General features: G+C 46.6%; 7 non-coding genes across 7 annotated transcripts; all 7 read left to right on the plus strand.

The window, feature by feature from the left end:
• Positions 1–4,237: 4,237 nt before the first annotated feature.
• TRNAH-GUG (transfer RNA histidin (anticodon GUG)) lies at positions 4,238–4,309 on the plus strand. The gene has a single exon. It is a non-coding gene; the product is annotated as a tRNA-His (tRNA).
• A 7,677-nt stretch (positions 4,310–11,986) lies between these two features.
• On the plus strand, positions 11,987–12,058 carry TRNAH-GUG (transfer RNA histidin (anticodon GUG)). The gene has a single exon. It is a non-coding gene; the product is annotated as a tRNA-His (tRNA).
• A 2,398-nt stretch (positions 12,059–14,456) lies between these two features.
• On the plus strand, positions 14,457–14,528 carry TRNAH-GUG (transfer RNA histidin (anticodon GUG)). The gene has a single exon. It is a non-coding gene; the product is annotated as a tRNA-His (tRNA).
• Positions 14,529–17,164: 2,636 nt separating this feature from the next.
• Positions 17,165–17,236, plus strand: TRNAH-GUG (transfer RNA histidin (anticodon GUG)). The gene has a single exon. It is a non-coding gene; the product is annotated as a tRNA-His (tRNA).
• A 5,106-nt stretch (positions 17,237–22,342) lies between these two features.
• Positions 22,343–22,414, plus strand: TRNAH-GUG (transfer RNA histidin (anticodon GUG)). The gene has a single exon. It is a non-coding gene; the product is annotated as a tRNA-His (tRNA).
• A 2,397-nt stretch (positions 22,415–24,811) lies between these two features.
• On the plus strand, positions 24,812–24,883 carry TRNAH-GUG (transfer RNA histidin (anticodon GUG)). The gene has a single exon. It is a non-coding gene; the product is annotated as a tRNA-His (tRNA).
• Positions 24,884–39,684: 14,801 nt separating this feature from the next.
• Positions 39,685–39,756, plus strand: TRNAH-GUG (transfer RNA histidin (anticodon GUG)). The gene has a single exon. It is a non-coding gene; the product is annotated as a tRNA-His (tRNA).
• Positions 39,757–64,187: the final 24,431 nt, after the last annotated feature.

The following is a 64,187-nucleotide window of genomic DNA, read 5'->3' on the forward strand; positions in this document are numbered from 1 at the left end:
CACTGGCGTATCTTTTAGTGGAATGAGAGGCATTCTGTAGTCGCGTGAAAGGACCTTTCAAGTCAATCTGATCTGTATTGTCCTGTGAAAAAAAGCGTTCTTAGACACAGTGAGGAGTTTTTGGGGATAATGGGAAAATCATTTCCAACTAAATGACAGGAATTTCTTAGTCCAATCATGAGGTGTGCTAGGCTTTTTTATACTGTGGCGGAAAGAGAGAGAGTATAACAGTCATTATAAATAAAGGGCCAAGGAAGTGACAGTTTATGGAAGGAACAATTTGCACATAGTTTTAGAATGTGGTCAGGAGGAGGACAATGTGCTTACACATATGAAACATTAGAAGGTAGACATTATGGAAGCACATATATTTCTTTATTTTTATTGTATTTGGGGAGAGGGGGTTAATATAGCACGTCCAATGTGGAAAAGTGCTTTCCATAGCACCTTGCAGGTGGGCGACATCTAGAGCTGTGCAGTAGCCACCCATGCCCCAGACGTCAAAGAGAACAAGAAGTTACACATGTTGGAAGTGAGGGTGAGACATTGAGGAGATATGATCCCCGTATGAAGCCGAGAGAAGGAGGAGGCGTGAACGTGCATCCATGTATGCAGGCGAGAAGGGAAGGAGCATTGGTCATGCATCCCTGCATGAGGGTGAGACAGGGAGGAGATATGATCCCCGTATGAAGCCGAGAGAAGGAGGAGGCGTGAACGTGCATCCATGTATGCGGGCGAGACAGGAAGGAGCATTGGTCATGCATCCCTGCATGAGGGTGAGACAGGGAGGAGATATGATCCCCGTATGAAGCCGAGAGAAGGAGGAGGCGTGAACGTGCATCCATGTATGCGGGCGAGACAGGAAGGAGCATTGGTCATGCATCCCTGCATGAGGGTGAGACAGGGAGGAGATATGATCCCCGTATGAAGCCGAGAGAAGGAGGAGGCGTGAACGTGCATCCATGTATGCGGGCGAGACGGGAAGGAGCATTGGTCATGCATCCCTTCCTGAGGGTGAGACAGGGAGGAGATAAAATCCCCGTATGAAGCCAAGAGAATGAGGAGACATGAACGTGCATCCATGTATGCGGGCGAGAAGGGAAGGAGCATTGGTCATGCATCCCTGCATGAGGGTGAGACAGGGAGGAGATAAAATCCCTGTATGAAGCCAAGAAAACGAGGCGGCATGAACATGCATCCTTGTATGCAGGTGTGACATGGAGTCATCATGAACATGCATCCCTTTATAAGGACATAACATGGAGGACGCATGAACATGAATGCCTGAATTTTATGGTGGTGGCCTTCGGGTGATTTGGCATGTGCAATTGGTGAAGAGCACTTCTCCTGCGCAAAAAAATAAATCTACTATTAGCACCCTGGAGGGAGCCTCTGCACTTCTTATAGGGAGAAAACTCTGCAATGGAAGGGGACAGGGTCAATAACAGCTGTAAACTCTCACAAGACCATCACTGCTCTCACACTTTCCTGCTCTCAGGCTGGCGGGCCATTATCGGCCCTGGCTGCCACACCATTGCCAGGTTTGTGTAACTATATTATTTCTAATTGGCTCCACTTTGATGACTTTCATTTAGATTCTGACTTGATTATTGAGATCTTAAATAAGTGACTGGGGATCAGGTGTCCACTTATTCTCATGGATAACATCACAACCAACCTTTAATTCAAACATGAGTCATGACATCACAGATGGAGTACAGCTTATGACAGAGGTGGAACGTCACATTGTAGCAGCCCAAGTAGCTCGCCGTGATCGTATAGTGGTTAGTACTCTGCGTATTGGCCGCAGCAACCTCGGTTCGAATCCGAGTCACGGCATTGCGGTGAGGCAATGTCACGGCAGTTGGGCAGATATTTTAGAATTTCCATTAATACATTGGCAATCTCTGAGGAGGACTGAAACAATTCGATATGTCCTGTTACTGTTATGTAACCTTTTGTTTCTTTAATGCTGTTTGCACACTTTTTCATCGGGTGACTGTAATGTATTTCAACCAAATCTAATTAAGAGCGCATTATGTGGTGACATTTGCAGTACGTGAAACATTATAACACTGCCATTTACATCAATAACCACAACTTGATTAAGACATATGTATTGCAGCGACAGTATTTCCCAGTTACAAATGGGAATAAAAACAACATCCGCGAGGGATTGAACCAACGACATTTAACTGATGTTGCCAATGGAGCGCGTTACAGAGAGCGCAAGGTCCCGCCTTTACAGTCACACGCTGATGATAATACAGATGTTTAAATTAACAGGCATATCTGTGGACTTGTGGTCTTTCTACATTGGGACTCATAGTCTAGTCCTAGGCTATTGTAGGCACTGGCGTATCTTTTAGTGGAATGAGAGGCATTCTGTAGTCGCGTGAAAGGACCTTTCAAGTCAATCTGATCTGTATTGTCCTGTGAAAAAAAGCGTTCTTAGACACAGTGAGGAGTTTTTGGGGATAATGGGAAAATCATTTCCAACTAAATGACAGGAATTTCTTAGTCCAATCATGAGGTGTGCTAGGCTTTTTTATACTGTGGCGGAAAGAGAGACAGTATAACAGTCATTATAAATAAAGGGCCAAGGAAGTGACAGTTTATGGAAGGAACAATTTGCACATAGTTTTAGAATGTGGTCAGGAGGAGGACAATGTGCTTACACATATGAAACATTAGAAGGTAGACATTATGGAAGCACAAATATTTCTTTATTTTTATTGTATTTGGGGAGAGGGGGTTAATATAGCACGTCCAATGTGGAAAAGTGCTTTCCATAGCACCTTGCAGGTGGGCGACATCTAGAGCTGTGCAGTAGCCACCCATGCCCCAGACGTGAAAGAGAACAAGAAGTTACACATGTTGGAAGTGAGGGTGAGACATTGAGGAGATATGATCCCCGTATGAAGCCGAGAGAAGGAGGAGGCGTGAACGTGCATCCATGTATGCAGGCGAGAAGGGAAGGAGCATTGGTCATGCATCCCTGCATGAGGGTGAGACAGGGGGGAGATATGATCCCCGTATGAAGCCGAGAGAAGGAGGAGGCGTGAACGTGCATCCATGTATGCGGGCGAGACAGGAAGGAGCATTGGTCATGCATCCCTGCATGAGGGTGAGACAGGGAGGAGATATGATCCCCGTATGAAGCCGAGAGAAGGAGGAGGCGTGAACGTGCATCCATCTATGCAGGCGAGAAGGGAAGGAGCATTGGTCATGCATCCCTGCATGAGGGTGAGACAGGGAGGAGATATGATCCCTGTATGAAGCCGAGAGAAGGAGGAGGCGTGAACATGCATCCATGTATGCGGGCGAGACAGGAAGGAGCATTGGTCATGCATCCCTGCATGAGGGTGAGACAGGGAGGAGATATGATCCCCGTATGAAGCCGAGAGAAGGAGGAGGCGTGAACGTGCATCCATGTATGCAGGCGAGACGGGAAGGGGCATTGGTCATGAATCCCTTCCTGAGGGTGAGACAGGGAGGAGATAAAATCCCCGTATGAAGCCGAGAGAACGAGGAGGCATGAACGTGCATCCATGTATGCGGGCGAGAAGGGAAGGAGCATTGGTCATGCATCCCTGCATGAGGGTGAGACAGGGAGGAGATAAAATCCCTGTATGAAGCCAAGAGAACGAGGCGGCATGAACATGCATCCTTGTATGCAGGTGTGACATGGAGTCATCATGAACATGCATCCCTTTATAAGGACATAACATGGAGGACGCATGAACATGAATGCCTGAATTTTATGGTGGTGGCCTTCGGGTGATTTGGCACGTGCAATTGGTGAAGAGCACTTCTCCTGCGCAAAAAAATAAATGTACTATTAGCACCCCGGAGGGAGCCTCTGCACTTCTTATAGGGAGAAAACTCTGCAATGGAAGGGGACAGGGTCAATAACAGCTGTAAACTCTCACAAGACCATCACTGCTCTCACACTTTCCTGCTCTCAGGCTGGCGGGCCATTATCGGCCCTGGCTGCCGCACCATTGCCAGGTTTGTGTAACTATATTATTTCTAATTGGCTCCACTTTGATGACTTTCATTTGGATTCTGACTTGATTATTGAGATCTTAAATAAGTGACTGGGGATCAGGTGTCCACTTATTCTCATGGATAACATCACATCCAACCTTTAATTCAAGCATGAGTCATGACATCACAGATGGAGTACAGCTTATGATAGAGGTGGAACGTCACATTGTAGCAGCCCAAGTAGCTCGCCGTGATCGTATAGTGGTTAGCACTCTGCGTTGTGGCCGCAGCAACCTCGGTTCGAATCCGAGTCACGGCATTGCGGTGAGGCAATGTCACGGCAGTTGGGCAGATATTTTAGAATTTCCATTAATACATTGGCAATCTCTGTGGAGGACTGAAACAATTCGATATGTCCTGTTACTGTTATGAACCTTTTGTTTCTTTAATGCTCTTTGCACACTTTTTCATCGGGTGACTGTAATGTATTTCAACCAAATCTAATTAAGAGCGCATTATGTGGTGACATTTGCAGTACATGAAACATTATAACACTGCCATTTACGTCAATAACCACTAGCTTGATTAAGACATATGTATTGCAGCGACAGTATTTCCCAGTTACAAATTCGAATAAAAACAACATCCGCGAGGGATTGAACCAACGACATTTAACTGATGTTGCCAATGGAGCGCGTTACAGAGAGCGCGAGGTCCCGCCTTTGCAGTCACACGCTGATGATAATACAGATGTTTAAATAAACAGGCATATCTGTGGACTTGTGGTCTTTCTACATTGGGACTCATAGTCTAGTCCTAGGCTATTGTAGGCACTGGCGTATCTTTTAGTGGAATGAGAGGCATTCTGTATTCGCGTGAAAGGACCTTTCAAGTCAATCTGATCTGTATTGTCCTGTGAAAAAAAGCGTTCTTAGACACAGTGAGGAGTTTTTGGGGATAATGGGAAAATCATTTCCAACTAAATGACAGGAATTTCTTAGTCCAATCATGAGGTGTGCTAGGCTTTTTTATACTGTGGCGGAAAGAGAGAGAGTATAACAGTCATTATAAATAAAGGGCCAAGGAAGTGACAGTTTATGGAAGGAACAATTTGCACATAGTTTTAGAATGTGGTCAGGAGGAGGACAATGTGCTTACACATATGAAACATTAGAAGGTAGACATTATGGAAGCACATATATTTCTTTATTTTTATTGTATTTGGGGAGAGGGGGTTAATATAGCACGTCCAATGTGCAAAAGTGCTTTCCATAGCACCTTGCAGGTGGGCGACATCTAGAGCTGTGCAGTAGCCACCTATGCCCCAGACGTGAAAGAGAACAAGAAGTTACACATGTTGGAAGTGAGGGTGAGACATTGAGGAGATATGATCCCCGTATGAAGCCGAGAGAATGAGGAGGCGTGAACGTGCATCCATGTATGCAGGCGAGAAGGGAAGGAGCATTGGTCATGCATCCCTGCATGAGGGTGAGACAGGGAGGAGATATCATCCCCGTATGAAGCCGAGAGAAGGAGGAGGCGTGAACGTGCATCCATGTATGCGGGCGAGACAGGAAGGAGCATTGGTCATGCATCCCTGCATGAGGGTGAGACAGGGAGGAGATATGATCCCCGTATGAAGCCGTGAGAAGGAGGAGGCGTGAACGTGCATCCATGTATGCAGGCGAGAAGGGAAGGAGCATTGGTCATGCATCCCTGCATGAGGGTGAGACAGGGAGGAGATATGATCCCCGTATGAAGCCGAGAGAAGGAGGAGGCGTGAACGTGCATCCATGTATGCGGGCGAGACAGGAAGGAGCATTGGTCATGCATCCCTGCATGAGGGTGAGACAGGGAGGAGATATGATCCCCGTATGAAGCCGAGAGAAGGAGGAGGCGTGAACGTGCATCCATGTATGCGGGCGAGACGGGAAGGAGCATTGGTCATGCATCCCTTCCTGAGGGTGAGACAGGGAGGAGATAAAATCCCTGTATGAAGCCGAGAGAACGAGGAGACATGAACGTGCATCCATGTATGCGGGCGAGAAGGGAAGGAGCATTGGTCATGCATCCCTGCATGAGGGTGAGACAGGGAGGAGATAAAATCCCTGTATGAAGCCAAGAGAACGAGGCGGCATGAACATGCATCCTTGTATGCAGGTGTGACATGGAGTCATCATGAACATGCATCCCTTTATAAGGACATAACATGGAGGACGCATGAACATGAATGCCTGAATTTTTTGGTGGTGGCCTTCGGGTGATTTGGCACGTGCAATTGGTGAAGAGCACTTCTCCTGTGCAAAAAAATAAATGTACTATTAGCACCCCGGAGGGAGCCTCTGCACTTCTTATAGGGAGAAAACTCTGCAATGGAAGGGGACAGGGTCACTAACAGCTGTAAACTCTCACAAGACCATCACTGCTCTCACACTTTCCTGCTCTCAGGCTGGCGGGCCATTATCGGCCCTGGCTGCCGCACCATTGCCAGGTTTGTGTAACTATATTATTTCTAATTGGCTCCACTTTGATGACTTTCATTTGGATTCTGACTTGATTATTGAGATCTTAAATAAGTGACTGGGGATCAGGTGTCCACTTATTCTCATGGATAACATCACAACCAACCTTTAATTCAAACATGAGCCATGACATCACAGATGGAGTACAGCTTATGATAGAGGTGGAACGTCACATTGTAGCAGCCCAAGTAGCTCGCCGTGATCGTATAGTGGTTAGTACTCTGCGTTGTGGCCGCAGCAACCTCGGTTCGATCATTGCGGTGAGGCAATGTCACAGCAGTTGGGCAGATATTTTAGAATTTCCATTAATACATTGGCAATCTCTGTGGAGGACTGAAACAATTCGATATGTCCTGTTACTGTTATGAACCTTTTGCTTCTTTAATGCTCTTTGCACACTTTTTCATCGGGTGACTGTAATGTATTTCAACCAAATCTAATTAAGAGCGCATTATGTGGTGACATTTGCAGTACATGAAACATTATAACACTGCCATTTACGTCAATAACCACTAGCTTGATTAAGACATATCTATTGCAGCGACAGTATTTCCCAGTTACAAATGGGAATAAAAACAACATCCGCGAGGGATTGAACCAACGACATTTAACTGATGTTGCTAATGGAGGGCGTTACAGAGAGCGCGAGGTCCCGCCTTTACAGTCACACGCTGATGATAATACAGATGTTTAAATAAACAGGCATATCTGTGGACTTGTGGTCTTTCTACATTGGGACTCATAGTCTAGTCCTAGGCTATTGTAGGCACTGGCGTATCTTTTAGTGGAATGAGAGGCATTCTGTAGTCGCGTGAAAGGACCTTTCAAGTCAATCTGATCTGTATTGTCCTGTGAAAAAAAGCGTTCTTAGACACAGTGAGGAGTTTTTGGGGATAATGGGAAAATCATTTCCAACTAAATGACAGGAATTTCTTAGTCCAATCATGAGGTGTGCTAGGCTTTTTTATACTGTGGCGGAAAGAGAGAGAGTATAACAGTCATTATAAATAAAGGGCCAAGGAAGTGACAGTTTATGGAAGAAACAATTTGCACATAGTTTTAGAATGTGGTCAGGAGGAGGACAATGTGCTTACACATATGAAACATTAGAAGGTAGACATTATGGAAGCACATATATTTCTTTATTTTTATTGTATTTGGGGAGAGGGGGTTAATATAGCACGTCCAATGTGGAAAAGTGCTTTCCATAGCACCTTGCAGGTGGGCGACATCTAGAGCTGTGCAGTAGCCACCCATGCCCCAGACGTCAAAGAGAACAAGAAGTTACACATGTTGGAAGTGAGGGTGAGACATTGAGGAGATATGATCCCCGTATGAAGCCGAGAGAAGGAGGAGGCGTGAACGTGCATCCATGTATGCAGGCGAGAAGGGAAGGAGCATTGGTCATGCATCCCTGCATGAGGGTGAGACAGGGAGGAGATATGATCCCCGTATGAAGCCGAGAGAAGGAGGAGGCGTGAACGTGCATCCATGTATGCGGGCGAGACAGGAAGGAGCATTGGTCATGCATCCCTGCATGAGGGTGAGACAGGGAGGAGATATGATCCCTGTATGAAGCCGAGAGAAGGAGGAGGCGTGAACGTGCATCCATGTATGCAGGCGAGAAGGGAAGCAGCATTGGTCATGCATCCCTGCATAAGGGTGAGACAGGGAGGAGATATGATCCCCGTATGAAGCCGAGAGAAGGAGGAGGCGTGAACGTGCATCCATGTATGCGGGCGAGACAGGAAGGAGCATTGGTCATGCATCCCTGCATGAGGGTGGGACAGGGAGGAGATATGATCCCCGTATGAAGCCGAGAGAAGGAGGAGGCATGAACGTGCATCCATGTATGCGAGCGAGAAGGGAAGGAGCATTGGTCATGCATCCCTGCATGAGGGTGAGACAGGGAGGAGATATGATCCCTGTATGAAGCCGAGAGAAGGAGGAGGCGTGAACGTGCATCCATGTATGCGGGCGAGACAGGAAGGAGCATTGGTCATGCATCCCTGCATGAGGGTGAGACAGGGAGGAGATATGATCCCCGTATGAAGCCGAGAGAAGGAGGAGGCGTGAACGTGCATCCATGTATGCAGGCGAGACGGGAAGGAGCATTGGTCATGCATCCCTTCCTGAGGGTGTGACAGGGAGGAGATAAAATCCCCGTATGAAGCCGAGAGAACGAGGAGACATGAACGTGCATCCATGTATGCGGGCGAGAAGGGAAGGAGCATTGGTCATGCATCCCTGCATGAGGGTGAGACAGGGAGGAGATAAATTCCCTGTATGAAGCCAAGAGAACGAGGCGGCATGAACATGCATCCTTGTATGCAGGTGTGACATGGAGTCATCATGAACATGCATCCCTTTATAAGGACATAACATGGAGGACGCATGCACATGAATGCCTGAATTTTATGGTGGTGGCCTTCGGGTGATTTGGCACGTGCAATTGGTGAAGAGCACTTCTCCTGCGCAAAAAAATAAATGTACTATTAGCACCCCGGAGGGAGCCTCTGTACTTCCTATAGGGAGAAAACTCTGCAATGGAAGGGGACAGGGTCAATAACAGCTGTAAACTCTCACAAGACCATCACTGCTCTCACACTTTCCTGCTCTCAGGCTGGCGGGCCATTATCGGCCCTGGCTGCCACACCATTGCCAGGTTTGTGTAACTATATTATTTCTAATTGGCTCCACTTTGATGACTTTCATTTGGATTCTGACTTGATTATTGAGATCTTAAATAAGTGACTGGGGATCAGGTGTCCACTTATTCTCATGGATAACATCACAACCAACCTTTAATTCAAACATGAGTCATGACATCACAGATGGAGTACAGCTTATGACAGAGGTGGAACGTCACATCGTAGTAGCCCACTCGCGTGATCGTATAGTGGTTAGTACTCTGCGTTGTGGCCGCAGCAACCTCGGTTCGAATCCGAGTCACGGCATTGCGGTGAGGCAATGTCACGGCAGTTGGGCAGATATTTTAGAATTTCCATTAATACATTGGCAATCTCTTTGGAGGACTGAAACAATTTGATATGTCCTGTTACTGTTATGAACCTTTTGTTTCTTTAATGCTCTTTGCACACTTTTTCATCGGGTGACTGTAATGTATTTCAACCAAATCTAATTAAGAGCGCATTATGTGGTGACATTTGCATTACATGAAACATTATAACACTGCCATTTACGTCAATAACCACTAGCTTGATTAAGACAAATGTATTGCAGCGACAGTATTTCCCAGTTACAAATGGGAATAAAAACAACATCCGCGAGGGATTGAACCAACGACATTTAACTGATGTTGCCAATGGAGCGCGTTACAGAGAGCGCGAGGTCCCGCCTTTACAGTCACACGCTGATGATAATACAGATGTTTAAATAAACAGGCATATCTGTGGACTTGTGGTCTTTCTACATTGGGACTCATAGTCTAGTCCTAGGCTATTGTAGGCACTGGCGTATCTTTTAGTGGAATGAGAGGCATTCTGTAGTCGCGTGAAAGGACCTTTCAAGTCAATCTGATCTGTATTGTCCTGTGAAAAAAAGCGTTCTTAGACACAGTGAGGAGTTTTTGGGGATAATGGGAAAATCATTTCCAACTAAATGACAGGAATTTCTTAGTCCAATCATGAGGTGTGCTAGGATTTTTTATACTGTGGCGGAAAGAGAGAGAGTATAACAGTCATTATAAATAAAGGGCCAAGGAAGTGACAGTTTATGGAAGGAACAATTTGCACATAGTTTTAGAATGTGGTCAGGAGGAGGACAATGTGCATACACATATGAAACATTAGAAGGTAGACATTATGGAAGCACATATATTTCTTTATTTTTATTGTATTTGGGGAGAGGGGGTTAATATAGCACGTCCAATGTGGAAAAGTGCTTTCCATAGCACCTTGCAGGTGGGCGACATCTAGAGCTGTGCAGTAGCCACCCATGCCCCAGACGTCAAAGAGAACAAGAAGTTACACATGTTGGAAGTGAGGGTGAGACATTGAGGAGATATGATCCCCGTATGAAGCCGAGAGAAGGAGGAGGTGTGAACGTGCATCCATGTATGCAGGCGAGAAGGGAAGGAGCATTGGTCATGCATCCCTGCATGAGGGTGAGACAGGGAGGAGATATGATCCCCGTATGAAGCCGAGAGAAGGAGGAGGCGTGAACGTGCATCCATGTATGCGGGCGAGACAGGAAGGAGCATTGGTCATGCATCCCTGCATGAGGGTGAGACAGGGAGGAGATATGATCCCCGTATGAAGCCGAGAGAAGGAGGAGGCGTGAACGTGCATCCATGTATGCGGGCGAGACAGGAAGGAGCATTGGTCATGCATCCCTGCATGAGGGTGAGACAGGGAGGAGATATGATCCCCGTATGAAGCCGAGAGAAGGAGGAGGCGTGAACGTGCATCCATGTATGCAGGCGAGAAGGGAAGGAGCATTGGTCATGCATCCCTGCATGAGGGTGAGACAGGGAGGAGATATGATCCCTGTATGAAGCCGAGAGAAGGAGGAGGCGTGAACATGCATCCATGTATGCGGGCGAGACAGGAAGGAGCATTGGTCATGCATCCCTGCATGAGGGTGAGACAGGGAGGAGATATGATCCCCGTATGAAGCCGAGAGAAGGAGGAGGCGTGAACGTGCATCCATGTATGCAGGCGAGACGGGAAGGAGCATTGGTCATGCATCCCTTCCTGAGGGTGAGACAGGGAGGAGATAAAATCCCCGTATGAAGCCGAGAGAACGAGGAGACATGAACGTGCATCCATGTATGCGGGCGAGAAGGGAAGGAGCATTGTTCATGCATCCCTGCATGAGGGTGAGACAGGGAGGAGATAAAATCCCTGTATGAAGCCAAGAGAACGAGGCGGCATGAACATGCATCCTTGTATGCAGGTGTGACATGGAGTCATCATGAACATGCATCCCTTTATAAGGACATAACATGGAGGACGCATGAACATGAATACCTGAATTTTATGGTGGTGGCCTTCGGGTGATTTGGCACGTGCAATTGGTGAAGAGCACTTCTCCTGCGCAAAAAAATAAATGTACTATTAGCACCCCGGAGGGAGCCTCTGCACTTCTTATAGGGAGAAAACTCTGCAATGGAAGGGGACAGGGTCAATAACAGCTGTAAACTCTCACAAGACCATCACTGCTCTCACACTTTCCTGCTCTCAGGCTGGCGGGCCATTATCGGCCCTGGCTGACGCACCATTGCCAGGTTTGGGTAACTATATTATTTCTAATTGGCTCCACTTTGATGACTTTCATTTTGATTCTGACTTGATTATTGAGATCTTTAATAAGTGACTGGGGATCAGGTGTCCACTTATTCTCATGGATAACATCACAACCAACCTTTAATTCAAACATGAGTCATGACATCACAGATGGAGTACAGCTTATGATAGAGGTGGAACGTCACATTGTAGCAGCCCAAGTAGCTCGCCGTGATCGTATAGTGGTTAGTACTCTGCGTTGTGGCCGCAGCAACCTCGGTTCGAATCCGAGTCACGGCATTGCAGTGAGGCAATGTCACGGCAGTTGGGCAGATATTTTAGAATTTCCATTAATACATTGGCAATCTCTGTGGAGGACTGAAACAATTCGATATGTCCTGTTACTGTTATGAACCTTTTGTTTCTTTAATGCTCTTTGCACACTTTTTCATCGGGTGACTGTAATGTATTTCAACCAAATCTAATTAAGAGCGCATTATGTGGTGACATTTGCAGTACATGAAACATTATAACACTGCCATTTACGTCAATAACCACTAGCTTGATTAAGACATATGTATTGCAGCGACAGTATTTCCCAGTTACAAATGGGAATAAAAACAACATCCGCGAGGGATTGAACCAACGACATTTAACTGATGTTGCCAATGGAGCGCGTTACAGAGAGCGCGAGGTCCCGCCTTTGCAGTCACACGCTGATGATAATACAGATGTTTAAATAAACAGGCATATCTGTGGACTTGTGGTCTTTCTACATTGGGACTCATAGTCTAGTCCTAGGCTATTATAGGCACTGGCGTATCTTTTAGTGGAATGAGAGACATTCTGTAGTCGCGTGAAAGGACCTTTCAAGTCAATCTGATCTGTATTGTCCTGTGAAAAAAAGCATTCTTAGACACAGTGAGGAGTTTTTGGGGATAATGGGAAAATCATTTCCAACTAAATGACAGGAATTTCTTAGTCCAATCATGAGGTGTGCTAGGCTTTTTTATACTGTGGCGGAAAGAGAGACAGTATAACAGTCATTATAAATAAAGGGCCAAGGAAGTGACAGTTTATGGAAGGAACAATTTGCACATAGTTTTAGAATGTGGTCAGGAGGAGGACAATGTGCTTACACATATGAAACATTAGAAGGTAGACATTATGGAAGCACATATATTTCTTTATTTTTATTGTATTTGGGGAGAGGGGGTTAATATAGCACGTCCAATGTGGAAAAGTGCTTTCCATAGCACCTTGCAGGTGGGCGACATCTAGAGCTGTGCAGTAGCCACCCATGCCCCAGACGTCAAAGAGAACAAGAAGTTACACATGTTGGAAGTGAGGGTGAGACATTGAGGAGATATGATCCCCGTATGAAGCCGAGAGAAGGAGGAGGCGTGAACGTGCATCCATGTATGCAGGCGAGAAGGGAAGGAGCATTGGTCATGCATCCCTGCATGAGGGTGAGACAGGGAGGAGATATCATCCCCGTATGAAGCCGAGAGAAGGAGGAGGCGTGAACGTGCATCCATGTATGCGGGCGAGACAGGAAGGAGCATTGGTCATGCATCCCTGCATGAGGGTGAGACAGGGAGGAGATATGATCCCCGTATGAAGCCGTGAGAAGGAGGAGGCGTGAAGGTGCATCCATGTATGCAGGCGAGAAGGGAAGGAGCATTGGTCATGCATCCCTGCATGAGGGTGAGACAGGGAGGAGATATGATCCCCGTATGAAGCCGAGAGAAGGAGGAGGCGTGAACGTGCATCCATGTATGCGGGCGAGACAGGAAGGAGCATTGGTCATGCATCCCTGCATGAGGGTGAGACAGGGAGGAGATATGATCCCCGTATGAAGCCGAGAGAAGGAGGAGGCGTGAACGGGCATCCATGTATGCGGGCGAGACGGGAAGGAGCATTGGTCATGCATCCCTTCCTGAGGGTGAGACAGGGAGGAGATAAAATCCCTGTATGAAGCCGAGAGAACGAGGAGACATGAACGTGCATCCATGTATGCGGGCGAGAAGGGAAGGAGCATTGGTCATGCATCCCTGCATGAGGGTGAGACAGGGAGGAGATAAAATCCCTGTATGAAGCCAAGAGAACGAGGCGGCATGAACATGCATCCTTGTATGCAGGTGTGACATGGAGTCATCATGAACATGCATCCCTTTATAAGGACATAACATGGAGGACGCATGAACATGAATGCCTGAATTTTTTGGTGGTGGCCTTCGGGTGATTTGGCACGTGCAATTGGTGAAGAGCACTTCTCCTGCGCAAAAAAATAAATGTACTATTAGCACCCCGGAGGGAGCCTCTGCACTTCTTATAGGGAGAAAACTCTGCAATGGAAGGGGACAGGGTCAATAACAGCTGTAAACTCTCACAAGACCATCACTGCTCTCACACTTTCCTGCTCTCAGGCTGGCGGGCCATTATCGGCCTTGGCTGCCGCACCATTGCCAGGTTTGTGTAACTATATTATTTCTAATTGGCTCCACTTTGATGACTTTCATTTGGATTCTGACTTGATTATTGAGATCTTAAATAAGTGACTGGGGATCAGGTGTCCACTTATTCTCATGGATAACATCACAACCAACCTTTAATTCAAACATGAGCCATGACATCACAGATGGAGTACAGCTTATGATAGAGGTGGAACGTCACATTGTAGCAGCCCAAGTAGCTCGCCGTGATCGTATAGTGGTTAGTACTCTGCGTTGTGGCCGCAGCAACCTCGGTTCGATTCCGAGTCACGGCATTGTGGTGAGGCAATGTCACCGCAGTTGGGCAGATATTTTAGAATTTCCATTAATACATTGGCAATCTCTGTGGAGGACTGAAACAATTCGATATGTCCTGTTACTGTTATGAACCTTTTGTTTCTTTAATGCTCTTTGCACACTTTTTCATCGGGTGACTGTAATGTATTTCAACCAAATCTAATTAAGAGCGCATTATGTGGTGACATTTGCAGTACATGAAACATTATAACACTGCCATTTACGTCAATAACCACTAGCTTGATTAAGACATATGTATTGCAGCGACAGTATTTCCCAGTTACAAATGGGAATAAAAACAACATCCGCGAGGGATTGAACCAACGACATTTAACTGATGTTGCCAATGGAGCGCGTTACAGAGAGCGCGAGGTCCCGCCTTTACAGTCACACGCTGATGATAATACAGATGTTTAAATAAACAGGCATATCTGTGGACTTGTGGTCTTTCTACATTGGGACTCATAGTCTAGTCCTAGGCTATTGTAGGCACTGGCGTATCTTTTAGTGGAATGAGAGGCATTCTGTAGTCGCGTGAAAGGACCTTTCAAGTCAATCTGATCTGAATTGTCCTGTGAAAAAAAGCGTTCTTAGACACAGTGAGGAGTTTTTGGGGATAATGGGAAAATCATTTCCAACTAAATGACAGGAATTTCTTAGTCCAATCATGAGGTGTGCTAGACTTTTTTATACTGTGGCGGAAAGAGAGACAGTATAACAGTCATTATAAATAAAGGGCCAAGGAAGTGACAGTTTATGGAAGGAACAATTTGCACAAAGTTTTAGAATGTGGTCAGGAGGAGGACAATGTGCTTACACATATGAAACATTAGAAGGTAGACATTATGGAAGCACATATATTTCTTTATTTTTATTGTATTTGGGGAGAGGGGGTTAATATAGCACGTCCAATGTGGAAAAGTGCTTTCCATAGCACCTTGCAGGTGGGCGACATCTAGAGCTGTGCAGTAGCCACCCATGCCCCAGACGTCAAAGAGAACAAGAAGTTACACATGTTGGAAGTGAGGGTGAGACATTGAGGAGATATGATCCCCGTATGAAGCCGAGAGAAGGAGGAGGCGTGAACGTGCATCCATGTATGCAGGCGAGAAGGGAAGGAGCATTGGTCATGCATCCCTGCATGAGGGTGAGACAGGGAGGAGATATGATCCCCGTATGAAGCCGAGAGAAGGAGGAGGCGTGAACGTGCATCCATGTATGCGGGCGAGACAGGAAGGAGCATTGGTCATGCATCCCTGCATGAGGGTGAGACAGGGAGGAGATATGATCCCCGTATGAAGCCGAGAGAAGGAGGAGGCGTGAACGTGCATCCATGTATGCAGGCGAGAAGGGAAGGAGCATTGGTCATGCATCTCTGCATAAGGGTGAGACAGGGAGGAGATATGATCCCCGTATGAAGCCGAGAGAAGGAGGAGGCGTGAACGTGCATCCATGTATGCGGGCGAGACAGGAAGGAGCATTGGTCATGCATCCCTGCATGAGGGTGGGACAGGGAGGAGATATGATCCCCGTATGAAGCCGAGAGAAGGAGGAGGCGTGAACGTGCATCCATGTATGCGGGCGAGAAGGGAAGGAGCATTGGTCATGCATCCCTGCATGAGGGTGAGACAGGGAGGAGATATGATCCCTGTATGAAGCCGAGAGAAGGAGGAGGCGTGAACGTGCATCCATGTATGCGGGCGAGACAGGAAGGAGCATTGGTCATGCATCCCTGCATGAGGGTGAGACAGGGAGGAGATATGATCCCCGTATGAAGCCGAGAGAAGGAGGAGGCGTGAACGTGCATCCATGTATGCAGGCGAGACGGGAAGGAGCATTGGTCATGCATCCCTTCCTGAGGGTGAGACAGGGAGGAGATAAAATCCCCGTATGAAGCCGAGAGAACGAGGAGACATGAACGTGCATCCATGTATGCGGGCGAGAAGGGAAGGAGCATTGGTCATGCATCCCTGCATGAGGGTGAGACAGGGAGGAGATAAATTCCCTGTATGAAGCCAAGAGAACGAGGCGGCATGAACATGCATCCTTGTATGCAGGTGTGACATGGAGTCATCATGAACATGCATCCCTTTATAAGGACATAACATGGAGGACGCATGCACATGAATGCCTGAATTTTATGGTGGTGGCCTTCGGGTGATTTGGCACGTGCAATTGGTGAAGAGCACTTCTCCTGCGCAAAAAAATAAATGTACTATTAGCACCCCTGAGGGAGCCTCTGTACTTCCTATACGGAGAAAACTCTGCAATGGAAGGGGACAGGGTCAATAACAGCTGTAAACTCTCACAAGACCATCACTGCTCTCACACTTTCCTGCTCTCAGGCTGGCGGGCCATTATCGGCCCTGGCTGCCACACCATTGCCAGGTTTGTGTAACTATATTATTTCTAATTGGCTCCACTTTGATGACTTTCATTTGGATTCTGACTTGATTATTGAGATCTTAAATAAGTGACTGGGGATCAGGTGTCCACTTATTCTCATGGATAACATCACAACCAACCTTTAATTCAAACATGAGTCATGACATCACAGATGGAGTACAGCTTATGACAGAGGTGGAACGTCACATCGTAGTAGCCCAAGTAGCTTGCCGTGATTGTATAGTGGTTAGTACTCTGCGTTGTGGCCGCAGCAACCTCGGTTCGAAACCGAGTCACGGCATTCCGGTGAGGCAATGTCACGGCAGTTGGGCAGATATTTTAGAATTTCCATTAATACATTGGCAATCTCTGTGGAGGACTGAAACAATTCGATATGTCCTGTTACTGTTATGAACCTTTTGTTTCTTTAATGCTCTTTGCACACTTTTTCATCGGGTGACTGTAATGTATTTCAACCAAATCTAATTAAGAGCGCATTATGTGGTGACATTTGCATTACATGAAACATTATAACACTGCCATTTACGTCAATAACCACTAGCTTGATTAAGACATATGTATTGCAGCGACAGTATTTCCCAGTTACAAATGGGAATAAAAACAACATCCGCGAGGGATTGAACCAACGACATTTAACTGATGTTGCCAATGGAGCGCGTTACAGAGAGCGCGAGGTCCCGCCTTTACAGTCACACGCTGATGATAATACAGATGTTTAAATAAACAGGCATATCTGTGGACTTGTGGTCTTTCTACATTGGGACTCATAGTCTAGTCCTAGGCTATTGTAGGCACTGGCGTATCTTTTAGTGGAATGAGAGGCATTCTGTAGTCGCGTTAAAGGACCTTTCAAGTCAATCTGATCTGTATTGTCCTGTGAAAAAAAGCGTTCTTAGACACAGTGAGGAGTTTTTGGGGATAATGGGAAAATCATTTCCAACTAAATGACAGGAATTTCTTAGTCCAATCATGAGGTGTGCTAGGCTTTTTTATACTGTGGCGGAAAGAGAGAGAGTATAACAGTCATTATAAATAAAGGGCCAAGGAAGTGACAGTTTATGGAAGGAACAATTTGCACATAGTTTTAGAATGTGGTCAGGAGGAGGACAATGTGCTTACACATATGAAACATTAGAAGGTAGACATTATGGAAGCACATATATTTCTTTATTTTTATTGTATTTGGGGAGAGGGGGTTAATATAGCACGTCCAATGTGCAAAAGTGCTTTCCATAGCACCTTGCAGGTGGGCGACATCTAGAGCTGTGCAGTAGCCACCTATGCCCCAGACGTGAAAGAGAACAAGAAGTTACACATGTTGGAAGTGAGGGTGAGACATTGAGGAGATATGATCCCCGTATGAAGCCGAGAGAAGGAGGAGGCGTGAACGTGCATCCATGTATGCAGGCGAGAAGGGAAGGAGCATTGGTCATGCATCCCTGCATGAGGGTGAGACAGGGAGGAGATATCATCCCCGTATGAAGCCGAGAGAAGGAGGAGGCGTGAACGTGCATCCATGTATGCGGGCGAGACAGGAAGGAGCATTGGTCATGCATCCCTGCATGAGGGTGAGACAGGGAGGAGATATGATCCCCGTATGAAGCCGTGAGAAGGAGGAGGCGTGAAGGTGCATCCATGTATGCAGGCGAGAAGGGAAGGAGCATTGGTCATGCATCCCTGCATGAGGGTGAGACAGGGAGGAGATATGATCCCCGTATGAAGCCGAGAGAAGGAGGAGGCGTGAACGTGCATCCATGTATGCGGGCAAGACAGGAAGGAGCATTGGTCATGCATTCCTGCATGAGGGTGAGACAGGGAGGAGATATGATCCCCGTATGAAGCCGAGAGAAGGAGGAGGCGTGAACGTGCATCCATGTATGCGGGCGAGACGGGAAGGAGCATTGGTCATGCATCCCTTCCTGAGGGTGAGACAAGGAGGAGATAAAATCCCTGTATGAAGCCGAGAGAACGAGGAGACATGAACGTGCATCCATGTATGCGGGCGAGAAGGGAAGGAGCATTGGTCATGCATCCCTGCATGAGGGTGAGACAGGGAGGAGATAAAATCCCTGTATGAAGCCAAGAGAACGAGGCGGCATGAACATGCATCCTTGTATGCAGGTGTGACATGGAGTCATCATGAACATGCATCCCTTTATAAGGACATAACATGGAGGACGCATGAACATGAATGCCTGAATTTTTTGGTGGTGGCCTTCGGGTGATTTGGCACGTGCAATTGGTGAAGAGCACTTCTCCTGCGCAAAAAAATAAATGTACTATTAGCACCCCGGAGGGAGCCTCTGCACTTCTTATAGGGAGAAAACTCTGCAATGGAAGGGGACAGGGTCAATAACAGCTGTAAACTCTCACAAGACCATCACTGCTCTCACACTTTCCTGCTCTCAGGCTGGCGGGCCATTATCGGCCTTGGCTGCCGCACCATTGCCAGGTTTGTGTAACTATATTATTTCTAATTGGCTCCACTTTGATGACTTTCATTTGGATTCTGACTTGATTATTGAGATCTTAAATAAGTGACTGGGGATCAGGTGTCCACTTATTCTCATGGATAACATCACAACCAACCTTTAATTCAAACATGAGCCATGACATCACAGATGGAGTACAGCTTATGATAGAGGTGGAACGTCACATTGTAGCAGCCCAAGTAGCTCGCCGTGATCCTATAGTGGTTAGTACTCTGCGTTGTGGCCACAGCAACCTCGGTTCGAATCAGAGTCACGGCATTGCGGTGAGGCAATGTCACTGCAGTTGGGCAGATATTTTAGAATTTCCATTAATACATTGGCAATCTCTGTGGAGGACTGAAACAATTCGATATGTCCTGTTACTGTTATGAACCTTTTGTTTCTTTAATGCTCTTTGCACACTTTTTCATCGGGTGACTGTAATGTATTTCAACCAAATCTAATTAAGAGCGCATTATGTGGTGACATTTGCAGTACATGAAACATTATAACACTGCCATTTACGTCAATAACCACTAGCTTGATTAAGACAAATGTATTGCAGCGACAGTATTTCCCAGTTACAAATGGGAATAAAAACAACATCCGCGAGGGATTGAACCAACGACATTTAACTGATGTTGCCAATGGAGCGCGTTACAGAGAGCGCGAGGTCCCGCCTTTACAGTCACACGCTGATGATAATACAGATGTTTAAATAAACAGGCATATCTGTGGACTTGTGGTCTTTCTACATTGGGACTCATAGTCTAGTCCTAGGCTATTGTAGGCACTGGCGTATCTTTTAGTGGAATGAGAGGCATTCTGTAGTCGCGTGAAAGGACCTTTCAAGTCAATCTGATCTGTATTGTCCTGTGAAAAAAAGCGTTCTTAGACACAGTGAGGAGTTTTTGGGGATAATGGGAAAATCATTTCCAACTAAATGACAGGAATTTCTTAGTCCAATCATGAGGTGTGCTAGGCTTTTTTATACTGTGGCGGAAAGAGAGACAGTATAACAGTCATTATAAATAAAGGGCCAAGGAAGTGACAGTTTATGGAAGGAACAATTTGCACATAGTTTTAGAATGTGGTCAGGAGGAGGACAATGTGCTTACACATATGAAACATTAGAAGGTAGACATTATGGAAGCACATATATTTCTTTATTTTTATTGTATTTGGGGAGAGGGGGTTAATATAGCACGTCCAATGTGGAAAAGTGCTTTCCATAGCACCTTGCAGGTGGGCGACATCTAGAGCTGTGCAGTAGCCACCCATGCCCCAGACGTCAAAGAGAACAAGAAGTTACACATGTTGGAAGTGAGGGTGAGACATTGAGGAGATATGATCCCCGTATGAAGCCGAGAGAAGGAGGAGGCGTGAACGTGCATCCATGTATGCAGGCGAGAAGGGAAGGAGCATTGGTCATGCATCCCTGCATGAGGGTGAGACAGGGAGGAGATATGATCCCCGTATGAAGCCGAGAGAAGGAGGAGGCGTGAACGGGCATCCATGTATGCGGGCGAGACAGGAAGGAGCATTGGTCATGCATCCCTGCATGAGGGTGAGACAGGGAGGAGATATGATCCCCGTATGAAGCCGAGAGAAGGAGGAGGCGTGAACGTGCATCCATGTATGCAGGCGAGAAGGGAAGGAGCATTGGTCATGCATCCCTGCATAAGGGTGAGACAGGGAGGAGATATGATCCCCGTATGAAGCCGAGAGAAGGAGGAGGCGTGAACGTGCATCCATGTATGCGGGCGAGACAGGAAGGAGCATTGGTCATGCATCCCTGCATGAGGGTGGGACAGGGAGGAGATATGATCCCCGTATGAAGCCGAGAGAAGGAGGAGGCGTGAACGTGCATCCATGTATGCGGGCGAGAAGGGAAGGAGCATTGGTCATGCATCCCTGCATGAGGGTGAGACAGGGAGGAGATATGATCCTTGTATGAAGCCGAGAGAAGGAGGAGGCGTGAACGTGCATCCATGTATGCGGGCGAGACAGGAAGGAGCATTGGTCATGCATCCCTGCATGAGGGTGAGACAGGGAGGAGATATGATCCCCGTATGAAGCCGTGAGAAGGAGGAGGCGTGAACGTGAATCCATGTATGCAGGCGAGACGGGAAGGAGCATTGGTCATGCATCCCTTCCTGAGGGTGAGACAGGGAGGAGATAAAATCCCCGTATGAAGCCGAGAGAACGAGGAGACATGAACGTGCATCCATGTATGCGGGCGAGAAGGGAAGGAGCATTGGTCATGCATCCCTGCATGAGGGTGAGACAGGGAGGAGATAAATTCCCTGTATGAAGCCAAGAGAACGAGGCGGCATGAACATGCATCCTTGTATGCAGGTGTGACATGGAGTCATCATGAACATGCATCCCTTTATAAGGACATAACATGGAGGACGCATGCACATGAATGCCTGAATTTTATGGTGGTGGCCTTCGGGTGATTTGGCACGTGCAATTGGTGAAGAGCACTTCTCCTGCGCAAAAAAATAAATGTACTATTAGCACCCCTGAGGGAGCCTCTGTACTTCCTATAGGGAGAAAACTCTGCAATGGAAGGGGACAGGGTCAATAATAGCTGTAAACTCTCACAAGACCATCACTGCTCTCAGACTTTCCTGCTCTCAGGCTGGCGGGCCATTATCGGCCCTGGCTGCCACACTATTGCCAGGTTTGTGTAACTATATTATTTCTAATTGGCTCCACTTTGATGACTTTCATTTGGATTCTGACTTGATTATTGAGATCTTAAATAAGTGACTGGGGATCAGGTGTCCACTTATTCTCATGGATAACATCACAACCAACCTTTAATTCAAACATGAGTCATGACATCACAGATGGAGTACAGCTTATGACAGAGGTGGAACGACACATCGTAGTAGCCCAAGTAGCTCGCTGTGATCGTATAGTGGTTAGTACTCTGCGTTGTGGCCGCAGCAACCTCGGTTCGAATCCGAGTCACGGCATTGCGGTGAGGCAATGTCACGGCAGTTGGGCAGATATTTTAGAATTTCCATTAATACATTGGCAATCTCTGTGGAGGACTGAAACAATTCGATATGTCCTGTTACTGTTATGAACCTTTTGTTTCTTTAATGCTCTTTGCACACTTTTTCATCGGGTGACTGTAATGTATTTCAACCAAATCTAATTAAGAGCGCATTATGTGGTGACATTTGCATTACATGAAACATTATAACACTGCCATTTACGTCAATAACCACTAGCTTGATTAAGACATATGTATTGCAGCGACAGTATTTCCCAGTTACAAATGGGAATAAAAACAACATCCGCGAGGGATTGAACCAACGACATTTAACTGATGTTGCCAATGGAGCGCGTTACAGAGAGCGCGAGGTCCCGCCTTTACAGTCACACGCTGATGATAATACAGATGTTTAAATAAACAGGCATATCTGTGGACTTGTGGTCTTTCTACATTGGGACTCATAGTATAGTCCTAGGCTATTGTAGGCACAGGCGTATCTTTTAGTGGAATGAGAGGCATTCTGTAGTCGCGTGAAAGGACCTTTCAAGTCAATCTGATCTGTATTGTCCTGTGAAAAAAAGCGTTCTTAGACACAGTGAGGAGTTTTTGGGGATAATGGGAAAATCATTTCCAACTAAATGACAGGAATTTCTTAGTCCAATCATGAGGTGTGCTAGGCTTTTTTATACTGTGGCGGAAAGAGAGAGAGTATAACAGTCATTATAAATAAAGGGCCAAGGAAGTGACAGTTTATGGAAGGAACAATTTGCACATAGTTTTAGAATGTGGTCAGGAGGAGGACAATGTGCTTACACATATGAAACATTAGAAGGTAGACATTATGGAAGCACATATATTTCTTTATTTTTATTGTATTTGGGGAGAGGGGGTTAATATAGCATGTCCAATGTGCAAAAGTGCTTTCCATAGCACCTTGCAGGTGGGCGACATCTAGAGCTGTGCAGTAGCCACCTATGCCCCAGACGTGAAAGAGAACAAGAAGTTACACATGTTGGAAGTGAGGGTGAGACATTGAGGAGATATGATCCCCGTATGAAGCCGAGAGAAGGAGGAGGCGTGAACGTGCATCCATGTATGCAGGCGAGAAGGGAAGGAGCATTGGTCATGCATCCCTGCATGAGGGTGAGACAGGGAGGAGATATCATCCCCGTATGAAGCCGAGAGAAGGAGGAGGCGTGAACGTGCATCCATGTATGCGGGCGAGACAGGAAGGAGCATTGGTCATGCATCCCTGCATGAGGGTGAGACAGGGAGGAGATATGATCCCCGTATGAAGCCGTGAGAAGGAGGAGGTGTGAAGGTGCATCCATGTATGCAGGCGAGAAGGGAAGGAGCATTGGTCATGCATCCCTGCATGAGGGTGAGACAGGGAGGAGATATGATCCCCGTATGAAGCCGAGAGAAGGAGGAGGCGTGAACGTGCATCCATGTATGCGGGCGAGACAGGAAGGAGCATTGGTCATGCATCCCTGCATGAGGGTGAGACAGGGAGGAGATATGATCCCCGTATGAAGCCGAGAGAAGGAGGAGGCGTGAACGTGCATCCATGTATGCGGGCGAGACGGGAAGGAGCATTGGTCATGCATCCCTTCCTGAGGGTGAGACAGGGAGGAGATAAAATCCCTGTATGAAGCCGAGAGAACGAGGAGACATGAACGTGCATCCATGTATGCGGGCGAGAAGGGAAGGAGCATTGGTCATGCATCCCTGCATGAGGGTGAGACAGGGAGGAGATAAAATCCCTGTATGAAGCCAAGAGAACGAGGCGGCATGAACATGCATCCTTGTATGCAGGTGTGACATGGGGTCATCATGAACATGCATCCCTTTATAAGGACATAACATGGAGGACGCATGAACATGAATGCCTGAATTTTTTGGTGGTGGCCTTCGGGTGATTTGGCACGTGCAATTGGTGAAGAGCACTTCTCCTGCGCAAAAAATAAATGTACTATTAGCACCCTTGAGGGAGCCTCTGCACTTCTTATAGGGAGAAAACTCTGCAATGGAAGGGGACAGGGTCAATAACAGCTGTAAACTCTCACAAGACCATCACTGCTCTCACACTTTCCTGCTCTCAGGCTGGCGGGCCATTATCGGCCCTGGCTGCCGCACCATTGCCAGGTTTGTGTAACTATATTATTTCTAATTGGCTCCACTTTGATGACTTTCATTTGGATTCTGACTTGATTATTGAGATCTTAAATAAGTGACTGGGGATCAGGTGTCCACTTATTCTCATGGATAACATCACAACCAACCTTTAATTCAAACATGAGTCATGACATCACAGATGGAGTACAGCTTATGATAAAGGTGGAACGTCACATTGTAGTAGCCCAAGTAGCTCGCCGTGATCGTATAGTGGTTAGTACTCTGCGTTGTGGCCGCAGCAACCTCGGTTCGATTCCGAGTCACGGCATTGTGGTGAGGCAATGTCACTGCAGTTGGGCAGATATTTTAGAATTTCCATTAATACATTGGCAATCTCTGTGGAGGACTGAAACAATTCGATATGTCCTGTTACTGTTATGAACCTTTTGTTTCTTTAATGCTCTTTGCACACTTTTTCATCGGGTGACTGTAATGTATTTCAACCAAATCTAATTAAGAGCGCATTATGTGGTGACATTTGCAGTACATGAAACATTATAACACTGCCATTTACGTCAATAACCACTAGCTTGATTAAGACATATGTATTGCAGCGACAGTATTTCCCAGTTACAAATGGGAATAAAAACAACATCCGCGAGGGATTGAACCAACGACATTTAACTGATGTTGCCAATGGAGCGCGTTACAGAGAGCGCGAGGTCCCGTCTTTACAGTCACACGCTGATGATAATACAGATGTTTAAATAAACAGGCATATCTGTGGACTTGTGGTCTTTCTACATTGGGACTCATAGTCTAGTCCTAGGCTATTGTAGGCACTGGCGTATCTTTTAGTGGAATGAGAGGCATTCTGTAGTCGCGTGAAAGGACCTTTCAAGTCAATCTGATCTGTATTGTCCTGTGAAAAAAAGCGTTCTTAGACACAGTGAGGAGTTTTTGGGGATAATGGGAAAATCATTTCCAACTAAATGACAGGAATTTCTTAGTCCAATCATGAGGTGTGCTAGGCTTTTTTATACTGTGGCGGAAAGAGAGACAGTATAACAGTCATTATAAATAAAGGGCCAAGGAAGTGACAGTTTATGGAAGGAACAATTTGCACATAGTTTTAGAATGTGGTCAGGAGGAGGACAATGTGCTTACACATATGAAACATTAGAAGGTAGACATTATGGAAGCACATATATTTCTTTATTTTTATTGTATTTGGGGAGAGGGGGTTAATATAGCACGTCCAATGTGGAAAAGTGCTTTCCATAGCACCTTGCAGGTGGGCGACATCTAGAGCTGTGCAGTAGCCACCCATGCCCCAGACGTCAAAGAGAACAAGAAGTTACACATGTTGGAAGTGAGGGTGAGACATTGAGGAGATATGATCCCCGTATGAAGCCGAGAGAAGGAGGAGGCGTGAACGTGCATCCATGTATGCAGGCGAGAAGGGAAGGAGCATTGGTCATGCATCCCTGCATGAGGGTGAGACAGGGAGGAGATATGATCCCCGTATGAAGCCGAGAGAAGGAGGAGGCATGAACGTGCATCCATGTATGCGGGCGAGACAGGAAGGAGCATTGGTCATGCATCCCTGCATGAGGGTGAGACAGGGAGGAGATATGATCCCCGTATGAAGCCGAGAGAAGGAGGAGGCGTGAACGTGCATCCATGTATGCAGGCGAGAAGGGAAGGAGCATTGGTCATGCATCCCTGCATAAGGGTGAGACAGGGAGGAGATATGATCCCCGTATGAAGCCGAGAGAAGGAGGAGGCGTGAACGTGCATCCATGTATGCGGGCGAGACAGGAAGGAGCATTGGTCATGCATCCCTGCATGAGGGTGGGACAGGGAGGAGATATGATCCCCGTATGAAGCCGAGAGAAGGAGGAGGCGTGAACGTGCATCCATGTATGCGGGCGAGAAGGGAAGGAGCATTGGTCATGCATCCCTGCATGAGGGTGAGACAGGGAGGAGATATGATCCCTGTATGAAGCCGAGAGAAGGAGGAGGCGTGAACGTGCATCCATGTATGCGGGCGAGACAGGAAGGAGCATTGGTCATGCATCCCTGCATGAGGGTGAGACAGGGAGGAGATATGATCCCCGTATGAAGCCGAGAGAAGGAGGAGGCGTGAACGTGCATCCATGTATGCAGGCGAGACGGGAAGGAGCATTGGTCATGCATCCCTTCCTGAGGGTGAGACAGGGAGGAGATAAAATCCCCGTATGAAGCCGAGAGAACGAGGAGACATGAACGTGCATCCATGTATGCGGGCGAGAAGGGAAGGAGCATTGGTCATGCATCCCTGCATGAGGGTGAGACAGGGAGGAGATAAATTCCCTGTATGAAGCCAAGAGAACGAGGCGGCATGAACATGCATCCTTGTATGCAGGTGTGACATGGAGTCATCATGAACATGCATCCCTTTATAAGGACATAACATGGAGGACGCATGCACATGAATGCCTGAATTTTATGGTGGTGGCCTTCGGGTGATTTGGCATGTGCAATTGGTGAAGAGCACTTCTCCTGCGCAAAAAAATAAATGTACTATTAGCACCCCTGAGGGAGCCTCTGTACATCCTATAGGGAGAAAACTCTGCAATGGAAGGGGACAGGGTCAATAACAGCTGTAAACTCTCACAAGACCATCACTGCTCTCACACTTTCCTGCTCTCAGGCTGGCGGGCCATTATCGGCCCTGGCTGCCACACCATTGCCAGGTTTGTGTAACTATATTATTTCTAATTGGCTCCACTTTGATGACTTTCATTTGGATTCTGACTTGATTATTGAGATCTTAAATAAGTGACTGGGGATCAGGTGTCCACTTATTCTCATGGATAACATCACAACCAACCTTTAATTCAAACATGAGTCATGACATCACAGATGGAGTACAGCTTATGACAGAGGTGGAACGTCTCATCGTAGTAGCCCAAGTAGCTCGCCATGATCGTATAGTGGTTAGTACTCTGCGTTGTGGCCGCAGCAACCTCGGTTCGAATCCAAGTCACGGTATTCCGGTGAGGCAATGTCACGGCAGTTGGGCAGATATTTTAGAATTTCCATTAATACATTGGCAATCTCTGTGGAGGACTGAAACAATTCGATATGTCCTGTTACTGTTATGAACCTTTTGTTTCTTTAATGCTCTTTGCACACTTTTTCATCGGGTGACTGTAATGTATTTCAACCAAATCTAATTAAGAGCGCATTATGTGGTGACATTTGCATTACATGAAACATTATAACACTGCCATTTACGTCAATAACCACTAGCTTGATTAAGACATATGTATTGCAGCGACAGTATTTCCCAGTTACAAATGGGAATAAAAACAACATCCGCGAGGGATTGAACCAACGACATTTAACTGATGTTGCCAATGGAGCGCGTTACAGAGAGCGCGAGGTCCCGCCTTTACAGTCACACGCTGAAGATAATACAGATGTTTAAATAAACAGGCATATCTGTGGACTTTTGGTCTTTCTACATTGGGACTCATAGTCTAGTCCTAGGCTATTGTAGGCACTGGCGTATCTTTTAGTGGAATGAGAGGCATTCTGTAGTCGCGTGAAAGGACCTTTCAAGTCAATCTGATCTGTATTGTCCTGTGAAAAAAAGCGTTCTTAGACACAGTGAGGAGTTTTTGGGGATAATGGGAAAATCATTTCCAACTAAATGACAGGAATTTCTTAGTCCAATCATGAGGTGTGCTAGGCTTTTTTATACTGTGGCGGAAAGAGAGAGAGTATAACAGTCATTATAAATAAAGGGCCAAGGAAGTGACAGTTTATGGAAGGAACAATTTGCACATAGTTTTAGAATGTGGTCAGGAGGAGGACAATGTGCTTACACATATGAAACATTAGAAGGTAGACATTATGGAAGCACATATATTTCTTTATTTTTATTGTATTTGGGGAGAGGGGGTTAATATAGCACGTCCAATGTGGAAAAGTGCTTTCCATAGCACCTTGCAGGTGGGCGACATCTAGAGCTGTGCAGTAGCCACCCATGCCCCAGACGTCAAAGAGAACAAGAAGTTACACATGTTGGAAGTGAGGGTGAGACATTGAGGAGATATGATCCCCGTATGAAGCCGAGAGAAGGAGGAGGCGTGAACGTGCATCCATGTATGCAGGCGAGAAGGGAAGGAGCATTGGTCATGCATCCCTGCATGAGGGTGAGACAGGGAGGAGATATGATCCCCGTATGAAGCCGAGAGAAGGAGGAGGCGTGAACATGCATCCATGTATGCGGGCGAGACAGGAAGGAGCATTGGTCATGCATCCCTGCATGAGGGTGAGACAGGGAGGAGATATGATCCCCGTATGAAGCCGAGAGAAGGAGGAGGCGTGAACGTGCATCCATGTATGCAGGCGAGAACGGAAGGAGCATTGGTCATGCATCCCTGCATGAGGGTGAGACAGGGAGGAGATATGATCCCCGTATGAAGCCGAGAGAAGGAGGAGGCGTGAACGTGCATCCATGTATGCGGGCGAGACAGGAAGGAGCATTGGTCATGCATCCCTGCATGAGGGTGAGACAGGGAGGAGATATGATCCCCGTATGAAGCCGAGAGAAGGAGGAGGCGTGAACGTGCATCCATGTATGCGGGCGAGACGGGAAGGAGCATTGGTCATGCATCCCTTCCTGAGGGTGAGACAGGGAGGAGATAAAATCCCCGTATGAAGCCGAGAGAACGAGGAGACATGAACGTGCATCCATGTATGCGGGCGAGAAGGGAAGGAGCATTGGTCATGCATCCCTGCATGAGGGTGAGACAGGGAGGAGATAAAATCCCTGTATGAAGCCAAGAGAACGAGGCGGCATGAACATGCACCCTTGTATGCAGGTGTGACATGGAGTCATCATGAACATGCATCCCTTTATAAGGACATAACATGGAGGACGCATGAACATGAATGCCTGAATTTTTTGGTGGTGTCCTTCGGGTGATTTGGCACGTGCAATTGGTGAAGAGCACTTCTCCTGCGCAAAAAAATAAATGTACTATTAGCACCCCGGAGGGAGCCTCTGCACTTCTTATAGGGAGAAAACTCTGCAATGGAAGGGGACAGGGTCAATAACAGCTGTAAACTCTCACAAGACCATCACTGCTCTCACACTTTCCTGCTCTCAGGCTGGCGGGCCATTATCGGCCCTGGCTGCCGCACCATTGCCAGGTTTGTGTAACTATATTATTTCTAATTGGCTCCACTTTGATGACTTTCATTTGGATTCTGACTTGATTATTGAGATCTTAAATAAGTGACTGGGGATCAGGTGTCCACTTATTCTCATGGATAACATCACAACCAACCTTTAATTCAAACATGAGCCATGACATCACAGATGGAGTACAGCTTATGATAGAGGTGGAACGTCACATTGTAGCAGCCCAAGTAGCTCGCCGTGATTGTATAGTGGTTAGTACTCTGCGTTGTGGCCGCAGCGACCTCGGTTCGCGGCATTGCGGTGAGGCAATGTCACAGCAGTTGGGCAGATATTTTAGAATTTCCATTAATACATTGGCAATCTCTGTAGAGGACTGAAACAATTCGATATGTCCTGTTACTGTTATGAACCTTTTGTTTCTTTAATGCTCTTTGCACACTTTTTCATCGGGTGACTGTAATGTATTTCAACCAAATCTAATTAAGAGTGCATTATGTGGTGACATTTGCATTACATGAAACATTATAACACTGCCATTTACGTCAATAACCACTAGCTTGATTAAGACATATGTATTGCAGCGACAGTATTTCCCAGTTACAAATGGGAATAAAAACAACATCCGCGAGGGATTGAACCAACGACATTTAACTGATGTTGCCAATGGAGCGCGTTACAGAGAGCGCGAGGTCCCGCCTTTACAGTCACACGCTGATGATAATACAGATGTTTAAATAAACAGGCATATCTGTGGACTTGTGGTCTTTCTACATTGGGACTCATAGTCTAGTCCTAGGCTATTGTAGGCACTGGCGTATCTTTTAGTGGAATGAGAGGCATTCTGTAGTCGCGTGAAAGGACCTTTCAAGTCAATCTGATCTGTATTGTCCTGTGAAAAAGAGCGTTCTTAGACACAGTGAGGAGTTTTTGGGGATAATGGGAAAATCATTTCCAACTAAATGACAGGAATTTCTTAGTCCAATCATGAGGTGTGCTAGGCTTTTTTATACTGTGGCGGAAAGAGAGACAGTATAACAGTCATTATAAATAAAGGGCCAAGGAAGTGACAGTTTATGGAAGGAACAATTTGCACATAGTTTTAGAATGTGGTCAGGAGGAGGACAATGTGCTTACACATATGAAACATTAGAAGGTAGACATTATGGAAGCACATATATTTCTTTATTTTTATTGTATTTGGGGAGAGGGGGTTAATATAGCACGTCCAATGTGGAAAAGTGCTTTCCATAGCACCTTGCAGGTGGGCGACATCTAGAGCTGTGCAGTAGCCACCCATGCCCCAGACGTCAAAGAGAACAAGAAGTTACACATGTTGGAAGTGAGGGTGAGACATTGAGGAGATATGATCCCCGTATGAAGCCGAGAGAAGGAGGAGGCGTGAACGTGCATCCATGTATGCAGGCAAGAAGGGAAGGAGCATTGGTCATGCATCCCTGCATGAGGGTGAGACAGGGAGGAGATATGATCCCCGTATGAAGCCGAGAGAAGGAGGAGGCGTGAACATGCATCCATGTATGCGGGCGAGACAGGAAGGAGCATTGGTCATGCATCCCTGCATGAGGGTGAGACAGGGAGGAGATATGATCCCCGTATGAAGCCGAGAGAAGGAGGAGGCGTGAACGTGCATCCATGTATGCGGGCGAGACAGGAAGGAGCATTGGTCATGCATCCCTGCATGAGGGTGAGACAGGGAGGAGATATGATCCCCGTATGAAGCCGGGAAAAGGAGGAGGCGTGAACGTGCATCCATGTATGCGGGCGAGACGGGAAGGAGCATTGGTCATGCATCCCTTCCTGAGGGTGAGACAGGGAGGAGATAAAATCCCTGTATGAAGCCGAGAGAACGAGGAGACATGAACGTGCATCCATGTATGCGGGCGAGAAGGGAAGTAGCATTGGTCATGCATCCCTGCATGAGGGTGAGACAGGGAGGAGATAAAATCCCTGTATGAAGCCAAGAGAACGAGGCGGCATGAACATGCATCCTTGTATGCAGGTGTGACATGGAGTCATCATGAACATGCATCCCTTTATAAGGACATAACATGGAGGACGCATGAACATGAATGCCTGAATTTTATGGTGGTGGCCTTCGGGTGATTTGGCACGTGCAATTGGTGAAGAGCACTTCTCCTGCGCAAAAAAATAAATGTACTATTAGCACCCCGGAGGGAGCCTCTGCACTTCTTATAGGGAGAAAACTCTGCAATGGAAGGGGACAGGGTCAATAACAGCTGTAAACTCTCACAAGACCATCACTGCTCTCACACTTTCCTGCTCTCAGGCTGGCGGGCCATTATCGGCCCTGGCTGCCGCACCATTGCCAGGTTTGTGTAACTATATTATTTCTAATTGGCTCCACTTTGATGACTTTCATTTGGATTCTGACTTGATTATTGAGATCTTAAATAAGTGACTGGGGATCAGGTGTCCACTTATTCTCATGGATAACATCACAACCAACCTTTAATTCAACATGAGTCATGACATCACAGATGGAGTACAGCTTATGATAGAGGTGGAACGTCATATTGTAGCAGCCCAAGTAGCTCACTGTGATCATATAGTGGTTAGTACTCTGCGTTGTGGCCGCAGCAACCTCGGTTCGAATCCGAGTCACGGCATTGCAGTGAGGTAATGTCACGGCAGTTGGGCAGATATTTTAGAATTTCCATTAATGCATTGGCAATCTCTCTGGAGGACTGAAACAATTCGATATGTCCTGTTACTGTTATGAACCTTTTGTTTCTTTAATGCTCTTTGCACACTTTTTCATCGGGTGACTGTAATGTATTTCAACCAAATCTAATTAAGAGCGCATTATGTGGTGACATTTGCAGTACATGAAACATTATAACACTGCCATTTACGTCAATAACCACTAGCTTGATTAAGACATATGTATTGCAGCGACAGTATTTCCCAGTTACAAATGGGAATAAAAACAACATCCGCGAGGGATTGAACCAACGACATTTAACTGATGTTGCCAATGGATCGCGTTACAGAGAGCGCGATGTCCCGCCTTTACAGTCACACGCTGATGATAATACAGATGTTTAAATAAACAGGCATATCTGTGGACTTGTGGTCTTTCTACATTGGGACTCATAGTCTAGTTCTAGGCTATTGTAGGCACTGGCGTATCTTTTAGTGGAATGAGAGGCATTCTGTAGTCGCGTGAAAGGACCTTTCAAGTCAATCTGATCTGTATTGTCCTGTGAAAAAAAGCGTTCTTAGACACAGTGAGGAGTTTTTGGGGATAATGGGAAAATCATTTCCAACTAAATGACAGGAATTTCTTAGTCCAATCATGAGGTGTGCTAGGCTTTTTTATACTGTGGCGGAAAGAGAGAGAGTATAACAGTCATTATAAATAAAGGGCCAAGGAAGTGACAGTTTATGGAAGGAACAATTTGCACATAGTTTTAGAATGTGGTCAGGAGGAGGACAATGTGCTTACACATATGAAACATTAGAAGGTAGACATTATGGAAGCACATATATTTCTTTATTTTTATTGTATTTGGGGAGAGGGGGTTAATATAGCACGTCCAATGTGGAAAAGTGCTTTCCATAGCACCTTGCAGGGGGGCGACATCTAGAGCTGTGCAGTAGCCACCCATGCCCCAGACGTCAAAGAGAACAAGAAGTTACACATGTTGGAAGTGAGGGTGAGACATTGAGGAGATATGATCCCCGTATGAAGCCGAGAGAAGGAGGAGGCGTGAACGTGCATCCATGTATGCAGGCGAGAAGGGAAGGAGCATTGGTCATGCATCCCTGCATGAGGGTGAGACAGGGAGGAGATATGATCCCCGTATGAAGCCGAGAGAAGGAGGAGACGTGAACATGCATCCATGTATGCGGGCGAGACAGGAAGGAGCATTGGTCATGCATCCCTGCATGAGGGTGAGACAGGGAGGAGATATGATCCCCGTATGAAGCCGAGAGAAGGAGGAGGCGTGAACGTGCATCCATGTATGCAGGCGAGAAGGGAAGGAGCATTGGTCATGCATCCCTGCATGAGGGTGAGACAGGGAGGAGATATGATCCCCGTATGAAGCCGAGAGAAGGAGGAGGCGTGAACGTGCATCCATGTATGCCGGCGAGACAGGAAGGAGCATTGGTCATGCATCCCTGCATGAGGGTGAGACAGGGAGGAGATATGATCCCCGTATGAAGCCGAGAGAAGGAGGAGGCGGGAACGTGCATCCATGTATGCGGGCGAGACGGGAAGGAGCATTGGTCATGCATCCCTTCCTGAGGGTGAGACAGGGAGGAGATAAAATCCCCGTATGAAGCCGAGAGAACGAGGAGACATGAACGTGCATCCATGTATGCGGGCGAGAAGGGAAGGAGCATTGGTCATGCATCCCTGCATGAGGGTGAGACAGGGAGGAGATAAAATCCCTGTATGAAGCCAAGAGAACGAGGCGGCATGAACATGCATCCTTGTATGCAGGTGTGACATGGAGTCATCATGAACATGCATCCCTTTATAAGGACATAACATGGAGGACGCATGAACATGAATGCCTGAATTTTATGGTGCTGGCCTTCGGGTGATTTGGCACGTGCAATTGGTGAAGAGCACTTCTCCTGCGCAAAAAAATAAATGTACTATTAGCACCCCGGAGGGAGCCTCTGCACTTCTTATAGGGAGAAAACTCTGCAATGGAAGGGGACAGGGTCAATAACAGCTGTAAACTCTCACAAGACCATCACTGCTCTCACACTTTCCTGCTCTCAGGCTGGCGGGCCATTATCGGCCCTGGCTGACGCACCATTGCCAGGTTTGGGTAACTATATTATTTCTAATTGGCTCCACTTTGATGACTTTCATTTGGATTCTGACTTGATTATTGAGATCTTTAATAAGTGACTGGGGATCAGGTGTCCACTTATTCTCATGGATAACATCACAACCAACCTTTAATTCAAACATGAGTCATGACATCACAGATGGAGAACAGCTTATTATAGAGGTGGAACGTCACATTGTAGCAGCCCAAGTAGCTCGCCGTGATCGTATATTGGTTAATACTCTGCGTTGTGGCCACGGCATTGCGGTGAGGCAATGTCACAGCAGTTGGGCAGATATTTTAGAATTTCCATTAATACATTGGCAATCTCCGTGGAGGACTGAAACAATTCGATATGTCCTGTTACTGTTATGAACCTTTTGTTTCTTTAATGCTCTTTGCACACTTTTTCATCGGGTGACTGTAATGTATTTCAACCAAATCTAATTAAGAGCGCATTATGTGGTGACATTTGCAGTACATGAAACATTATAACACTGCCATTTACGTCAATAACCACTAACTTGATTAAGACATATGTATTGCAGCGACAGTATTTCCCAGTTACAAATGGGAATAAAAACAACATCCGCGAGGGATTGAACCAACGACATTTAACTGATGTTGCCAATGGAGCGCGTTACAGAGAGCGCGAGGTCCCGCCTTTACAGTCACACGCTGATGATAATACAGATGTTTAAATAAACAGGCATATCTGTGGACTTGTGGTCTTTCTACATTGGGACTCATAGTCTAGTCCTAGGCTATTGTAGGCACTGGCGTATCTTTTAGTGGAATGAGAGGCATTCTGTAGTCGCGTGAAAGGACCTTTCAAGTCAATCTGATCTGTATTGTCCTGTGAAAAAAAGCGTTCTTAGACACAGTGAGGAGTTTTTGGGGCTAATGGGAAAATCATTTCCAACTAAATGACAGGAATTTCTTAGTCCAATCATGAGGTGTGCTAGGCTTTTTTATACTGTGGCGGAAAGAGAGACAGTATAACAGTCATTATAAATAAAGGGCCAAGGAAGTGACAGTTTATGGAAGGAACAATTTGCACAAAGTTTTAGAATGTGGTCAGGAGGAGGACAATGTGCTTACACATATGAAACATTAGAAGGTAGACATTATGGAAGCACATAAATTTCTTTATTTTTATTGTATTTGGGGAGAGGGGGTTAATATAGCACGTCCAATGTGGAAAAGTGCTTTCCAAAGCACCTTGCAGGTGGGCGACATCTAGAGCTGTGCAGTAGCCACCCATGCCCCAGACGTCAAAGAGAACAGGAAGTTACACATGTTGGAAGTGAGGGTGAGACATTGAGGAGATATGATCCCCGTATGAAGCCGAGAGAAGGAGGAGGCGTGAACGTGCATCCATGTATGCAGGCAAGAAGGGAAGGAGCATTGGTCATGCATCCCTGCATGAGGGTGAGACAGGGAGGAGATATGATCCCTGTATGAAGCCGAGAGAAGGAGGAGGCGTGAACGTGCATCCATGTATGCGGGCGAGACAGGAAGGAGCATTGGTCATGCATCCCTGCATGAGGGTGAGACAGGGAGGAGATATGATCCCCGTATGAAGCCGAGAGAAGGAGGAGGCGTGAACGTGCATCCATGTATGCAGGCGAGAAGGGAAGGAGCATTGGTCATGCATCCCTGCATGAGGGTGAGACAGGGAGGAGATATGATCCCCGTATGAAGCCGAGAGAAGGAGGAGGCGTGAACGTGCATCCATGTATGCGGGCGAGACAGGAAGGAGCATTGGTCATGCATCCCTGCATGAGGGTGAGACAGGGAGGAGATATGATCCCCGTATGAAGCCGAGAGAAGGAGGAGGCGTGAACGTGCATCCATGTATGCAGGCGAGACGGGAAGGAGCATTGGTCATGCATCCCTTCCTGAGGGTGAGACAGGGAGGAGATAAAATCCCTGTATGAAGCCGAGAGAACGAGGAGACATGAACGTGCATCCATGTATGCGGGCGAGAAGGGAAGGAGCATTGGTCATGCATCCCTGCATGAGGGTGAGACAGGGAGTAGATAAAATCCCTGTATGAAGCCAAGAGAACGAGGCGGCATGAACATGCATCCTTGTATGCAGGTGTGACATGGAGTCATCATGAACATGCATCCCTTTATAAGGACATAACATGGAGGACGCATGAACATGAATGCCTGAATTTTATGGTGCTGGCCTTCGGGTGATTTGGCACGTGCAATTGGTGAAGAGCACTTCTCCTGCGCAAAAAAATAAATGTACTATTAGCACCCCGGAGGGAGCCTCTGCACTTCTTATAGGGAGAAAACTCTGCAATGGAAGGGGACAGGGTCAATAACAGCTGTAAACTCTCACAAGACCATCACTGCTCTCACACTTTCCTGCTCTCAGGCTGGCGGGCCATTATCGGCCCTGGCTGACGCACCATTGCCAGGTTTGGGTAACTATATTATTTCTAATTGGCTCCACTTTGATGACTTTCATTTGGATTCTGACTTGATTATTGAGATCTTTAATAAGTGACTGGGGATCAGGTGTCCACTTATTCTCATGGATAACATCACAACCAACCTTTAATTCAAACATGAGTCATGACATCACAGATGGAGAACAGCTTATTATAGAGGTGGAACGTCACATTGTAGCAGCCCAAGTAGCTCGCCGTGATCGTATATTGGTTAATACTCTGCGTTGTGGCCACGGCATTGCGGTGAGGCAATGTCACAGCAGTTGGGCAGATATTTTAGAATTTCCATTAATACATTGGCAATCTCCGTGGAGGACTGAAACAATTCGATATGTCCTGTTACTGTTATGAACCTTTTGTTTCTTTAATGCTCTTTGCACACTTTTTCATCGGGTGACTGTAATGTATTTCAACCAAATCTAATTAAGAGCGCATTATGTGGTGACATTTGCAGTACATGAAACATTATAACACTGCCATTTACGTCAATAACCACTAACTTGATTAAGACATATGTATTGCAGCGACAGTATTTCCCAGTTACAAATGGGAATAAAAACAACATCCGCGAGGGATTGAACCAACGACATTTAACTGATGTTGCCAATGGAGCGCGTTACAGAGAGCGCGAGGTCCCGCCTTTACAGTCACACGCTGATGATAATACAGATGTTTAAATAAACAGGCATATCTGTGGACTTGTGGTCTTTCTACATTGGGACTCATAGTCTAGTCCTAGGCTATTGTAGGCACTGGCGTATCTTTTAGTGGAATGAGAGGCATTCTGTAGTCGCGTGAAAGGACCTTTCAAGTCAATCTGATCTGTATTGTCCTGTGAAAAAAAGCGTTCTTAGACACAGTGAGGAGTTTTTGGGGCTAATGGGAAAATCATTTCCAACTAAATGACAGGAATTTCTTAGTCCAATCATGAGGTGTGCTAGGCTTTTTTATACTGTGGCGGAAAGAGAGACAGTATAACAGTCATTATAAATAAAGGGCCAAGGAAGTGACAGTTTATGGAAGGAACAATTTGCACAAAGTTTTAGAATGTGGTCAGGAGGAGGACAATGTGCTTACACATATGAAACATTAGAAGGTAGACATTATGGAAGCACATAAATTTCTTTATTTTTATTGTATTTGGGGAGAGGGGGTTAATATAGCACGTCCAATGTGGAAAAGTGCTTTCCAAAGCACCTTGCAGGTGGGCGACATCTAGAGCTGTGCAGTAGCCACCCATGCCCCAGACGTCAAAGAGAACAGGAAGTTACACATGTTGGAAGTGAGGGTGAGACATTGAGGAGATATGATCCCCGTATGAAGCCGAGAGAAGGAGGAGGCGTGAACGTGCATCCATGTATGCAGGCAAGAAGGGAAGGAGCATTGGTCATGCATCCCTGCATGAGGGTGAGACAGGGAGGAGATATGATCCCTGTATGAAGCCGAGAGAAGGAGGAGGCGTGAACGTGCATCCATGTATGCGGGCGAGACAGGAAGGAGCATTGGTCATGCATCCCTGCATGAGGGTGAGACAGGGAGGAGATATGATCCCCGTATGAAGCCGAGAGAAGGAGGAGGCGTGAACGTGCATCCATGTATGCAGGCGAGAAGGGAAGGAGCATTGGTCATGCATCCCTGCATGAGGGTGAGACAGGGAGGAGATATGATCCCCGTATGAAGCCGAGAGAAGGAGGAGGCGTGAACGTGCATCCATGTATGCGGGCGAGACAGGAAGGAGCATTGGTCATGCATCCCTGCATGAGGGTGAGACAGGGAGGAGATATGATCCCCGTATGAAGCCGAGAGAAGGAGGAGGCGTGAACGTGCATCCATGTATGCAGGCGAGACGGGAAGGAGCATTGGTCATGCATCCCTTCCTGAGGGTGAGACAGGGAGGAGATAAAATCCCTGTATGAAGCCGAGAGAACGAGGAGACATGAACGTGCATCCATGTATGCGGGCGAGAAGGGAAGGAGCATTGGTCATGCATCCCTGCATGAGGGTGAGACAGGGAGTAGATAAAATCCCTGTATGAAGCCAAGAGAACGAGGCGGCATGAACATGCATCCTTGTATGCAGGTGTGACATGGAGTCATCATGAACATGCATCCCTTTATAAGGACATAACATGGAGGACGCATGAACATGAATGCCTGAATTTTTTGGTGGTGGCCTTCGGGTGATTTGGCACGTGCAATTGGTGAAGAGCACTTCTCCTGCGCAAAAAAATAAATGTACTATTAGCACCCCGGAGGGAGCCTCTGCACTTCTTATAGGGAGAAAACTCTGCAATGGAAGGGGACAGGGTCAATAACAGCTGTAAACTCTCACAAGACCATCACTGCTCTCACACTTTCCTGCTCTCAGGCTGGCGGGCCATTATCGGCCCTGGCTGCCGCACCATTGCCAGGTTTGTGTAACTATATTATTTCTAATTGGCTCCACTTTGATGACTTTCATTTGGATTCTGACTTGATTATTGAGATCTTAAATAAGTGACTGGGGATCAGGTGTCCACTTATTCTCATGGATAACATCACAACCAACCTTTAATTCAAACATGAGTCATGACATCACAGATGGAGTACAGCTTATGATAGAGGTGGAACGTCACATTGTAGCAGCCCAAGTAGCTCGCCGTGATCGTATAGTGGTTAGTACTCTGCGTTGTGGCCGCAGCAACCTCGGTTCGAATCCGAGTCACGGCATTGCGGTGAGGCAATGTCACGGCAGTTGGGCAGATATTTTAGAATTTCCATTAATACATTGGCAATCTCTGTGGAGGACTGAAACAATTCGATATGTCCTGTTACTGTTATGAACCTTTTGTTTCTTTAATGCTCTTTGCACACTTTTTCATCGGGTGACTGTAATGTATTTCAACCAAATCTAATTAAGAGCGCATTATGTGGTGACATTTGCAGTACATGAAACATTATAACACTGCCATTTACGTCAATAACCACTAGCTTGATTAAGACATATGTATTGCAGCGACAGTATTTCCCAGTTACAAATGGGAATAAAAACAACATCCGCGAGGGATTGAACCAACGACATTTAACTGATGTTGCCAATGGAGCGCGTTACAGAGAGCGCGAGGTCCCGCCTTTACAGTCACACGCTGATGATAATACAGATGTTTAAATAAACAGGCATATCTGTGGACTTGTGGTCTTTCTACATTGGGACTCATAGTCTAGTCCTAGGTTATTGTAGGCACTGGCGTATCTTTTAGTGGAATGAGAGGCATTCTGTAGTCGCGTGAAAGGACCTTTCAAGTCAATCTGATCTGTATTGTCCTGTGAAAAAAAGCGTTCTTAGACACAGTGAGGAGTTTTTGGGGATAATGGGAAAATCATTTCCAACTAAATGACAGGAATTTCTTAGTCCAATCATGAGGTGTGCTAGGCTTTTTTATACTGTGGCGGAAAGAGAGACAGTATAACAGTCATTATAAATAAAGGGCCAAGGAAGTGACAGTTTATGGAAGGAACAATTTGCACATAGTTTTAGAATGTGGTCAGGAGGAGGACAATGTGCTTACACATATGAAACATTAGAAGGTAGACATTATGGAAGCACATATATTTCTTTATTTTTATTGTATTTGGGGAGAGGGGGTTAATATAGCACGTCCAATGTGGAAAAGTGCTTTCCATAGCACCTTGCAGGTGGGCGACATCTAGAGCTGTGCAGTAGCCACCCATGCCCCAGACGTCAAAGAGAACAAGAAGTTACACATGTTGGAAGTGAGGGTGAGACATTGAGGAGATATGATCCCCGTATGAAGCCGAGAGAAGGAGGAGGCGTGAACGTGCATCCATGTATGCAGGCGAGAAGGGAAGGAGCATTGGTCATGCATCCCTGCATGAGGGTGAGACAGGGAGGAGATATGATCCCCGTATGAAGCCGAGAGAAGGAGGAGGCGTGAACGTGCATCCATGTATGCGGGCGAGACAGGAAGGAGCATTGGTCATGCATCCCTGCATGAGGGTGAGACAGGGAGGAGATATGATCCCTGTATGAAGCCGAGAGAAGGAGGAGGCGTGAACGTGCATCCATGTATGCGGGCGAGACAGGAAGGAGCATTGGTCATGCATCCCTGCATGAGGGTGAGACAGGGAGGAGATATGATCCCCGTATGAAGCCGAGAGAAGGAGGAGGCGTAAACGTGCATCCATGTATGCAGGCGAGAAGGGAAGGAGCATTGGTCATGCATCCCTGCATGAGGGTGAGACAGGGAGGAGATATGATCCCCGTATGAAGCCGAGAGAAGGAGGAGGCGTGAACGTGCATCCATGTATGCAGGCGAGAAGGGAAGGAGCATTGGTCATGCATCCCTGCATGAGGGTGAGACAGGGAGGAGATATGATCCCTGTATGAAGCCGAGAGAAGGAGGAGGCGTGAACGTGCATCCATGTATGCGGGCGAGACAGGAAGGAGCATTGGTCATGCATCCCTGCATGAGGGTGAGACAGGGAGGAGATATGATCCCCGTATGAAGCCGAGAGAAGGAGGAGGCGTGAACGTGCATCCATGTATGCAGGCGAGACGGGAAGGAGCATTGGTCATGCATCCCTTCCTGAGGGTGAGACAGGGAGGAGATAAAATCCCCGTATGAAGCCGAGAGAACGAGGAGACATGAACGTGCATCCATGTATGCGGGCGAGAAGGGAAGGAGCATTGGTCATGCATCCCTGCATGAGGGTGAGACAGGGAGGAGATAAAATCCCTGTATGAAGCCAAGAGAACGAGGCGGCATGAACATGCATCCTTGTATGCAGGTGTGACATGGAGTCATCATGAACATGCATCCCTTTATAAGGACATAACATGGAGGACGCATGAACATGAATGCCTGAATTTTATGGTGGTGGCCTTCGGGTGATTTGGCACGTGCAATTGGTGAAGAGCACTTCTCCTGCGCAAAAAAATAAATGTACTATTAGCACCCCGGAGGGAGCCTCTGCACTTCCTATAGGGAGAAAACTCTGCAATGGAAGGGGACAGGGTCAATAACAGCTGTAAACTCTCACAAGACCATCACTGCTCTCACACTTTCCTGCTCTCAGGCTGGCGGGCCATTATCGGCCCTGGCTGCCGCACCATTGCCAGGTTTGTGTAACTATATTATTTCTAATTGGCTCCACTTTGATGACTTTCATTTGGATTCTGACTTGATTATTGAGATCTTAAATAAGTGACTGGGGATCAGGTGTCCACTTATTCTCATGGATAACATCACAACCAACCTTTAATTCAAACATGAGTCATGACATCACAGATGGAGTACAGCTTATGATAGAGGTGGAAAGTCACATGGTAGCAGCCCAAGTAGCTTGCTGTATAGTGGTTAGTACTCTGCGTTGTGGCCGCAGCAACCTCGGTTCGAATCCGAGTCACGGCATTGCGGTGAGGCAATGTCACGGCAGTTGGGCAGATATTTTAGAATTTCCATTAATACATTGGCAATCTCTGTGGAGGACTGAAACAATTCGATATGTCCTGTTACTGTTATGAACCTTTTGTTTCTTTAATGCTCTTTGCACACTTTTTCATCGGGTGACTGTAATGTATTTCAACCAAATCTAATTAAGAGCGCATTATGTGGTGACATTTGCAGTACATGAAACATTATAACACTGCCATTTACGTCAATAACCACTAGCTTGATTAAGACATATGTATTGCAGCGACAGTATTTCCCAGTTACAAATGGGAATAAAAACAACATCCGCGAGGGATTGAACCAACGACATTTAACTGATGTTGCCAATGGAGCGCGTTACAGAGAGCGCGAGGTCCCGCCTTTACAGTCACACGCTGATGATAATACAGATGTTTAAATAAACAGGCATATCTGTGGACTTGTGGTCTTTCTACATTGGGACTCATAGTCTAGTCCTAGGCTATTGTAGGCACTGGCGTATCTTTTAGTGGAATGAGAGGCATTCTGTAGTCGCGTGAAAGGACCTTTCAAGTCAATCTGATCTGTATTGTCCTGTGAAAAAAAGCGTTCTTAGACACAGTGAGGAGTTTTTGGGGATAATGGGAAAATCATTTCCAACTAAATGACAGGAATTTCTTAGTCCAATCATGAGGTGTGCTAGGCTTTTTTATACTGTGGCGGAAAGAGAGACAGTATAACAGTCATTATAAATAAAGGGCCAAGGAAGTGACAGTTTATGGAAGGAACAATTTGCACATAGTTTTAGAATGTGGTCAGGAGGAGGACAATGTGCTTACACATATGAAACATTAGAAGGTAGACATTATGGAAGCACATATATTTCTTTATTTTTATTGTATTTGGGGAGAGGGGGTTAATATAGCACGTCCAATGTGGAAAAGTGCTTTCCATAGCACCTTGCAGGTGGGCGACATCTAGAGCTGTGCAGTAGCCACCCATGCCCCAGACGTCAAAGAGAACAAGAAGTTACACTTGTTGGAAGTGAGGGTGAGACATTGAGGAGATATGATCCCCGTATGAAGCCGAGAGAAGGAGGAGGCGTGAACGTGCATCCATGTATGCAGGCGAGAAGGGAAGGAGCATTGGTCATGCATCCCTGCATGAGGGTGAGACAGGGAGGAGATATGATCCCCGTATGAAGCCGAGAGAAGGAGGAGGCGTGAACGTGCATCCATGTATGCGGGCGAGACAGGAAGGAGCATTGGTCATGCATCCCTGCATGAGGGTGAGACAGGGAGGAGATATGATCCCTGTATGAAGCCGAGAGAAGGAGGAGGCGTGAACGTGCATCCATGTATGCGGGCGAGACAGGAAGGAGCATTGGTCATGCATCCCTGCATGAGGGTGAGACAGGGAGGAGATATGATCCCCGTATGAAGCCGAGAGAAGGAGGAGGCGTGAACGTGCATCCATGTATGCAGGCGAGAAGGGAAGGAGCATTGGTCATGCATCCCTGCATGAGGGTGAGACAGGGAGGAGATATGATCCCCGTATGAAGCCGAGAGAAGGAGGAGGCGTGAACGTGCATCCATGTATGCAGGCGAGAAGGGAAGGAGCATTGGTCATGCATCCCTGCATGAGGGTGAGACAGGGAGGAGATATGATCCCTGTATGAAGCCGAGAGAAGGAGGAGGCGTGAACGTGCATCCATGTATGCGGGCGAGACAGGAAGGAGCATTGGTCATGCATCCCTGCATGAGGGTGAGACAGGGCGGAGATATGATCCCCGTATGAAGCCGAGAGAAGGAGGAGGCGTGAACGTGCATCCATGTATGCAGGCGAGACGGGAAGGAGCATTGGTCATGCATCCCTTCCTGAGGGTGAGACAGGGAGGAGATAAAATCCCCGTATGAAGCCGAGAGAACGAGGAGACATGAACGTGCATCCATGTATGCGGGCGAGAAGGGAAGGAGCATTGGTCATGCATCCCTGCATGAGGGTGAGACAGGGAGGAGATAAAATCCCTGTATGAAGCCAAGAGAACGAGGCGGCATGAACATGCATCCTTGTATGCAGGTGTGACATGGAGTCATCATGAACATGCATCCCTTTATAAGGACATAACATGGAGGACGCATGAACATGAATGCCTGAATTTTATGGTGGTGGCCTTCGGGTGATTTGGCACGTGCAATTGGTGAAGAGCACTTCTCCTGCGCAAAAAAATAAATGTACTATTAGCACCCCGGAGGGAGCCTCTGCACTTCCTATAGGGAGAAAACTCTGCAATGGAAGGGGACAGGGTCAATAACAGCTGTAAACTCTCACAAGACCATCACTGCTCTCACACTTTCCTGCTCTCAGGCTGGCGGGCCATTATCGGCCCTGGCTGCCGCACCATTGCCAGGTTTGTGTAACTATATTATTTCTAATTGGCTCCACTTTGATGACTTTCATTTGGATTCTGACTTGATTATTGAGATCTTAAATAAGTGACTGGGGATCAGGTGTCCACTTATTCTCATGGATAACATCACAACCAACCTTTAATTCAAACATGAGTCATGACATCACAGATGGAGTACAGCTTATGATAGAGGTGGAAAGTCACATGGTAGCAGCCCAAGTAGCTCGCTGTGATCATATAGTGGTTAGTACTCTGCGTTGTGGCCGCAGCAACCTCGGTTCGAATCCGAGTCACGGCATTGCGGTGAGGCAATGTCACGGCAGTTAGGCAGATATTTTAGAATTTCCATTAATACATTGGCAATCTCTGTGGAGGACTGAAACAATTCGATATGTCCTGTTACTGTTATGAACCTTTTGTTTCTTTAATGCTCTTTGCACACTTTTTCATCGGGTGACTGTAATGTATTTCAACCAAATCTAATTAAGAGCGCATTATGTGGTGACATTTGCAGTACATGAAACATTATAACACTGCCATTTACGTCAATAACCACTAGCTTGATTAAGACATATGTATTGCAGCGACAGTATTTCCCAGTTACAAATGGGAATAAAAACAACATCCGCGAGGGATTGAACCAACGACATTTAACTGATGTTGCCAATGGAGCGCGTTACAGAGAGCGCGAGGTCCCGCCTTTACAGTCACACGCTGATGATAATACAGATGTTTAAATAAACAGGCATATCTGTGGACTTGTGGTCTTTCTACATTGGGACTCATAGTCTAGTCCTAGGCTATTGTAGGCACTGGCGTATCTTTTAGTGGAATGAGAGGCATTCTGTAGTCACGTGAAAGGACCTTTCAAGTCAATCTGATCTGTATTGTCCTGTGAAAAAAAGCGTTCTTAGACACAGTGAGGAGTTTTTGGGGATAATGGGAAAATCATTTCCAACTAAATGACAGGAATTTCTTAGTCCAATCAGGAGGTGTGCTAGGCTTTTTTATACTGTGGCGGAAAGAGAGAGAGTATAACAGTCATTATAAATAAAGGGCCAAGGAAGTGACAGTTTATGGAAGGAACAATTTGCACATAGTTTTAGAATGTGGTCAGGAGGAGGACAATGTGCTTACACATATGAAACATTAGAAGGTAGACATTATGGAAGCACATATATTTCTTTATTTTTATTGTATTTGGGGAGAGGGGGTTAATATAGCACGTCCAATGTGGAAAAGTGCTTTCCATAGCACCTTGCAGGTGGGCGACATCTAGAGCTGTGCAGTAGCCACCCATGCCCCAGACGTCAAAGAGAACAAGAAGTTACACTTGTTGGAAGTGAGGGTGAGACATTGAGGAGATATGATCCCCGTATGAAGCCGAGAGAAGGAGGAGGCGTGAACGTGCATCCATGTATGCAGGCGAGATGGGAAGGAGCATTGGTCATGCATCCCTGCATGAGGGTGAGACAGGGAGGAGATATGATCCCCGTATGAAGCCGAGAGAAGGAGGAGGCGTGAACATGCATCCATGTATGCGGGCGAGACAGGAAGGAGCATTGGTCATGCATCCCTGCATGAGGGTGAGACAGGGAGGAGATATGATCCCCGTATGAAGCCGAGAGAAGGAGGAGGCGTGAACGTGCATCCATATATGCAGGCGAGACAGGAAGGAGCATTGGTCATGCATCCCTGCATGAGGGTGAGACAGGGAGGAGATATGATCCCCGTATGAAGCCGAGAGAAGGAGGAGGCGTGAACGTGCATCCATGTATGCGGGCGAGACGGGAAGGAGCATTGGTCATGCATCCCTTCCTGAGGGTGAGACAGGGAGCAGATAAAATCCCTGTATGAAGCCGAGAGAACGAGGAGACATGAACGTGCATCCATGTATGCGGGCGAGAAGGGAAGGAGCATTGGTCATGCATCCCTGCATGAGGGTGAGACAGGGAGGAGATAAAATCCCTGTATGAAGCCAAGAGAACGAGGCGGCATGAACATGCATCCTTGTATGCAGATGTGACATGGAGTCATCATGAACATGCATCCCTTTATAAGGACATAACATGGAGGACGCATGAACATGAATGCCTGAATTTTATGGTGGTGGCCTTCGGGTGATTTGGCACGTGCAATTGGTGAAGAGCACTTCTCCAGCGCAAAAAAATAAATGTACTATTAGCACCCCGGAGGGAGCCTCTGCACTTCTTATAGGGAGAAAACTCTGCAATGAAAGGGGACAGGGTCAATAACAGCTGTAAACTCTCACAAGACCATCACTGCTCTCACACTTTCCTGCTCTCAGGCTGGCGGGCCATTATCGGCCCTGGCTGCCGCACCATTGCCAGGTTTGTGTAACTATATTATTTCTAATTGGCTCCACTTTGATGACTTTCATTTGGATTCTGACTTGATTATTGAGATCTTAAATAAGTGACTGGGGATCAGGTGTCCACTTATTCTCATGGATAACATCACAACCAACCTTTAATTCAAACATGAGTCATGACATCACAGATGGAGTACAGCTTATGATAGAGGTGGAACGTCACATTGTAGCAGCCCAAGTAGCTCGCCGTGATCGTATAGTGGTTAGTACTCTGCGTTGTGGCCGCAGCAACTTCGGTTTGAATCCGAGTCACGGCATTGCGGTGAGGCAATGTCACGGCAGTTGGGCAGATATTTTAGAATTTCCATTAATACATTGGCAATCTCTTTGGAGGACTGAAACAATTCGATATGTCCTGTTGCTGTTATGAACCTTTTGTTTCTTTAATGCTCTTTGCACACTTTTTCATCGGGTGACTGTAATGTATTTCAACCAAATCTAATTAAGAGCGCATTATGTGGTGACATTTGCAGTACATGAAACATTATAACACTGCCATTTACGTCAATAACCACTAGCTTGATTAAGACATATGTATTGCAGCGACAGTATTTCCCAGTTACAAATGGGAATAAAAACAACATCCGCGAGGGATTGAACCAACGACATTTAACTGATGTTGCCAATGGAGCGCGTTACAGAGAGCGCGAGGTCCCGCCTTTACAGTCACACGCTGATGATAATACAGATGTTTAAATAAACAGGCATATCTGTGGACTTGTGGTCTTTCTACATTGGGACTCATAGTCTAGTCCTAGGCTATTGTAGGCACTGGCGTATCTTTTAGTGGAATGAGAGGCATTCTGTAGTCGCGTGAAAGGACCTTTCAAGTCAATCTGATCTGTATTGTCCTGTGAAAAAAAGCGTTCTTAGACACAGTGAGGAGTTTTTGGGGATAATGGGAAAATCATTTCCAACTAAATGACAGGAATTTCTTAGTCCAATCATGAGGTGTGCTAGGCTTTTTTATACTGTGGCGGAAAGAGAGAGAGTATAACAGTTATTATAAATAAAGGGCCAAGGAAGTGACAGTTTATGGAAGGAACAATTTGCACATAGTTTTAGAATGTGGTCAGGAGGAGGACAATTGCTTACACATATGAAACATTAGAAGGTAGACATTATGGAAGCACATATATTTCTTTATTTTTATTGTATTTGGGGAGAGGGGGTTAATATAGCACGTCCAATGTGGAAAAGTGCTTTCCATAGCACCTTGCAGGTGGGCGACATCTAGAGCTGTGCAGTAGCCACCCATGCCCCAGACGTCAAAGAGAACAAGAAGTTACACATGTTGGAAGTGAGGGTGAGACATTGAGGAGATATGATCCCCGTATGAAGCCGAGAGAAGGAGGAGGCGTGAACGTGCATCCATGTATGCAGGCGAGAAGGGAAGGAGCATTGGTCATGCATCCCTGCATGAGGGTGAGACAGGGAGGAGATATGATCCCCGTATGAAGCCGAGAGAAGGAGGAGGCGTGAACGTGCATCCATGTATGCGGGCGAGACAGGAAGGAGCGTTGGTCATGCATCCCTGCATGAGGGTGAGACAGGGAGGAGATATGATCCCCTTTTGAAGCCGAGAGAAGGTGGAGGCGTGAACGTGCATCCATGTATGCAGGCGAGAAGGGAAGGAGCATTGGTCATGCATCGCTGCATGAGGGTGAGACAGGGAGGAGATATGATCCCCGTATGAAGCCGAGAGAAGGAGGAGGCGTGAACGTGCATCCATGTATGCGGGCGAGACAGGAAGGAGCATTGGTCATGCATCCCTGCATGAGGGTGAGACAGGGAGGAGATATGATCCCCGTATGAAGCCGAGAGAAGGAGGAGGCGTGAACGTGCATCCATGTATGCGGGCGAGAAGGGAAGGAGCATTGGTCATGCATCCCTGCATGAGGGTGAGACAGGGAGGAGATAAAATCCCTGTATGAAGCCAAGAGAACGAGGCGGCATGAACATGCATCCTTGTATGCAGGTGTGACATGGAGTCATCATGAACATGCATCCCTTTATAAGGACATAACATGGAGGACGCATGAACATGAATGCCTGAATTTTATGGTGGTGGCCTTCGGGTGATTTGGCACGTGCAATTGGTGAAGAGCACTTCTCCTGCGCAAAAAAATAAATTTACTATTAGCACCCCGGAGGGAGCCTCTGCACTTCTTATAGGGAGAAAACTCTGCAATGGAAGGGGACAGGGTCAATAACAGCTGTAAACTCTCACAAGACCATCACTGCTCTCACACTTTCCTGCTCTCAGGCTGGCGGGCCATTATCGGCCCTGGCTGCCGCACCATTGCCAGGTTTGTGTAACTATATTATTTCTAATTGGCTCCACTTTGATGACTTTCATTTGGATTCTGACTTGATTATTGAGATCTTTAATAAGTGACTGGGGATCAGGTGTCCACTTATTCTCATGGATAACATCACAACCAACCTTTAATTCAAACATGAGTCATGACATCACAGATGGAGTACAGCTTATGATAGAGGTGGAACGTCACATGGTAGCAGCCCAAGTAGCTCGCTGTGATCGTATAGTGGTTAGTACTCTGTGTTGTGGCCGCAGCAACCTCGGTTCGAATCCGAGTCACGGCATTGCGGTGAGGCAATGTCACGGCAGTTGGGCAGATATTTTAGAATTTCCATTAATACATTGGCAATCTCTGTGGAGGACTGAAACAATTCGATATGTCCTGTTACTGTTATGAACCTTTTGTTTCTTTAATGCTCTCTGCACACTTTTTCATCGGGTGACTGTAATGTATTTCAACCAAATCTAATTAAGAGCGCATTATGTGGTGACATTTGCAGTACATGAAACATTATAACACTGCCATTTACGTCAATAACCACTAGCTTGATTAAGACATATGTATTGCAGCGACAGTATTTCCCAGTTACAAATGGGAATAAAAACAACATCCGCGAGGGATTGAACCAACGACATTTAACTGATGTTGCCAATGGAGCGCGTTACAGAGAGCGCGAGGTCCCGCCTTTACAGTCACACGCTGATGATAATACAGATGTTTAAATAAACAGGCATATCTGTGGACTTGTGGTCTTTCTACATTGGGACTCATAGTCTAGTCCTAGGCTATTGTAGGCACTGGCGTATCTTTTAGTGGAATGAGAGGCATTCTGTAGTCGCGTGAAAGGACCTTTCAAGTCAATCTGATCTGTATTGTCCTGTGAAAAAAAGCGTTCTTAGACACAGTGAGGAGTTTTTGGGGATAATGGGAAAATCATTTCCAACTAAATGACAGGAATTTCTTAGTCCAATCATGAGGTGTGCTAGGCTTTTTTATACTGTGGCGGAAAGAGAGAGAGTATAACAGTCATTATAAATAAAGGGCCAAGGAAGTGACAGTTTATGGAAGGAACAATTTGCACATAGTTTTAGAATGTGGTCAGGAGGAGGACAATGTGCTTACACATATGAAACATTAGAAGGTAGACATTATGGAAGCACATATATTTCTTTATTTTTATTGTATTTGGGGAGAGGGGGTTAATATAGCACGTCCAATGTGGAAAAGTGCTTTCCATAGCACCTTGCAGGTGGGCGACATCTAGAGCTGTGCAGTAGCCACCCATGCCCCAGACGTCAAAGAGAACAAGAAGTTACACTTGTTGGAAGTGAGGGTGAGACATTGAGGAGATATGATCCCCGTATGAAGCCGAGAGAAGGAGGAGGCGTGAACGTGCATCCATATATGCAGGCGAGAAGGGAAGGAGCATTGGTCATGCATCCCTGCATGAGGGTGAGACAGGGAGGAGATATGATCCCCGTATGAAGCCTAGAGAAGGAGGAGGCGTGAACATGCATCCATGTATGCGGGCGAGACAGGAAGGAGCATTGGTCATGCATCCCTGCATGAGGGTGAGACAGGGAGGAGATATGATCCCCGTATGAAGCCGAGAGAAGGAGGAGGCGTGAACGTGCATCCATGTATGCAGGCGAGAAGGGAAGGAGCATTGGTCATGCATCCCTGCATGAGGGTGAGACAGGGAGGAGATATGATCCCCGTATGAAGCCGAGAGAAGGAGGAGGCGTGAACGTGCATCCATGTATGCGGGCGAGACAGGAAGGAGCATTGGTCATGCATCCCTGCATGAGGGTGAGACAGGGAGGAGATATGATCCCCGTATGAAGCCGAGAGAAGGAGGAGGCATGAACGTGCATCCATGTATGCGGGCGAGAAGGGAAGGAGCATTGGTCATGCATCCCTGCATGAGGGTGAGACAGGGAGGAGATAAAATCCCTGTATGAAGCCAAGAGAACGAGGCGGCATGAACATGCATCCTTGTATGCAGGTGTGACATGGAGTCATCATGAACATGCATCCCTTTATAAGGACATAACATGGAGGACGCATGAACATGAATGCCTGAATTTTATGGTGGTGGCCTTCGGGTGATTTGGCACGTGCAATTGGTGAAGAGCACTTCTCCTGCGCAAAAAAATAAATTTACTATTAGCACCCCGGAGGGAGCCTCTGCACTTCCTATAGGGAGAAAACTCTGCAATGGAAGGGGACAGGGTCAATAACAGCTGTAAACTCTCACAAGACCATCACTGCTCTCACACTTTCCTGCTCTCAGGCTGGCGGGCCATTATCGGCCCTGGCTGCCGCACCATTGCCAGGTTTGTGTAACTATATTATTTCTAATTGGCTCCACTTTGATGACTTTCATTTGGATTCTGACTTGATTTTTGAGATCTTTAATAAGTGACTGGGGATCAGGTGTCCACTTATTCTCATGGATAACATCACAACCAACCTTTAATTCAAACATGAGTCATGACATCACAGATGGAGTACAGCTTATGATAGAGGTGGAACGTCACATGGTAGCAGCCCAAGTAGCTCGCTGTGATCATATAGTGGTTAGTACCCTGCGTTGTGGCCGCAGCAACCTCGGTTCGAATCCGAGTCACGGCATTGCGGTGAGGCAATGTCACGGCAGTTGGGCAGATATTTTAGAATTTCCATTAATACATTGGCAATCTCTGTGGAGGACTGAAACAATTCGATATGTCCTGTTACTGTTATGAACCTTTTGTTTCTTTAATGCTCTCTGCACACTTTTTCATCGGGTGACTGTAATGTATTTCAACCAAATCTAATTAAGAGCGCATTATGTGGTGACATTTGCAGTACATGAAACATTATAACACTGCCATTTACGTCAATAACCACTAGCTTGATTAAGACATATGTATTGCAGCGACAGTATTTCCCAGTTACAAATGGGAATAAAAACAACATCCGCGAGGGATTGAACCAACGACATTTAACTGATGTTGCCAATGGAGCGCGTTACAGAGAGCGCGAGGTCCCGCCTTTACAGTCACACGCTGATGATAATACAGATGTTTAAATAAACAGGCATATCTGTGGACTTGTGGTCTTTCTACATTGGGACTCATAGTCTAGTCCTAGGCTATTGTAGGCACTGGCGTATCTTTTAGTGGAATGAGAGGCATTCTGTAGTCGCGTGAAAGGACCTTTCAAGTCAATCTGATCTGTATTGTCCTGTGAAAAAAAGCGTTCTTAGACACAGTGAGGAGTTTTTGGGGATAATGGGAAAATCATTTCCAACTAAATGACAGGAATTTCTTAGTCCAATCATGAGGTGTGCTAGGCTTTTTTATACTGTGGCGGAAAGAGAGAGAGTATAACAGTCATTATAAATAAAGGGCCAAGGAAGTGACAGTTTATGGAAGGAACAATTTGCACATAGTTTTAGAATGTGGTCAGGAGGAGGACAATGTGCTTACACATATGAAACATTAGAAGGTAGACATTATGGAAGCACATATATTTCTTTATTTTTATTGTATTTGGGGAGAGGGGGTTAATATAGCACGTCCAATGTGGAAAAGTGCTTTCCATAGCACCTTGCAGGTGGGCGACATCTAGAGCTGTGCAGTAGCCACCCATGCCCCAGACGTCAAAGAGAACAAGAAGTTACACATGTTGGAAGTGAGGGTGAGACATTGAGGAGATATGATCCCCGTATGAAGCCGAGAGAAGGAGGAGGCGTGAACGTGCATCCATGTATGCAGGCGAGAAGGGAAGGAGCATTGGTCATGCATCCCTGCATGAGGGTGAGACAGGGAGGAGATATGATCCCCGTATGAAGCCGAGAGAAGGAGGAGGCGTGAACGTGCACCCATGTATGCGGGCGAGACAGGAAGGAGCGTTGGTCATGCATCCCTGCATGAGGGTGAGACAGGGAGGAGATATGATCCCCGTATGAAGCCGAGAGAAGGAGGAGGCGTGAACGTGCATCCATGTATGCGGGCGAGACAGGAAGGACCATTGGTCATGCATCCCTGAATGAGGGTGAGACAGGGAGGAGATATGATCCCCGTATGAAGCCGAGAGAAGGAGGAGGCGTGAACGTGCATCCATGTATGCGGGCGAGACGTGAAGGAGCATTGGGCATGCATCCCTTCCTGAGGGTGAGACAGGGAGGAGATCAAATCCCCGTATGAAGCCGAGAGAACGAGAAGACATGAACGTGCATCCATGTATGCGGGCGAGAAGGGAAGGAGCATTGGTCATGCATCCCTGCATGAGGGTGAGACAGGGAGGAGATAAAATCCCTGTATGAAGCCAAGAGAACGAGGCGGCATGAACATGCATCCTTGTATGCAGGTGTGACATGGAGTGATCATTAACATGCATCCCTTTATAAGGACATAACATGGAGGACGCATGAACATGAATGCCTGAATTTTATGGTGGTGGCCTTCGGGTGATTTGGCACGTGCAATTGGCGAAGAGCACTTCTCCTGCGCAAAAAAATAAATGTACTATTAGCACCCCGGAGGGAGCCTCTGCACTTCTTATAGGGAGAAAACTCTGCAATGGAAGGGGACAGGGTCAATAACAGCTGTAAACTCTCACAAGACCATCACTGCTCTCACACTTTCCTGCTCTCAGGCTGGCGGGCCATTATCGGCCCTGGCTTTCGCACCATTGCCAGGTTTGTGTAACTATATTATTTGTAATTGGCTCCACTTTGATGACTTGCATTTGGATTCTGACTTGATTATTGAGATCTTAAATAAGTGACTGGGGATCAGGTGTCCACTTATTCTCATGGATAACATCACAACCAACCTTTAATTCAAACATGAGTCATGACATCACAGATGGAGTACAGCTTATGATAGAGGTGGAACGTCACATTGTAGCAGCCCAAGTAGCTCGCCGTGATCGTATAGTGCTTAGTACTCTGCGTTGTGGCCGCAGCAACCTCGGTTGGAATCCGAGTCACGGCATTGCGGTGAGGCAATGTCACGGCAGTTGGGCAGATATTTTAGAATTTCCATTAATACATTGGCAATCTCTGTGGAGGACTGAAACAATTCGATATGTCCTGTTACTGTTATGAACCTTTTGTTTCTTTAATGCTCTTTGCACACTTTTTCATCGGGTGACTGTAATGTATTTCAACCAAATCTAATTAAGAGCGCATTATGTGGTGACATTTGCAGTACATGAAACATTATAACACTGCCATTTACGTCAATAACCACTAGCTTGATTAAGACATATGTATTGCAGCGACAGTATTTCCCAGTTACAAATGGGAATAAAAACAACATCCACGAGGGATTGAACCAACGACATTTAACTGATGTTCCCAATGGAGCGCGTTACAGAGAGCGCGAGGTCCCGCCTTTACAGTCACACGCTGATGATAATACAGATGTTTAAATAAACAGGCATATCTGTGGACTTGTGGTCTTTCTACATTGGGACTCATAGTCTAGTCCTAGGCTAGTGTAGGCACTGGCGTATCTTTTAGTGGAATGAGAGGCATTCTGTAGTCGCGTGAAAGGACCTTTCAAGTCAATCTGATCTGTATTGTCCTATGAAAAAAAGCGTTCTTAGACACAGTGAGGAGTTTTTGGGGATAATGGGAAAATCATTTCCAACTAAATGACAGGAATTTCTTAGTCCAATCATGAGGTGTGCTAAGCTTTTTTATACTGTGGCGGAAAGAGAGAGAGTATAACAGTCATTATAAATAAAGGGCCAAGGAAGTGACAGTTTATGGAAGGAACAATTTGCACATAGTTTTAGAATGTGGTCAGGAGGAGGACAATGTGCTTACACATATGAAACATTAGAAGGTAGACATTATGGAAGCACATATATTTCTTTATTTTTATTGTATTTGGGGAGAGGGGGTTAATATAGCACGTCCAATGTGGAAAAGTGCTTTCCATAGCACCTTGCAGGTGGGCGACATCTAGAGCTGTGCAGTAGCCACCCATGCCCCAGACGTCAAAGAGAACAAGAAGTTACACATGTTGGAAGTGAGGGTGAGACATTGAGGAGATATGATCCCCGTATGAAGCCGAGAGAAGGAGGAGGCGTGAACGTGCATCCATGTATGCAGGCGAGAAGGGAAGGAGCATTGGTCATGCATCCCTGCATGAGGGTGAGACAGGGAGGAGATATGATCCCCGTATGAAGCCGAGAGAAGGAGGAGGCGTGAACGTGCATCCATGTATGCGGGCGAGACAGGAAGGAGCGTTGGTCATGCATCCCTGCATGAGGGTGAGACAGGGAGGAGATATGATCCCCTTTTGAAGCCGAGAGAAGGAGGAGGCGTGAACGTGCATCCATGTATGCAGGCGAGAAGGGAAGGAACATTGGTCATGCATCCCTGCATGAGGGTGAGACAGGGAGGAGATATGATCCCCGTATGAAGCCGAGAGAAGGAGGAGGCGTGAACGTGCATCCATGTATGCGGGCGAGACAGGAAGGAGCATTGGTCATGCATCCCTGCATGAGGGTGAGACAGAGAGGAGATATGATCCCTGTATGAAGCCGAGAGAAGGAGGAGGCGTGAACGTGCATCCATGTATGCGGGCGAGACGGGAAGGAGCATTGGTCATGCATCCCTTCCTGAGGGTGAGACAGGGAGGAGATAAAATCCCCGTATGAAGCAGAGAGAACGAGGAGACATGAAAGTGCATCCATGTATGCGGGCGGGAAGGGAAGGAGCATTGGTCATGCATCCCTGCATGAGGGTGAGACAGGGAGGAGATAAAATCCCTGTATGAAGCCAAGAGAACGAGGCGGCATGAACATGCATCCTTGTATGCAGGTGTGACATGGAGTCATCATGAACATGCATCCCTTTATAAGGACATAACATGGAGGACGCATGAACATGAATGCCTGAATTTTATGGTGGTGGCCTTCGGGTGATTTGGCACGTGCAATTGGTGAAGAGCACTTCTCCTGCGCAAAAAAATAAATTTACTATTAGCACCCCGGAGGGAGCCTCTGCACTTCTTATAGGGAGAAAACTCTGCAATGGAAGGGGACAGGGTCAATAACAGCTGTAAACTCTCACAAGACCATCACTGCTCTCACACTTTCCTGCTCTCAGGCTGGCGGGCCATTATCGGCCCTGGCTGCCGCACCATTGCCAGGTTTGTGTAACTATATTATTTCTAATTGGCTCCACTTTGATGACTTGCATTTGGATTCTGACTTGATTATTGAGATCTTAAATAAGTGACTGGGGATCAGGTGTCCACTTATTCTCATGGATAACATCACAACCAACCTTTAATTCAAACATGAGTCATGACATCACAGATGGAGTACAGCTTATGATAGAGGTGGAACGTCACATTGTAGCAGCCCAAGTAGCTCGCCGTGATTGTATAGTGGTTAGTACTCTGCGTTGTGGCCGCAGCAACCTCGGTTGGAATCCGAGTCACGGCATTGCGGTGAGGAAATGTCACGGCAGTTGGGCAGATATTTTAGAATTTCCATTAATACATTGGCAATCTCTGTGGAGGACTGAAACAATTCGATATGTCCTGTTACTGTTATGAACCTTTTGTTTCTTTAATGCTCTTTGCACACTTTTTCATCGGGTGACTGTAATGTATTTCAACCAAATCTAATTAAGAGCGCATTATGTGGTGACATTTGCAGTACATGAAACATTATAACACTGCCATTTACGTCAATAACCACTAGCTTGATTAAGACATATGTATTGCAGCGACAGTATTTCCCAGTTACAAATGGGAATAAAAACAACATCCACGAGGGATTGAACCAACGACATTTAACTGATGTTGCCAATGGAGCGCGTTACAGAGAGCGCGAGGTCCCGCCTTTACAGTCACACGCTGATGATAATACAGATGTTTAAATAAACAGGCATATCTGTGGACTTGTGGTCTTTCTACATTGGGACTCATAGTCTAGTCCTAGGCTATTGTAGGCACTGGCGTATCTTTTAGTGGAATGAGAGGCATTCTGTAGTCGCGTGAAAGGACCTTTCAAGTCAATCTGATCTGTATTGTCCTGTGAAAAAAAGCGTTCTTAGACACAGTGAGGAGTTTTTGGGGATAATGGGAAAATCATTTCCAACTAAATGACAGGAATTTCTTAGTCCAATCATGAGGTGTGCTAAGCTTTTTTATACTGTGGCGGAAAGAGAGAGAGTATAACAGTCATTATAAATAAAGGGCCAAGGAAGTGACAGTTTATGGAAGGAACAATTTGCACATAGTTTTAGAATGTGGTCAGGAGGAGGACAATGTGCTTACACATATGAAACATTAGAAGGTAGACATTATGGAAGCACATATATTTCTTTATTTTTATTGTATTTGGGGAGAGGGGGTTAATATAGCACGTCCAATGTGGAAAAGTGCTTTCCATAGCACCTTGCAGGTGGGCGACATCTAGAGCTGTGCAGTAGCCACCCATGCCCCAGACGTCAAAGAGAACAAGAAGTTACACATGTTGGAAGTGAGGGTGAGACATTGAGGAGATATGATCCCCGTATGAAGCCGAGAGAAGGAGGAGGCGTGAACGTGCATCCATGTATGCAGGCGAGAAGGGAAGGAGCATTGGTCATGCATCCCTGCATGAGGGTGAGACAGGGAGGAGATATGATCCCCGTATGAAGCCGAGAGAAGGAGGAGGCGTGAACGTGCATCCATGTATGCGGGCGAGACAGGAAGGAGCATTGGTCATGCATCCCTGCATGAGGGTGAGACAGGGAGGAGATATGATCCCCGTATGAAGCCGAGAGAAGGAGGAGGCGTGAACGTGCATCCATGTATGCAGGCGAGAAGGGAAGGAGCATTGGTCATGCATCCCTGCATGAGGGTGAGACAGGGAGGAGATATGATCCCTGTATGAAGCCGAGAGAAGGAGGAGGCGTGAACGTGCATCCATGTATGCAGGCGAGACAGGAAGGAGCATTGGTCATGCATCCCTGCATGAGGGTGAGACAGGGAGGAGATATGATCCCCGTATGAAGCCGAGAGAAGGAGGAGGCGTGAACGTGCATCCATGTATGCAGGCGAGACGGGAAGGAGCATTGGTCATGCATCCCTTCCTGAGGGTGAGACAGGGAGGAGATAAAATCCCCGTATGAAGCCGAGAGAACGAGGAGACATGAACGTGCATCCATGTATGCGGGCGAGAAGGGAAGGAGCATTGGTCATGCATCCCTGCATGAGGGTGAGACAGGGAGGAGATAAAATCCCTGTATGAAGCCAAGAGAACGAGGCGGCATGAACATGCATCCTTGTATGCAGGTGTGACATGGAGTCATCATGAACATGCATCCCTTTATAAGGACATAACATGGAGGACGCATGAACATGAATGCCTGAATTTTATGGTGGTGGCCTTCGGGTGATTTGGCACGTGCAATTGGTGAAGAGCACTTCTCCTGCGCAAAAAAATAAATGTACTATTAGCACCCCGGAGGGAGCCTCTGCACTTCTTATAGGGAGAAAACTCTGCAATGGAAGGGGACAGGGTCAATAACAGCTGTAAACTCTCACAAGACCATCACTGCTCTCACACTTTCCTGCTCTCAGGCTGGCGGGCCATTATCGGCCCTGGCTGCCGCACCATTGCCAGGTTTGTGTAACTGTATTATTTCTAATTGGCTCCACTTTGATGACTTTCATTTGGATTCTGACTTGATTATTGAGATCTTAAATAAGTGACTGGGGATCAGGTGTCCACTTATTCTCATGGATAACATCACAACCAACCTTTAATTCAAACATGTCATGACATCACAGATGGAGTACAGCTTATGATAGAGGTGGAACGTCACATTGTAGCAGCCCAAGTAGCTCGCCGTGATCGTATAGTGGTTTGTACTCTGCATTGTGGCCGCAGCAACCTCGGTTCGAATCCGAGTCACGGCATTGCGGTGAGGCAATGTCACGGCAGTTGGGCAGATATTTTAGAATTTCCATTAATACATTGGCAATCTCTGTGGAGGACTGAAACAATTCGATATGTCCTGTTACTGTTATGAACCTTTTGTTTCTTTAATGCTCTTTGCACACTTTTTCATCGGGTGACTGTAATGTATTTCAACCAAATCTAATTAAGAGCGCATTATGTGGTGACATTTGCAGTACATGAAACATTATAACACTGCCATTTACGTCAATAACCACTAGCTTGATTAAGACATATGTACTGCAGCGACAGTATTTCCCAGTTACAAATGGGAATAAAAACAACATCCGCGAGGGATTGAACCAACGACATTTAACTGATGTTGCCAATTGAGCGCGTTACAGAGAGCGCGAGGTCCCGCCTTTACAGTCACACGCTGATGATAATACAGATGTTTAAATAAACAGGCATATCTGTGGACTTGTGGTCTTTCTACATTGGGACTCATAGTCTAGTCCTAGGCTATTGTAGGCACTGGCGTATCTTTTAGTGGAATGAGAGGCATTCTGTAGTCGCGTGAAAGGACCTTTCAAGTCAATCTGATCTGTATTGTCCTGTGAAAAAAAGCGTTCTTAGACACAGTGAGGAGTTTTTGGGGATAATGGGAAAATCATTTCCAACTAAATGACAGGAATTTCTTAGTCCAATCATGAGGTGTGCTAGGCTTTTTTATACTGTGGCGGAAAGAGAGAGAGTATAACAGTCATTATAAATAAAGGGCCAAGGAAGTGACAGTTTATGGAAGGAACAATTTGCACATAGTTTTAGAATGTGGTCAGGAGGAGGACAATTGCTTACACATATGAAACATTAGAAGGTAGACATTATGGAAGCACATATATTTCTTTATTTTTATTGTATTTGGGGAGAGGGGGTTAATATAGCACGTCCAATGTGGAAAAGTGCTTTCCATAGCACCTTGCAGGTGGGCGACATCTAGAGCTGTGCAGTAGCCACCCATGCCCCAGACGTCAAAGAGAACAAGAAGTTACACATGTTGGAAGTGAGGGTGAGACATTGAGGAGATATGATCCCCGTATGAAGCCGAGAGAAGGAGGAGGCGTGAACGTGCATCCATGTATGCAGGCGAGAAGGGAAGGAGCATTGGTCATGCATCCCTGCATGAGGGTGAGACAGGGAGGAGATATGATCCCCGTATGAAGCCGAGAGAAGGAGGAGGCGTGAACGTGCATCCATGTATGCGGGCGAGACAGGAAGGAGCGTTGGTCATGCATCCCTGCATGAGGGTGAGACAGGGAGGAGATATGATCCCCTTTTGAAGCCGAGAGAAGGAGGAGGCGTGAACGTGCATCCATGTATGCAGGCGAGAAGGGAAGGAGCATTGGTCATGCATCCCTGCATGAGGGTGAGACAGGGAGGAGATATGATCCCCGTATGAAGCTGAGAGAAGGAGGAGGCGTGAACGTGCATCCATGTATGCGGGCGAGACAGGAAGGAGCATTGGTCATGCATCCCTGCATGAGGGTGAGACAGGGAGGAGATATGATCCCCGTATGAAGCCGAGAGAAGGAGGAGGCGTGAACGTGCATCCATGTATGCGGGCGAGACGGGAAGGAGCATTGGTCATGCATCCCTTCCTGAGGGTGAGACAGGGAGGAGATAAAATCCCCGTATGAAGCAGAGAGAACGAGGAGACATGAACGTGCATCCATGTATGCGGGCGAGAAGGGAAGGAGCATTGGTCATGCATTCCTGCATGAGGGTGAGACAGGGAGGAGATAAAATCCCTGTATGAATCCAAGAGAACGAGGCGGCATGAACATGCATTCTTGTATGCAGGTGTGACATGGAGTCATCATGAACATGCATCCCTTTATAAGGACATAACATGGAGGACGCATGAACATGAATGCCTGAATTTTATGGTGGTGGCCTTCGGGTGATTTGGCACGTGCAATTGGTGAAGAGCACTTCTCCTGCGCAAAAAAATAAATTTACTATTAGCACCCCGGAGGGAGCCTCTGCACTTCTTATAGGGAGAAAACTCTGCAATGGAAGGGGACAGGGTCAATAACAGCTGTAAACTCTCACAAGACCATCACTGCTCTCACGCTTTCCTGCTCTCAGGCTGGCGGGCCATTATCGGCCCTGGCTGCCGCACCATTGCCAGGTTTGTGTAACTATATTATTTCTAATTGGCTCCACTTTGATGACTTTCATTTGGATTCTGACTTGATTATTGAGATCTTTAATAAGTGACTGGGGATCAGGTGTCCACTTATTCTCATGGATAACATCACAACCAACCTTTAATTCAAACATGAGTCATGACATCACAGATGGAGTACAGCTTATGATAGAGGTGGAACGTCACATGGTAACAGCCCAAGTAGCTCGCTGTGATCATATAGTGGTTAGTACCCTGCGTTGTGGCCGCAGCAACCTCGGTTCGAATCCGCGTCACGGCATTGCGGTGAGGCAATGTCACGGCAGTTGGGCAGATATTTTAGAATTTCCATTAATACATTGGCAATCTCTGTGGAGGACTGAAACAATTCGATATGTCCTGTTACTGTTATGAACCTTTTGTTTCTTTAATGCTCTCTGCACACTTTTTCATCGGGTGACTGTAATGTATTTCAACCAAATCTAATTAAGAGCGCATTATGTGGTGACATTTGCAGTACATGAAACATTATAACACTGCCATTTACGTCAATAACCACTAGCTTGATTAAGACATATGTATTGCAGCGACAGTATTTCCCAGTTACAAATGGGAATAAAAACAACATCCGCGAGGGATTGAACCAACGACATTTAACTGATGTTGCCAATGGAGCGCGTTACAGAGAGCGCAAGGTCCCGCCTTTACAGTCACACGCTGATGATAATACAGATGTTTAAATAAACAGGCATATCTGTGGACTTGTGGTCTTTCTACATTGGGACTCATAGTCTAGTCCTAGGCTATTGTAGGCACTGGCGTATCTTTTAGTGGAATGAGAGGCATTCTGTAGTCGCGTGAAAGGACCTTTCAAGTCAATCTGATCTGTATTGTCCTGTGAAAAAAAGCGTTCTTAGACACAGTGAGGAGTTTTTGGGGATAATGGGAAAATCATTTCCAACTAAATGACAGGAATTTCTTAGTCCAATCATGAGGTGTGCTAGGCTTTTTTATACTGTGGCGGAAAGAGAGAGAGTATAACAGTCATTATAAATAAAGGGCCAAGGAAGTGACAGTTTATGGAAGGAACAATTTGCACATAGTTTTAGAATGTGGTCAGGAGGAGGACAATGTGCTTACACATATGAAACATTAGAAGGTAGACATTATGGAAGCACATATATTTCTTTATTTTTATTGTATTTGGGGAGAGGGGGTTAATATAGCACGTCCAATGTGGAAAAGTGCTTTACATAGCACCTTGCAGGTGGGCGACATCTAGAGCTGTGCAGTAGCCACCCATGCCCCAGACGTCAAAGAGAACAAGAAGTTACACATGTTGGAAGTGAGGGTGAGACATTGAGGAGATATGATCCACGTATGAAGCCGAGAGAAGGAGGAGGCGTGAACGTGCATCCATGTATGCAGGCGAGAAGGGAAGGAGCATTGGTCATGCATCCCTGCATGAGGGTGAGACAGGGAGGAGATATGATCCCCGTATGAAGCCGAGAGAAGGAGGAGGCGTGAACGTGCATCCATGTATGCGGGCGAGACAGGAAGGAGCGTTGGTCATGCATCCCTGCATGAGGGTGAGACAGGGAGGAGATATGATCCCCGTATGAAGCCGAGAGTAGGAGGAGGCGTGAACGTGCATCCATGTATGCAGGCGAGAAGGGAAGGAGCATTGGTCATGCATCCCTGCATGAGGGTGAGACAGGGAGGAGATATGATCCCCGTATGAAGCCGAGAGAAGGAGGAGGCGTGAACGTGCATCCATGTATGCGGGCGAGACAGGAAGGACCATTGGTCATGCATCCCTGCATGAGGGTGAGACAGGGAGGAGATATGATCCCCGTATGAAGCCGAGAGAAGGAGGAGGCGTGAACGTGCATCCATGTATGCGGGCGAGACGTGAAGGAGCATTGGGCATGCATCCCTTCCTGAGGGTGAGACAGGGAGGAGATAAAATCCCCGTATGAAGCCGAGAGAACGAGAAGACATGAACGTGCATCCATGTATGCGGGCGAGAAGGGAAGGAGCATTGGTCATGCATCCCTGCATGAGGGTGAGACAGGGAGGAGATAAAATCCCTGTATGAAGCCAAGAGAACGAGGCGGCATGAACATGCATCCTTGTATGCAGGTGTGACATGGAGTCATCATGAACATGCATCCCTTTATAAGGACATAACATGGAGGACGCATGAACATGAATGCCTGAATTTTATGGTGGTGGCCTTCAGGTGATTTGGCACGTGCAATTGGTGAAGAGCACTTCTCCTGCGCAAAAAATAAATGTACTATTAGCACCCCGGAGGGAGCCTCTGCACTTCTTATAGGGAGAAAACTCTGCAATCAAAGGGGACAGGGTCAATAACAGCTGTAAACTCTCACAAGACCATCACTGCTCTCACACTTTCCTGCTCTCAGGCTGGCGGGCCATTATCGGCCCTGGCTGCCGCACCATTGCCAGGTTTGTGTAACTATATTATTTCTAATTGGCTCCACTTTGA

Source organism: Ambystoma mexicanum, assembly GCF_040938575.1.
Source record: "Ambystoma mexicanum isolate Mex_15411 chromosome 12 unlocalized genomic scaffold, UKY_AmexF1_1 Mex_chr12_unloc.1, whole genome shotgun sequence".
NCBI lineage: Eukaryota > Metazoa > Chordata > Amphibia > Caudata > Ambystomatidae > Ambystoma > Ambystoma mexicanum.